Source organism: Chlorocebus sabaeus, chromosome 23 (assembly GCF_047675955.1).
Source record: "Chlorocebus sabaeus isolate Y175 chromosome 23, mChlSab1.0.hap1, whole genome shotgun sequence".
Taxonomy (NCBI): Eukaryota; Metazoa; Chordata; class Mammalia; order Primates; family Cercopithecidae; genus Chlorocebus; species Chlorocebus sabaeus.
The window spans coordinates 29936564-30008652 of record NC_132926.1 but is presented as its reverse complement, the minus strand read 5'-3'; positions in this window follow the sequence as shown (position 1 = coordinate 30008652).

Genomic DNA, 72089 nt, shown 5'->3' with positions numbered 1-72089 from the left:
CATTTTCCTTTCTTCGATATGCATCTTTCCACAGAAAGACAGTCTATCCTGGTGGTGAGGCTGAAAGCTCTGGAGACAGAGGTCCTGGGCTTGACTCTTGGCTTTGCCATGCATTGACTGTGTGATATTGGATAGGGTATCCTTTGAGGCTTTTTGTGCCTGTATTGTCATCTAATAGAGTGGTTGTGAGAGTGAAATAATGTAAGGCAGATAAAGCATTCAGTATAGTATCTGGCACATAGTAGGTGCTCAATAAATAATATTTACCATTAGTTCCATGATTGCCTAGTGGTATTAGTTGGAAGTTATTTTTGGTGGTTCTGTAATGGAACTGCTAGAACAGAATTTCCTAAGTTGTTTTTCTCATGAAACATAAAAATCTACCTCTTTCCAAATGGAAGCACCTTCTAGATAGAGTGAGAAAACTGGGAGGTGGGGGAGTTTAGGGATAATATTTAAGTAACTGATGTATAGTTTACTAGAGACAGTGTGGTTCAAGATGAAACTGGAAAAGCTACTGCGAGGTAGGTGGCCTTGAATTTGACTTTATTCTGCATGCAATAGGGGGTCATGGCTGATGCTTGAATAGGGCAGTTTTTCTTTTCCCATTTCCCTTGTATGGATTGCTTCTCCTACAATGTGAGAGCTCGCATGATTGCTGTTCCCATCACGTGTGCACGTGCACATGAACACGCCCATCTTGGGCTTTCAGCATTCCAGTCACCTTGAGGTTGTCACCAAGGAGCCTAGTGTTGCTTGCAGCCACGTCAGAATGAAGAACAACCTGGGCTGTCACAGTCTGCCAGTGGTGGGGGCTTGTCACTTCTAGACTGAGTGTTGTTCCTGTGCATGGAAGTCGCTGGTGTGGGCGAAAAAAAGCTGAGGATACTGGCAGAGGGGAAAGAAAGGAGGCGAGTGGCTGCTTGAATGCAGGAGGTAAAAGAGAGAGACTTTTCTGCCATTGCTGTAGGGATTGTTCCCAGGAAAGGGGCAGTCAATCATGTGAGCAAAGGATGCCTTGACTTCCTCAGGGTGTACTTCATCTTCTGTTGCTGGCTACCGATGGCTGAAGTCAATGCTTTTTTCCTCTGCTTGCTTGGCACTTTTGCTTTCTGGATTTTGCCAATTGTCATTTGCTGGGGTGAGCAGGAGATATAACTGGGAGAAAGGAAACAGGTAGGATTGTGATAGACGTTTCAAATGGAAGCTTAATGGAATTTGCCCTTTGGGGGATGCAGCCCTTATAACCCCCATCAGGGACTCAATAACTTGGAGCTCCAAGTGTCCCTGATAACCTTTTCTGTTAGAGGCAGATTGGCAGGCCTGTAGGCTATGTGTGGATGCTTTTGTTTTGACGCTATAGCACTCTTTTTTTTTTTTTTTTTCAATGTTAGGATGAGATGGCACAATTTTAAAATTGGATATATATTTTTTTCATTTAGAAATTTGAATTTCTGGCTTCTCTTGAAAACCAGATCATTTGATGACACTGGTCTGTTTTCTTCTTTGGCAGCAATCTATAAGTAATAAAAAGACTCTGCCCTGTTTTAAATAGGTCAAGAATTCTCTAGTTCCCTACAGTTTCCACCCTGATCCATTATCTTGATCAGCTTGGCCTTATAAACACTGTGTAACCCAACAGTGTATGACCCCTGCCTGATCCAGGCTAACCTCTCCATTTCAGAAATAAGAGACATGAGGCTCAGAGAGGGCCTTTGATTTACCCATGGTCACACAGCCTCCCCCATGGACAGAGTAGGCCCCATTTACATATGATTTGAGCGGTGATCGAAAGCACTTACCCTTTTTCCTTTACTTCCAAGTGAAAAATTTACCTCTCACCCTGGCCTTCTGTTCATTAGCAGTCTACAATGAACTCAAGAAAGAGAATTATTTGACTATATTACCTTTCTGGCTTTCTTTAAATCGTATCTTATATCTTTGGCTGTTTCTGCTTATAGAGCTAACCTCAGTCTGACCCATTCTGACTCACTCAGACACACAGGTAGGCCAGAGGGTGTTGCCGTTGGAAACTGAGGAAGTGGAGCCAGAGCCTTGAATCCTTAGGTGGAAATCACAGTTCTGGGTCTGGGGCTCCTCATCTGGAAAAAGAGTTCATAACCTCAGGAGGTGGTTGTGATGATTAAAAGAGCAAAAAGTTAAATGTGTTTATCATAGTAGCAGCAAACTGGAAAAAAATAGTAACTCAATGTTAGAAGTTATTATTCTAGAGAGACTCAGAACTGAAGGTGTCCCAGGAGATCGTACTGTCCAACTGGCTCATTTTTATAGTGAAAGCCGTAACATGCTTATAGTAAAAATCTGAGTGGAGAAGAAAATACAGTAAAATATAAAATGATTTTTCTCCCTATCACTACCTTCATTTCGGTCTAATTCCCCAAGAGGCAATAATTGTTAAGTTTCTTGTGTGTTCTTTCAGATATTTTATTTGCATGTACATTATAAATAACTTGCATCCTGTATTTTGACACAAATGTAATCAGACTACTCATGCTGTTCTGATACTTGCATTTTTTATTTAACAATATGTAGCAGATCTCCTTTCATGTCAGCACATGAGGGTTTTTTTCTGTTTTCAATGGCTGTTTATTTCACAGGAAGTTTATACTATAGCTTATAGACCAACGAATGTATTCTGCAAAAGACCGGATACCTAATATTGTAGGCTTTGTTGGTCATAGGATCTCTGTACCACCTGTTTCTCTTCCCTTTTCTCTTCTTCCTCCTCTTTCTTGTCCTATTTCTCATTTTAACAATGCTTTGAAGATGTAAAGACCATTCTTAGCTCACAAGTCATACCTAAACAGGCTGTGGGCCAGATTTGGCCCTTATGGTAGCTCATTTATACAACTTTTGGGTAGACAGGTTGCTACTATACATAATGCTGCAACAGGCATCTCTGTGCTGCATCTTTCAGTGTTCGTTTGAGTTCACCTGTAGGATATATTCACGGGAGTGGAATTACTGGGACACGTTTCTTAATCGTGAAAGATATTCCATCAAAATCCTCATTTACAGGTGGTATAAGAGGTCCAGTGAAGAGACTGATCCAGAGTTGCTCAGCAAGTCAGTGATAAGAGCAGGACTTAAACTTCCTTTCCCAGCACTTAACTGGGGCTCTTTCCACTGTTATGCAGACCCTACCTGATATGGTTTGGCTGTGTTTCCACCCAAATCTTACATTGAATTGTAGTTCCCATAATCTCCACATGTCATAGGAGGGACCCCATGGGAGGTAATTTAATCACGGGGGAGGTTACCCTCATGCTGTTCTTGTGACAGTAAGTTCTCAAGAGATATGATGGTTTTATAAGGGGCTTTTCCCTTTTGCTTGATACTTCTTTTTGATGCCGCCATGTGAAGAAGGATGTGTTTGCTTCCCTTTCCGCCATGACTGTAAGTTTCCTGAGGCCTCTCCAGTCATGTTGAACTCGAGTCAATTAAACCTCTTTCCTTTATAAATTACCCAGTCTCTGGTATGTCTTTATTAGCAGCGTTAGAACAGACTAATACATCCCTGCTGAGGGCTCACAGGGAATTTGTTTTGGGACATAGAGTTGGAAAGATCCAAGCTTTCTTAAGTCCAGAGGGAGGCACAGAACAGCGTCACAGAACCGAGGGACCTGAACACTGTCAGATCTGTTTTTCCTCCTGTCTCATTTCTGCTTCTTGCAATTGCTTTCCATGATGTGGGGCAGAAGCTCCAGGGTCAGTTTGTGTCATGTGTGTGGCCTGAAAGGAAAAGAAAGCTTTTGCCTGCAATTAACAGAAAACTCTGGCACAAACAAATATAAATACAATTTATTACATCACATAACTCCAAGTTCAGAGGCAGGGCAGTCTCTAGGCAACATGTAGGCAGTGGCTGGATACTGTCCTCATGGACCCTGGGTCTTTCTGCTTCCTGTTTCTGTTCTCAGTGCTAGCTTCATCTTTATACTGATGATAAAAGGGTTGAACCAGTTCCAAGTGTCATGTTGTCACATGTAGAAACAATGGTAGTCTGTGGCTTCTTCTCAGGAAAGAGAAAACTTTCCCAGCATACCTGTAGCATATTTCCCTTGATTGGCCAATACTGGGACACAGGACGGCTGTTGACTCAAGTACTGATAAGAGGGATGAGAATACCATCATTGACAGAAAAATGATCTGGGGTTGAATGGATGTTGGGGCATCTACTGCCCTGACTATTACTTGGTGCTTATCTCTGAACTCAGGTCTGGAAACTTACAGAGAATAATTTGAGTTGGATTATTTTAGGTTACATGCCCATTTCTTAGACCAATCCCTGTGATCGACGAGATAGGCCATTGTAGTTGTCAAGCTTGACCAATGGCTATGGTGTAAGCAAATGGCAAACTTTGAGAACAGAGAAAAGGTGAGGAGAATCTGCTTCCCCAAAAGAAAGATACCTTCCACTGGTGTCCTCTTCACCCTTCAGAAGATCCCAGGTCTTAGGAGGCAGCCTAGGTAGAGGAGAAGCACTAGCATTGAAGTCAGATGTCTTAGTTGAGAGTCCTGCCTCTGCTATTCACTAGGCTGGATTTCCTGTTTCAGTGCCAGAGTCTATCCAATGGGGATAATCATGCCCAAGATAGGCAGCCAATCTCACAGGTACCTTATGAGGACTGATGAGGAAATGGTGGAAATAAAGCAAGGGACCCTCCAGATATTATAACCTGAGGGAGGCTATCTGGTCCTATGGTGTCTCTGGACAGTGGGAGGAAGGAGTCTTTCTCTCTAGGCCCTGTGTGCTTATAACCCAATGTTGTGGGGAGGAGTAACCTTGGAGGAGGGGTACTGGAGGGGACAGGGAGAGCAGACAGCAGTGCACAGGTGGAGCTTCAGACTGAGGCTTGTCCCTGCTTCCCTCTCCAGGGGCTCTGCCATATTTCTCTGCTTTTTCTCCTTGTGATCTCTCTGTACACTATTTTGAGACCCAACTGACTATCCGTTCTCGACAGATTATTCTCATCCTTCCTTTTAAATAATTGCTTTGTTAGCATTGAAAAGACACATTTGACTGGGCGTGGTGGCTCACACCTTTAATCCCAGCACTTTGGGAGGCTGAGGCAGGTGGATTGCTTGAGGTTAGGAGTTTGAGACCAGGCTGGCCGACATGGAGAAACCTCGTCTCTACTAAAAATTCAAAAACGAGCTGGGCATGGTGGTGGGTGCCTGTAATCCTAGCTACTTGGGAGGCTGAGGCAGGAGAATCGCTTGAACCTGGGAGTCAGAGGTTGCAGTGAGCCGAGATCATGTCATTGCACTCCAGCCTTGGCAATGAGAGCAAATCTCCCTCTCAAAGGAAAAAAGAAAAAAAAAATACATTCAACCTAACTGCTTTTCACCTTTTGTCATTTTGTTAATAATTTTTTTTTTAATTTAAAAGTTTTCCTCTCTTCTGAATCTTTAAAATGTATTTGGGACATAACAGGATAGTTCAAACAATTTTGCTGAGTGCAGGCTTTAGGCATACTAAAGTGAGAAAACATATGGTTGCTAACAAGTGGGGCTTACGTTCTAGTGATAGCAGTGAGCAGAAGGCCACTCCTCTTCCCCTTCTTCCCACCACAGCACTGAATGCCCTATCTGGGGACCTGGGCATCCTTCTGGAGCCAGTCTCTGAGAAAGGGCGGGTGAGAAAATATTAAAGACTAAGACAACAACTGAGATAAATGTGGTCCCAATATTCCTTTCCCACAAAGGTTTCCTGAAAAATGGCAGAAATCCTAATTGTTGCTTATTAGCTATGCAACCCCTAGCAAACATTTGGCTTCCCTAGTGCTTAGTGTACTTATCTGCAAAAAGGAGACAAGACCTATCTCATAAGGTTACTGTGAAGATTACATTAGGTCATCCAAGGACAATGGTGCATTGAGTGTGTAAGAACATTGGCTCTGGGGTCAGGCTGCCTCGTTCATATCCTGTCTCTGCCTCTCTCTAGCATTGTGACACTGAATGATTTAGTTTACCTTCCTGTGCCCCAGTTTCTTGACCTACAAAATGGGAATAATAATAATATCTACCTCATAGGATTGTTGTAAGGATAAAATAAGTCATATAAATTCTTTGATCCAGGCCTCACATCTAGAAGTGCTCAACAAAAGTATCATTTTGTCTACCTAAAAGTGTGGGTTTTTTTCCAAATAAAACTATCTTTTAGACTGTAAAACATTATGATGACATCTGTTTATCTTGATGTTTAGAAAATGATCATCAGTAGAAGGTTATCCCTCATAACTGAACCTTTGTAAGCCGTCCCTTCAGGACACAGATGGGCTGTCATGCTGTGCCTATCATTCACTAGACAAATTATAATTGAGCTTGCATTTCTCACATTGAACTATGATCAGTGCAGGCAGAGGCACACACAATACTAGGCAGAGCAAGACACGGGAAATGGCTCCAAAGAGCTTACCTGGGGAGAAAATATATGCACATATGACCATAGATGATAATAAAAGGCACCTTGGAATTGCCAAATGGAGGGTGGCAAAGAGCTTCTGAGCAGGGAGAAAAACCCATGATGTCATTTCATCCTCAGCAATATTAACTGGCTGTGTGACTTTGGGCACATTGCTAGACCTTGGTGTGCCTCTATTTTCTCCTGCATTACAAAAGGAGATAAAATTTTATTATATTAGCAATCCCAAATTGGTATTCACAGATGGATTTTGTTTGGCCATTAGAGAGTTGTTAACTTTTAAATTAGGCATCAATATTTAAACCTTCAGAGATTTCATGGAAAACTCTAGATATTGAATTTTTTTTCGGAAAATCCTAATAACTAGTAACAGGTAGCTGGAATTAAGTAGCAACCTCCCACCATTTAAAAGGTGAGGTATATGGTTTTAAGGGCCCTCTGCTCCTAGTAGATTTTATTCCCACCTATGCGCTTGGCTCATTTCCGTTTGCTGCCTGGACCCTGTAAGCATTTGAGTTTGTGACACCTGGAGCAGGTCATTTCCTTAATATCTTTTTTTTTTTAATTTATTTATTATTATTATTATACTTTAAGTTTTAGGGTACATGTGCATAACCTGCAGGTTTGTTACATATGTATACTTGTGCCATGTTGGTGTGCTGCACCCATCAACTCGTCAACACCCATCAACTCGTCATTTACATCAGGTATAACTCCCAATGCAATCCCTCTCCCCTCCCCCTCCCCATGATAGGCCCCGGTGTGTGATGTTCCCCTTCCCAAGTCCAAGCGATCTCATTGTTCAGTTCCCACCTATGAGTGAGAACATGCGGTGTTTGGTTTTCTGTTCTTGTGATAGTTTGCTAAGAATGATGGTTTCCAGCTGCATCCATGTCCCTACAAAGGACACAAACTCATCCTTTTTTATGGCTGCATAGTATTCCATGGTGTATATGTGCCACATTTTCTTAATCCAGTCTGTCACTGATGGACATTTGGGTTGATTCCAAGTCTTTGCTATTGTGAATAGTGCTGCAATAAACATACGTGTGCATGTGTCTTTATAGCAGCATGATTTATAATCCTTTGGGTATATACCCAGTAATGGGATGGCTGGGTCATATGGTACATCTAGTTCTAGATCCTTGAGGAATCGCCATACTGTTTTCCATAATGGTTGAACTAGTTTACAGTCCCACCAACAGTGTAAAAGTGTTCCTATTTCTCCACATCCTCTCCAGCACCTGTTGTTTCCTGACTTTTGAATGATCGCCATTCTAACTGGTGTGAGATGGTATCTCATTGTGGTTTTGATTTGCATTTCTGTGATGGCCAGTGATGATGAGCATTTTTTCATGTGTCTGTTGGCTGTATAAATGTCTTCTTTTGAGAAATGTCTGTTCATATCCTTTGCCCACTTTTTGATGGGGTTGTTTGTTTTTTTCTTGTAAATTTGTTTGAGTTCTTTGTAGGTTCTGGATATTAGCCCTTTGTCAGATGAGTAGATTGCAAAAATTTTCTCCCATTCTGTAGGTTGCCTGTTCACTCTGATGGTAGTTTCTTTTGCTGTGCAGAAGCTCTTTAGTTTAATTAGATCCCATTTGTCAATTTTGGCTTTTGCTGCCGTTGCTTTTGGTGTTTTAGACATGAAGTCTTTGCCCATGCCTATGTCCTGAATGGTACTACCTAGGTTTTCCTCTAGGGTTTTTATGGTATTAGGTCTAACATTTAAGTCTCTAATCCATCTTGAATTAATTTTCGTATAAAGAGTAAGGAAAGGATCCAGTTTCAGCTTTCTACTTATGGCTAGCCAATTTTCCCAGCACCATTTATTAAATAGGGAATCCTTTCCCCATTTCTTGTTTCTCTCAGGTTTGTCAAAGATCAGATGGCTGTAGATGTGTGGTATTATTTCTGAGGACTCTGTTCTGTTCCATTGGTCTATATCTCTGTTTTGGTACCAGTACCATGCTGTTTTGGTTACTGTAGCCTTGTAGTATAGTTTGAAGTCAGGTAGCGTGATGCCTCCAGCTTTGTTCTTTTGACTTAGGATTGTCTTGGAGATGCGGGCTCTTTTTTGGTTCCATATGAACTTTAAAGCAGTTTTTTCCAATTCTGTGAAGAAACTCATTGGTAGCTTGATGGGGATGGCATTGAATCTATAAATAACCTTGGGCAGTATGGCCATTTTCACGATATTGATTCTTCCTATCCATGAGCATGGTATGTTCTTCCATTTGTTTGTGTCCTCTTTGATTTCACTGAGCAGTGGTTTGTAGTTCTCCTTGAAGAGGTCCTTTACATCCCTTGTAAGTTGGATTCCTAGGTATTTTATTCTCTTTGAAGCAATTGTGAATGCAAGTTCATTCATGATTTGGCTCTCTGTTTGTCTGTTACTGGTGTATAAGAATGCTTGTGATTTTTGCACATTAATTTTGTATCCTGAGACTTTGCTGAAGTTGCTTATCAGCTTAAGGAGATTTTGGGCTGAGACAATGGGGTTTTCTAAATATACAACCATGTCATCTGCGAACAGGGACAATTTGACTTCTTCTTTTCCTAACTGAATACCCTTGTTTTCTTTCTCTTGCCTGATTGCCCTAGCCAGATCTTCCAACACTATGTTGAATAGGAGTGGTGAGAGAGGGCATCCCTGTCTTGTGCCAGTTTTCAAAGGGAATTTTTCCAGTTTTTGCCCATTCAGTATGATATTGGCTGTGGGTTTGTCATAAATAGCTCTTATGATTTTGAGGTACGTTCCATCAATACCGAATTTATTGAGCGTTTTTAGCATGAAGGGCTGCTGAATTTTGTCAAAAGCCTTTTCTGCATCTATTGAGATAATCATGTGGTTTTTGTCTTTGGTTCTGTTTATATGCACTGTCAACATTAGACAGATCAACGAGACAGAAAGTTAACAAGGGTATCCAGGAATTGAACTCATCTCTGCAGCAAGCAGACCTAATAGACATCTATAGAACCCTCCACCCCAAATCAACAGAATATACATTCTTCTCAGCACCACATCGCACTAACTCCAAAATTGACCACATAATTGGAAGTAAAGCACTCCTCAGCAAATGTACAAGAACAGAAATTATAACAAACTGTCTCTCAGACCACAGTGCAATCAAACTAGAACTCAGGACTAAGAAACTCAATCAAAACCGCTCAACTACATGGAAACTGAACAACCTGCTCCTGAATGACTATTAGGTACATAACGAAATGAAGGCAGAAATAAAGATGTTCTTTGAAACCAATGAGAACAAAGATACAACATACCAGAATCTCTGGGACACATTTAAAGCAGTGTGTAGAGGGAAATTTATACCACTAAATGCCCACAACAGAAAGCAGGAAAGATCTAAAATTGACACTTTAACATCACAATTAAAAGAACTAGAGAAGCAAGAGCAAACACATTCAAAAGCTAGCAGTAGGCAAGAAATAACTAAGATCAGAGCAGAACTGAAGGAGATAGAGACACAAAAAACCCTCCAAAAAATCAATGAATCCAGGAGTTGGTTTTTTGAAAAGATCAACAAAATTGACAGACCGCTAGCAAGACTAATAAAGAAGAAAAGAGAGAAGAATCAAATAGATGCAATAAAAAATGATAAAGGGGATATCACCACCGACCCCACAGAAATACAAACTACCATCAGAGAATAGTATAAACACCTCTATGCAAATAAACTAGAAAATCTAGAAGAAATGGATAATTTCCTGGACACTTACACTCTTCCAAGACTAAACCAGGAAGAAGTTGAATCCCTGAATAGACCAATAGCAGGCTCTGAAATTGAGGCAATAATTAATAGCCTACCAACGAAAAAAAGTCCAGGACCAGATGGATTCACAGCTGAATTCTACCAGAGGTACAAGGAGGAGCTGGTACCATTCCTTCTGAAACTATTCCAATCAATAGAAAAAGAGGGAATCCTCCCTAACTCATTTTATGAGGCCAACATCATCCTGATACCAAAGCCTGGCAGAGACACAACAAAAAAAGAGAATTTTAGACCAATATCCCTGATGAACATCGATGCAAAAATCCTCAATAAAATACTGGCAAACCGGATTCAGCAGCACATCAAAAAGCTTATCCACCAAGATCAAGTGGGCTTCATCCCTGGGATGCAAGGCTGGTTCAACATTCGCAAATCAATAAACATAATCCTTAATATCTTTTTATCCTTTCAAGGGATTACTAAGTAGGGCAAGAGTTACTACACCCTCTCCAATGAAGAGGAAATAGTGAAAGGTGGAGAGATGGATATTTGGACATACAAGAGATGGAAAACAGATGTAGGACTTCAAAACAGGCCTCAACTCCTTGTCTGTTGTTTTCCTCTCTGACGGGTGTTTCACCCTTTCTCCGGGACCTAGAGTGTTTTATTGACTCTTTTGGTGATGATTATGATGATAACTGCTATCATTTAGTATTTAGTATGTCTTAGGTGTTTTCTGTCACTTAATTATTTTGAGCTATTGCTATTAACATCCTATTTTGTAAAAGTGGAATTAGAGGTTTAAAAAAGCCAAGGAATTTGCCTGTAACTACACACTTATTAAGTAGTGAAGCCAAAATTTGAACTCAGGTCTATCTGAGACCATATCCCTTGTCCTTAACCTTAAGAGTCACACAATTTTATTTTATTTTTTTTCTTTTTCTTTCTTTATTATTATTATTATACTTTAAGTTCTAGGGTACATGTGCATAACGTGCAGGTTTGTTACATATGTATGCTTGTGCCATGTTGGTGTGCTGCACCCATCAACTCGTCAGCACCCATCAACTTGTAAATTGTTAGGAGGGTAGATGTAATCTTAAATGTTACCACAAAATAAAATTTTTTTAAAAATCCATTAGAGATACACAATTATATTTTTGACCCATTTATACAAATATATTAGGGATGAAGTTGGGAATTTGAAGCAATATGTTAATAGATTATGTATTCTATTTTTTCTTATCTATATTTTCTTCAATGTTACTTTTGTAAAAGGAAGTAAAAAAAGTAGCTTTAAAAAAAAAAAAGTCACACAATTGCGGAGACAGGGCCAACCTCTTGTCTTGTTGAATAACATTGATATGTACATTTTAGAGAGATTAATTTTATACCTCAAACAGATGCTCATTTCATGTGCTCTGAGCATGAGACCCCTCTGAATAATACGCAAATGATGAAATGTGATGCTCTTAGCAATACACTCACTGAGAAGGAACAAGAGCCCTCCAGAGGGGTCAGGGGTTATCATTGTTATGAGAAAGGAGGCTCCAGCTGTCAGGATGCATATAGGGATGTATTAACATCACTCCCAATGTCAGGGAGAGGTGAAGGAACAGCCTGGCTGTGCATCCCACACAGAGTCCTGAGGCTGTGCTTCTGGCGCAGTTTGACTCAGCGATCTCTCTTGAGATCAGACTGGCTGGGCCTGCCATAACATCACACATTTATAGGATCTTAGGTTGGAAAACACTGTAGGGGTCATCTAGACCCACTGTTATATGGGGATATTTTCTATAAAGCCCGCAACAGGCAATTTCTGTTCTGTGCTTGAAGATTTCTGGTGATGGCAAGCTCAGTGCTGTATAAGACAATCATTTCCACGTGTGTTTGACATTTCTTTACATCAGGTTCTAATCTACATGCATGTTTAATCCTCTCTTCGTTGTGTTGTCCACTGGAGCAGTGTGGAATGCCTCCTCTCTTCTGTATATGTCAACCCTTCAAGTTGTAATGTGGTAAATATGTTCCACCAGATTGTCACTCCTTGGCCATAAATACCCACATTTGCCTAAACTGTGCTACGCAGAAGAGTATCCAGATTCCTTCCCATGTGTGCTGGTTATTCTCCATTGACCCCTCCTCTTCACATCCATTTTTATTCTTTTCTGTCCTGTTCCCTACTGTGGCGGATTGACTCATCTGGGTTACTTCACCAGGCTCCTTTGCTGGTTGGCTCTATATTGGGTTAGGCTGATGGGGAATGGAGGAAGGCAACTGGAAGGCAGGAGGAGACAGAGGACGGGGTACTTCTCCCCACTCCTTTCTTGGTTCAGCACGACTCTCTGATAGTCACTGGCATCCCTCCATTTCTCTAGTTCCTGCTGAATGGCTCTTCTGGCATAAATCTGGCTCTCACTGGAAAATGATGACACCATCCCTACTGTTGATGCCCCTTCAGCCTTACAGTGTTAATGGCTTTCCCCTTCTGCTGATCTCCAAGTGACTCAGCATATCTTGTTTGCCCTTTAAGCCTATCTGGGCTTCTAGCAGTGGCTCCTTTATTAAAATGTCTTCATTTGCACCGTTGTAGTGAATTCTGTTTTCTGCTGTGACTCTGAACTGAATGTATTATTCTTGGTGCCCACTGCTAAGTTTGCTTACGTATGTTCTGTGTTTTCTGTTTATCAAATTATCAAGTCTAGCCACATTGCCAAGATCATTGCATTTGCTGGTTAGCCACTGGCACACATGGTTGGCCCTCCCAGAATTTGTGGTTAACTGAAAGTGTTAGGTCCTTCTTTATGGACTCAAGTGTCAAACCCATCTTTGGAGCAAGATCACCTGGGTTTAAATACTGGCTCAATATTAAATAATAAGTTTTGAGCAGGTTACCTTCATCTCTCTGTGTCTCAGTTTTCTCTTCTATAAAATAGGATAACACTAGTATTCATTTCAAAACAGGCTTTGTGCAGATTAAGTGAATTATTGTACCTTAAGCCCTTGTAACAGTGCCTGATGCATAGTAGGCCTCCAATAAATGTGACTTTCATCATCAAGATAATCATTTTTTACATACACAATTGCACATTTTAATCTAAATGCATAACTTTTTGCCTCTTTTTTTTTTTTTTTAAAGCTTTCTTTACAAGGATATAATCCTGAATGCCATTGGTGTTGTAATCTTGACACTGTCCCCTAAAGCCTTGCTGGTTGAATGTGTGCCACAGATCAGCAGCATGAGCATCGCCTAAGAATTTGTTAGAAATTTGGAATCCCAGACTCTGCTCTAGACATACTGAATCAAGTCCTGTTTGTTAACAAGGTCCCAGGTGATTTTTGCATGCATGAAAGTTGGAAAAGCTCTGCTCTCTCACATTTATTGTTCTGAATTATTGCTGTCAGCTGGTTTGGAGAACATGTCTGTTTCTAACAGGGAAGACACCCATTGCTCATGTTTAAGATTACCAGACAGACTGGTGCTGCAGCTCTACCAAGTCTAGCAATGTTTCCAGGAGTCAAACCATCCTGGGAAGGAAATTTAGAGCAGTGTTTTTCACTGTTGGGATTTGGAGTTAGAAAACCAGGTTTTGAATTGTACTCTGCTTTTTGTGTGTGTGTGTGTGTGTGTGTGTGTGTGTGTGTACACACTGGGATACATACATACATGACAAATGAACTTACTGTGAAGATTTGCTATGAGAATTAAATGAAATAACCCATGTAGAACATTCAGTGAATAGTCCATCACATAAAATGTTTCCATTCTTTTTCCTTTCCACAAGTCATACGATACATGCCCAAATGGTAACCCATCCCTGGAAGGAAAAACTGTATTGATATAACGGGAAAATTTGCTTCAAACAGATTGGTAAGATTGGGTTCATTTGAAAGCTGTAGTCAATGCCTCATGGTTTTATGAATACCACTGCTCATTTCTCTGGCCATGTGTTTCTGAATATGGGTTATATTTAACTCATTAACTGCAAATAGAAGTATGGTATAATTAAGCAGTAAAGAAAAGATTGCTGGTGCATAAACTTGAATTAGACACCACTGGCATATATTGTATACATATAAATATTTGTAATGTGACTAAAGTCTAAAATAGGATAATGTTGGGGTTGCTGATTAATCTTGACACTAATTAAAACACACCAATTACAGAGGAAGTGACATGCTTTCTGTGATCAATAGTTGACAGATAATCCTGGGCTCACCCAAGGCAGCTGGCCTTTCTTTTCCAGCTGCATAGATCTGAAGTCAAATAATCTGGGCTCACATGCCAGTTCTGCCACTTGCTTCTGTGATTCTGAATAACTTAACCCACATTTCTCTACTACCTCAGTTTATTTAACTACAAAATGTAGAAGATAATAATTTTACCTGAGGAACACATTCCTGAAGACCATGCATACTTCAGAACTTATGTAATTCAAAGTCAATTTTACCATAGGACCAACAAAGGAAGGAGGGAGGGTATTTCTGTCTTTGAGCTAAAATGATACCACTGACATTTTAAGAATTAAGAATTAGCATAAGCATAAATTATAAATCCCTCAGTTCATAAACTTTAAGATCATATTATATTTGACCAATGTGTGGGTAGGGGAGAGTGGAGAATCAATATTATATTACAGTTTGTGCATAAAGTGAGATTTTACCTGTTTTTAAAAAATTATACTTTAAGTTCTGGGATACATATGCAGAACGTGCAGGTTTGTTATGTAGGCATACATGTGCCATGGTGGTTTGCTGCACACATCAACTTGTCATCTGGGTTTTAAGCCCCACAGACATTAGGTATTTCTTCTAATGCTATCCCACCCCTTGTTCCCCACCCCTCAACAGGCCCTGGTGTGTGATGTTCCCTCCCTGTGTCCATGTGTTCTCATTGTTCAGCTCCCACTTATGAGTGAGAACACTCAGTGTTTGGTTTTCTGTTCCTGGGTTAGTTTGCTGAGAATTATGGTTTCCATCTTCATCCATGTCCCTGCAAATAACATAAACTCATTCCTTTTTTGTGGCTGCATAGTATTCTATGGTGTATATGTGCCACATTTTCCTTATTCAGTCTATCATTGATGGGCATTTGGGTTGGTTCCAAGTCTTTGCTATTGTGAACAGTGCTGCAGTAAACATATGTGTGCATGTGTCTTTATAGTAGAATGATTTATAATCCTTTGGGTATATACCCAGTAAAGGGATTGCTGGGTCAAATGGTATTTCTGGTTCCAGAACCTTGAGGAATCGTCACACTATCTTCCACAATGGTTGAAGTAATTTACACTCCCGCCAACAGTGTAAAAGCGTTCCTATTTCTCCACATCCTCTCCAGCATCTGCTGTTTCCTGACTTTTTGATCATCACCATTCTAACAGGCATGAGATGGTATCTCATTGTGGTTTTGATTTGCATTTATCTAATGACCAGTAATGATGAGCTTTTTTTCATATGTTTGTTGGCCACATAAATGTCTTCTTTTGAGAAGTGTCTGTTTATATCCTTTGCCCAGTTTTTGATGGGGTTGTCTGTTTTTCTCTTGTAAATTTGTTCAAGTTCCTTATAGATTCTGGATATTAGACCTTTGTCAGATGGATAGATTGCAAAATTTTTCTCCCATTCTGTGGTTGCCTGTTCACTCTAATGATAGTTTCTTTCACTGTGCAGAAGCTCTTTAGTTTAATTAGAACCCATTTGTCAATTTTGGCTTTTGTTGCAATTGCTTTTGCTGTTTTAGTCGTGAAGTCTTTGCCCATGCCTATCTCCTAAATGATATTGCTTAGGTTTTCTTGTAGGGCCTTTCTGGTTTTAGGTTTTACATTTAAGTCTTTAATCCATCTGGAGTTAATTTTTGAATAAAGTGTAAGGAAGGGGTCCATATAAGGAATTTTCTGCATGTGGCTAGCCAGTTTTCCCAGCACCGTTTATTAAATAGGGAATCCTTTTCCCATTGCTTGTTTTTGTCAGGTTTGTCAAAGATCAGATGGTTGTAGATGTGTGGTGTTATTTTTGAGGCCTCTGTTCTGTTCCATTGGTCTATATATCTGTTTTGGTACCAGTACCATGCTGTTTTGGTTACTGTAGCCTTGTAGTATAATTTGAAGTCAGGTAGCATGATGCCTCCAGTTTTGTTCTTTTTGCTTAGGATTATTCTTGGCTATACAGGCTCTTTTTTGCTTCCATATGAAATTTAAAGTAGTTTTTCTAATTCTGTGAAGAAAGTAAACGGTAGCATTATGGGAATAGCATTGAATCTATAAATCACTTTGGGCAATATGGCCATTTTCATGATATTGATTCTTCCTATCCATGAGCATGGCTTTTTTTTCCCCATTTGTTTGTGTTCTCTCTTATTTCCTTGAGCAGAGGTTTGTAGTTCTCCTTGAAGAGGTCCTTCACATCCCTTGTAAGTTGTATTCCTAGGTATTTTATTTTCTTTGTAGCAATTGTGAATGGAAGTTCACTCATGATTTGGCTCTCTGTTTGTCTATTATTGGTATATAGGAATGTTTGTGATTTTTGCACATTGATTTTGTACCCCGAGACTTTGCTGAAGTTATCAGCTGAAGAAGTTTTTGGGCTGAGATGATGGGATTTTTCTAAATATATAATCATGTCATCTGCAAACAGAGACAATTTGACTTCCTCTCTTCCTATTTGAATACCCTTTATTGCTGTCTCTTACCTGATTGCTCTGGCCAGAACTTCCAATACTATGTGGAATAGGAATGGTGAGAGAGGGCATCCTTGTCTTGTGCTGGTTTTCAAAGGGAATGCTTTCAGATTTTGCCCATTCAGTATGATATTGGCTGTGAGTTTGTCATAAAAAGCTCTTATTATTTTGAGATACATTCCATTGATACCTAGTTTATTAGGAGTTTTTACCATGAAGGGGTGTTGAATTTTGTTGAAGGCCTTTTCTGCATCTATTGAGATAATCTTGTAGTTTCTGTCATTGGTCCTGTTTATGTAATGGATTACGTTTATGGATTTACGTATGTTGAACCAGCCTTGCATCCCAGGAATGAAGTTGACTTGATTGTGGTGGATAAGCTTTTTGATGTGCTAATGGATTCGGTTTGCCAGTGTTTTATTGAGGATTTTTGCATAGATGTTCATCAGGGATATTGGCCTGAAATTTTCCTTTTTTATTGTGTCTCTGCCAGGTTTTGGTATCAGGATGATGCTGGCCTCATAAAATGAATTAGGGAGGATTCCTTCTTTTTCTATTGTTTGGAATAGTTTCAGAAGACATGGTACCAGCTTCTCTTTGTACCTCTGGTAGAATTTGACTGTGAATGTGTCTGGTCCTGAGCTTTTTTGGGTTGGTAGGCTATTAATTACTGCCTGAATTTCAGAACTTGTTAATGGTCTATTCAGGGATTCGTTCATCTTCCTGGTTTAGACTTTTGAGGGTGTATGTGTCCAGGAATTTATCCATTTCTTCTAGGTTTCCTAGTTCATTTGTGTAGAGGTGTTCATAGTATTCTGTGATGGTAGTTTGTATTTCTGTGGGATCGGTGGTGATAGCCCCTTTATCATTTTTTATTGCTTCTATTTGATTCTTCTCTCCTTTCTTCTTTATTAGTCTGGCTAGCAGTCTATCTATTTTGTTGATCTTTTCAAAAAAACAGCTCCTGGATTCATTGCTTTTTTGAAGGGTTTTTCATGTCTCTATCTCCTTCAGTTCTGCTCTGATCTTAGTTATTGATCTTCTTATCTTCTGCTAGCTTTTGATTTGTTTTCTCTTTCTTCTCTACTTCTTTTAATTGTAATGTTAGGGTGTCAATTTTAGATCTTTCCTGCTTTCTGTTGTGGGTATTTAGTGGTATAAATTTCCCTCTACACACTGCTTTAAATGTGTCCCAGAGATTCTGGTACATTGTGTCTTTGTTCCCATCGGTTTCAAAGAACTTATTTATTTCTGCCTTCATTTTGTTATTTTCCCAGGAGTCATTCAGGAGCAGGTTGTTCAGTTTCCATGTAGTTGTGCGGTTTTGAATGAGTTTCTTAATCTTGAGTTCTAATTTGATTGCACTGTGGTCTGAGAGACAGTTATGATTTCTGTTCTTTCGCATTTGCTGAGGAGTGTTTTACTTCCAATTATATGGTCAATTTTAGAATAGGTGCAATGTGGTGCTGAGAAGAATGTATATTCTGTTGATTTGGTGTGGGGAGTTCTGTAGATATCTATTTGGTCCACCTGGTCCAGAGCTGAGTTGAAGTCCTGAATATCCTTGTTAATTTTCTGTCTTGTTGATCTGTCTAATATTGACTGTGGGTGTTAAAGTCTCCCATTATTATTGTGTGGGAGTCTAAGTCTATTTGTAGGTCTTTAAGAACTTGCTTTATGAATCTGGGTGCTCCTGTATTGGGTGCATATATATTTAGGATAGTTAGCCCTTCTTGTTGCATTGATCCCTTTAACATTATGTCATACCCTTCTTTGTCTTTTTAGATCTTTGTTGGTTTCAAGTCTGTTTTACAAGAGACTAGGATTGCAACCACTGCTTTTTTTGCCTTTCCATTTGTTTAGTAAATATTCCTCCATCCCTTTATTTTCAGCCTCTGTGGGTCTTTGCACATGAGATGGGTCTCCTGAATACAGCACACTGATGGGTCTTGACCCTTTATTCAATTTGCCAGTCTTTGTCTTTTAATTGGGGCATTTAGCCCATTTATATTTAAGGTTAATATTGTTATGTGTGAATTTGAGCCTGTCATCATGATGCTAGCTTGTTATTTTACATATTAGTTGATGCAGTTTCTTTGTAGTGTCAATGGTCTTTATATTTTGGTATGTGTTTGTGGTGGCTGGTACCAGTTTTTCCTTTCCATATTTAGTGTTTTCTTTAGGAGCTTTTGTAAAGCATGCCTGGTGATGACAGCATTTGCTTGTCTGGAAAAGATTTTATTTCTCCTTCACTTATGAAGCTTAGTTTGGCTGATTATGAAATTCTAGGTTGAAAATTCTTTTTTTTTAACCATGTTGAAATTTGGTCCCCGCTCTCTTCTGGCGTGTAGGGTTACTGCAGAGAGATCTGCTGTTAGTCTGATGGGCTTCCTTTTGTAGGTAACCTGACCTTTCTCTCTAGCTGCCTTTCACATTTTTTTCTTCATTTCAACTTTGGTGAACCTGACAATTATGTGTCTCGGGGGTTACTCTTCTCGAGGAGTATCTTAGTGCTGTTCTCTGTATTTCCTGAATTTGAATGTTGGCCTGTCTTCCTAGGTTGGAGAAGTTCTCCAGGATAGTATCTTGAAGTGTGTTTTCCAACTTGGTTCCATTCTCCCCATCACTTTCTGGTACACCAATCAATCGTAGGTTTGGTCTTTTCACATAGTCCCATATTTCTTGGAGGCTTTGTTCCTTCCTTTTCATTCTTTTTGCTCTAATCTTGTCCTCATGCTTTATTTCATTAAGTTGATCTTCAATCTCTGATATCTTTACTTCTGCTTAATCGATTTGGCTATTGATACTTGTGTAGGCTTCATGAAGTTCTCGTGCTGTGTTTTTCAGTTCCATCAGGTCATTATGTTCTTCTCTATACTGGTTATTCTAGTTAGAAGTTCCTGTAACCTTTTAACAAGTTTCTTAGCTTCCTTGCATTGAGTTAGAACATGCTTCTTTGGCTTGAAGGAGTTTGTTATTACCTACCTTCTGAAGCCTACTGTCAATTTGTCAAACTCATTTTCCCTCTATTTTTGTTCCCTTGCTGCTGAGGAGTTGTGATCCTTTGGAGGAGAAGAGGCGTTCTGATTTTTGGACTTTTCAGCCTTTTTGCACTGCTTTTTCCTCAACTTTGTGGATTTATCTACCTTTGGTCTTTGATGTTGGTGACCTTTGGATGGGGTTTCTGTGTGGACATCCTTTTTGTTGATGTTGATGCTATTCCTTTCTGTTTGTTAGTTTTCCTTCTAACAGTCAGACCCTTCTGCTGCAAGTCTGCTGGAGTTTGCTGGAAGTCAACTCCAGACCCTGTTGGCCGGAGGTCCACTCCAGACCCAATTTGCCTGGGTATCACCAGCAGAGGCTGCAGAACAGCAAAGATTGCTGCCTGTTCCTTCCTCTGGAAGTCTTGTCCCAGAGAGGCAACTGCCAGATGCCAGCCAGAGCTCTCCTGTATGAGGTGTCTGTCAACCCCTCCTGAGAGGCATCCTGCAATCAGGAGGCACAGGGGTCAGGGACCCACCTGAGGAGGCAGTCTGTCTCTTAGCAGAGCTCAAGCTCTGTGCTGGGTGATCTCCTGCTCACTTCAGAGTCAGCAGGCAGTAACATTTAAGTCTGCTGAAGCTGCACCCACAACCGCCCCTTCCCTCAGGTGCTCTGTCCCAGGGAGATGGGAATTTTGTCTATAAGCCCCTGACTGGGGCTGCTGCCTTTCTTTCAGAGATGCCCTGCCCAGAGAGGAGGAATCTAGAGAAGCGGTCTGGCTACAGAGGCTTTGTGGAGCTGTGGTAGGCTCCACCCAGTTTGAACTTCCTGGTGGCTTTATTTACACTGTGAGGGGAAAACCACCTACTCAAGTCTCAGTAATGGCAGATGCCTCTCCCTGCACCAAGCTGGAGTGTCCCAGGTTGACTTCAGGGTGCTGGGCTGGCAGCAAGAATTTCAAGCCAGTGGACCTTAACTTGCTGGACACCATGGGGGTGGGACCCGCTGAGCAAGACCACTTGGCTGCCTGGCTTCAGCCCTCTTTCCGGGAGAGTGAACGGTTCTGTCTTACTGGGGTTCCAGGTGCCCCTGGGGTATGAAAAAACTTCTGCAGTTAGCTTGGTGTCTGCCCAAACAGCTGCCCAGTTTTATGCTTGAAACCCAAGTCCCTAGTGGTGTAGGCACCTGAGGGAGTCTCCTGGTCTGCAGGTTGCAAAAACTGTGGGAAAAGCCTAGTATTTGGGACGATAGCACAGTCCCTCATGGCCTCCCTTAGCTATGGGAAGGAGTTCCCCGGCCCTTGCGCTTCCTGATTGAGCCGATGCCCTACACTGCTTCTGCCTGCCCTCCATGAGCTGCACCCACTGTCTAATCAGCCCCAGTGGGATGAACCAGGCACCTCAGTTGGAAATGCAGAAATTGCCCACCTTCTGCATTGGTCTTGCTGGGAGCTGCAGGCCAGAGCTGTTCCTATTTGACTATCTTCGAGATTTTACCTTTTTATCAAAGTATTTCAAAATTGTGCAAGCTGTGGCTATCCTATATGGAACTCACAGGGCTGTGAGAAGTAAATGGATCATGCATGTGCATTACACTGTGCATGGTGTCTTCCCCATAATATTAGCAACTATTTATTCACTATTTATGAAGTGCCAGGCACCAGATTCTTCAGGCATATTATCCCCTTTACTTTTCACAATAAACTAATGAGATGGATATGTTAGTTATTTATTGCTGTGTAACAAATTAGCCCAAAACTTAGAGGCTTAAACCAACAAACTTTTATTATCTCTCACAATTTCTGAGGTTCAGGAAACCAGGAGGGTTTAGCCGGTTGGGTCTGGCTCAGAGTCTCTCACAAGGTTGTGGTCAAGCTGTTGGCCAGGACTGTAGTCATCTCAAGGTTCAAATGGGGCTGGAGAATCTATTTCCAAGCTCACTTGTGGTTTTTGGAAGGCCTGAGTCCTCACTGGATGTTGACAGGAGGCTTCAGTTTCTTTCCACGTGGGTCCCTCCCTATGACTGCTTACAGCACGGCTGCCAGCTTCTTTATGAGCAAGAGATCTGATGCAAGTAGGATGGAAGCCACTTATTTTCTAACCCAGGCTGCAGTGGCATCCCATCTCTTCTGTTGTATGTTACTGGTCACACAGACCAACTCTAGTACATTGTGAGAGGGGACCATACATGGGTGTGAACACCAGGAGACAGGCATTAGGGGATACTGCTATTATCCCCTCCTTCACAATGAGAAGATTGAGACCCAGAGAGCTTATGTAAGTAATCCAAGGTTGCACATTAGTAAGTTAAACAAACAAACAAACTAGGTTTCACATTTAAGCAGTTTGGTGGCAACTTCATTCTTAACCACAGCACTATTCTGTGTGCAGAGTAGTAGCATATCCACATTAGCTGTAATTGCTGTTATTTCACTCCCAATAACCAGTCTGCAGAGACATAATTCTAGGGTTGGACTCATTTAAAGGCAAGAGTCCTATAGTAAACTTCTCTCAGCCTGGCAGTTTGAGTATGTACAAAAAAAATCTGAAAACAGATCTCTTACCTATATGAAGTATCCAGCCTTGTTAGGGCAACAGAACAGCAGAAATTTCTAAACTTTGAACTTCTATAGTACTTGTTGCCCTTACTGGTTCTTTTTTTGGGTGGTGAGGGGGAATGTTTTCTAAGTATTCCTTTTGTATAGTCATTTATTTTTCCTACATGTATTGTTGCCTCTAAACTAGATTGCAAACTTCTCTTGAGTTGAGTTCTGTCCTATCCTTTGTTGAGGCCCACCTAGCATCAAGTAGAGTTACTTTTCACATAATGGGAATCCTCAACCAATATTTATTAGTGGGGATTATGTAAAATTATTAGAGAACCCAAGACAGTGTAATGAAATGGCAAAGCATAGAGCAGAAACTGCCTTTTGATGTCAAAAGAGAGGGAGGTTAAATTTTCTTCTTGAAATGTGTTCCTTTTTTGGATGCCCAATCTTTGAGCTGTCTCTGAAGTATGGCTTTCTTTTATCTATAACATAACACACTCCTCTGAGAAAATATCCCAGTCCCTGACCCACTCATGCCTCTCATTCCCACAATAGCCTTGGTGTTCTTGAGTGGGTCTCTATTATCCACATAATAGCTTTGAAAGAATTCTCTCCTTATATTTTTGCGGAAGAACCTTCAAGTTTTGAGGTCTGAACTGTCATTAAGGAGCCTTCATCCTCTGTCATCCCTTGAGGTGAATGAATGTGCATTCCTGTCAATGAAAGAAGGGTGTTGATTCCATTTGCACATTTTACCACAGAGTTAAACACTATGATTTCTTTCTCCCCACCCCCATTTCAAAGTAAAATCGCCCTTAACTTCTTTCTTTTCTGCTTTGCTTTTGCTTTAGCATAGTGTCCCAAATTCTGGCCATTGCTTGCAAAGTGTTGGAAACCATCACAATTCTTATTTCTTTTGTTTATACTCATTTCTTTTCCCTTGGCCCAGCCAAATTGAACTATATCAATTGCCACTTTCATTTCTTTCTCTTGTAATGCTTCCAAAGGATCAGCACTCCATATGAAGCCACTCCTCAAAGGTGTCTATGTATTTTATATATTGTCTTCCCTCAGAAGCCAGAGACTCCTGCAAAGGAAAATGAACAAGGACTACAGTGATAGCTCCATGGTATGGCTTTCCTTTTTTCTCATCTGTAATTTATTTTTAAAATTCAGATTAGGGGTCACACTCTGTCACCTAGGCTGGAGTGCAGTGGTGCAGTCATGGCTCACTGCAGCCTCAAACGCCTGGGATGAAGCGATCCTCCTACCTCAGCCTCCTGCCTCAGCCTTCCACGTAGCTGGAGCTACAAGCGTGTACTACTATGCCAAGCTAACTTTTATTTTTTGTTTTGTAAACAAAGGGTCTCACTATGTTGCCTAGGCTGGTCTTGAACTCCTGGCCTCGAGTGATCCTCCCATCTTGGCCTCCAGAAGTAAAATTTTAATTTCCGATACTAACATTCCAAGTGGAGGAATGATTTCCTTAAGTATTTTAGTCCCACTGTTTAAGCTCAGAGAATGTGAAACAATAAAGATGGGAGAGAGGCAATTGGATCACCCAACTTCTTGTTGCCCAGCTTGACAAGGGTGATTATTAGCACAATTTAAGGGACCTAAACTTTAGACTTTCCAAAATGTTCACTTTCAAAAGCTGGCATTGCAATGGAATGGGGACTATAATGGGAATCGGCCTTCCTGGGCTCTGTTCTGGCTCTGCTACCTATAAACTGTGACCTTTCCTGCCTTCATTTGTTTCTACCATAAAATGGGCAGATTCATTTGCTACATGAACAAACACTTATTGAGCCATGACCAAATTCAAGGCATGGTATTAGGAGCTGGGATCTGGTCCCTGATGTCCTCTCCAACCCTTTGTTCTTCAACTTCTCACTCTCTCTGTTCCATTCAGAATGTCAGTTGCCCAAGGTGCCAGTCTCTTGCTTCTTGCCTCCAGGTTTCTGTACTGTTTCTTACCCACCATTCTGGTCTTCTAGGATTAGATGTTACCTTCTGGAAGGCTTTTCTTACCCCTAAGTCTGGATTTGGGGTCCCTTCCCATTGCACTCTGTATGCACTTCTCACTTCACACTACTCCCACTTTTTGGAATCAATTCTTTACTTATCTGTCTCCTATTACACTGAGAAGTTCTTGAGGGTGGAGACCAGGTCTTACTTGTACATTCCCAGCTCCAGAAACAACCAATTATAACTAGTTTTTACTGATCATGTATTCTGTGCTGAGCTTTTTGCTAAGCATTTCATATCTATGACCTCAATTAGAACTCAAGTAACCTTTTTAAGTAGAAGCTTTTTACTCCATTTTACAACTATAGAGTGAGGCTTAGAGAAGTTATGTTTTTTGCCCTGGGAAATTCAGCTGGAAAGAGGCAGAATGGGGATTCACACACAGTCAGTTTGGCACCAGAATCTCCACAGTATGTACTGGGTGCAATACAGCTAGATGTTAAATGAATGAATGTTTCAGTCAGCCTCAGGGATGAAACAGCAATGAATTCTGTGCTTAAGAAGTGCATGATCTAAAGCAGGGGCTGCCAACCCCCAGACCACAAACCTGTACCGGGTTGTGGTCTCTTAGCAATCAGGCCACACAGCAGGAGGTGAGTGGCAGGCGAAGTATTACTGTCTGAGCTTTGCCTCCTGTCAGATCAGCAGTGGCATTAGATTCTCATGGGAACACAAACCCTATTGTGAACTGCATGTGCCAGAGATCTAGGCCGTGCATTCTCTGTGAGAATCTAACTAATGCCTGATGATCTGAGGTGGAACAGTTTCATCCTGAAACCATACTCCCACCCTATCCCGTCATCCATGAAAAAAAGGTCTTCCATGAAACTGATCCCTGGTGCCGAAAAGGTTGGGACTGCTGATCTAGAAGGAGGAGACTTGGAGATGATGGATACGTTCATGGCCTTGATTGTGGTAATGGTTTCATGGGTGCATACTTACCTCTAAACTCATTGGGTTGTATACATTAATGATGTACAGCTTTTTATATGTCAATCATCCCACAGCAGAGTGTGTGTTTTTTTTTTTTTTAAAAGAAATGCATGATATAATTGGTATATGAGACATGAATGCATATCACTCAGTGTCATGAAAGAATCTGTTTATCCTAGGAGCTCACAGCCCAGTCTGTCATCTCCTGTCCTGGGGGTTCTTGTCAGGGGTGATACCCTCCTGCCACCATTGGCCCAGCTGTGTTTTCTGTGGCTGTGCTCTGCTCTCCCCTGGTGGCTCAGAGGAGCAGGATAGTCACAGTCTAGCCCATCAGGAAACAGGGCTCTTGGGGTAAGGGCAGAGGGGAACTTTCATGTACTGGGAGAGTCTCCACCTGTAGGCTCCCCTTTATTCCTACTAAGGCCCTTTGGAGTAGTTGGTATTATAGGTTTCAGAGACAAGGAATTGAAGTTCATAAAAGAGAGCTGACATCTCATATCTTACAGGTAGTGGAGGGTAAGGTCTAGCTTCAAATCTAAGTTCCTTGCAGTGCAAAGTAGATTTCTATTATGTGGGGGGGAAGGGGGGATGTGATAGCAAGTATAAAGATGACTAACTGCCACCCCTGCCATCTGAATTGCCTGACGTACTCACCATTAATTACTGGTTTAAATTTTGGAAAGTTTTTTTTTTTTTTGAGTTACTGTTTCTTGAGTATAAAACCAAGAACTCAGCAATTTGTTAGGAGAGTAGGATTCTAATGGGAAGTGACTTAAAGCAGATGTGTAGCTGTGAGAAGGACCTGATTGGGCCTTTAGGGAAACCCCTGCAAAAATGAGAACAGACATTCTATCCAACTGTCTTCCAAACCTGTTTCACTGGTTTGGATAATTCCCAGAACTAAGAAATCACCCACACTATTCTCTCCCCTCTCCCATCTCGGATCTATAACTCTCCTTCTCCACCTCCACCAAAGGGAGATATTTAGCATAGCCTGACTTTGATAAGGAAAGACTAACGATAAAGAGTTAGATATTGCTCAGAGTTCAGCAATATCTAACTGCTCTTTAACAAAATGCAGCCCCAAACAATTACGTAGATACACACACATCTGTACACAAGAAAAGGCCTGATTCCTAAGCATCTGGGCCTGTCTCCCAGCCATATCACAGGAAGGAGAAAGGTAGCGAAGAGAAAAAAGACTGTTTCATCCCTGCCCTTTATACGTTTTAATTACTACTAAAACGTTATGACTGAAAGAAATGATTTCTAGCTAGCCAGCAATTAATTGGTTTTCTGCCTCCCCAGCAAATACATATCTCCTAAGATTTGGATGAGTCTGATGGGCAGGGTGAATGCTGGGCCAGGACCAGCTGTGTGTGTCCATCATAATCCCCTTTGGTCCCCAACCTAATCTGGAAGTAGCACATCAGAATTAGTGGTCTTGGCAGCTAAGGAGGTTGAAAATGGGGTGGGAACAAATGAAAGAAAGAGTATTAGCAGTAGCAGTAGCGGCACTAAACAAAGATGTGTAGAAAAAGCATCCTCAGAATGAATCTTAAAAATCACATAATCGATGGACTCCTAATATGCATCCCATGGATAGACTTCAAGCCCCTTGAAATATAATACAAAACTCTGTGTGGATGGGCATTTTTTCTGGGCAAGGGATCTATGGTTTTTATTAGGGTCTCAAAAAACTTCATGATCCCTCAAGGTTAATGGCCAATAGTCCAATCTACTGACCATTCTTTTCAGACGAAGAAACTAAGGCTGAAATGGGGTTCATTGTCCAGGGTGACACTGTAAATAAGTGATAGGCCAGAATTTGGATCAATGTCTCCAAAAACATAATCCTATATATTCCTATTCTACCACACTTCCCCTCTGTCCTGGTTTCAGGGTTAGCACTTGAGTGGTTGATGGAGGTTTAAGGACATAGATAGCTCCAAAAATGTAGTGCATTGGCATCATCGGTCTTTGCCTCTCCCCACTCGCCTTCATATAGGTCCTATCCTATGTTGGAGCCCATTTATATAGTTTGACTTTCCAATACCTGATATCTGTTAAGACCCCATCATACCATTTTATTTACCTGAGGACATGGTCACTCTAAGACTGTGAGGGTCTGTAGAAGAAAAGAAGTGGCTTTGGACAGTGGGGCAGGTCAGAGCAAACCTTTCTCCTCAAGAAATATTTAACCTCTTCTGTCCTTGAATCAGCCTAATATCTTCATCGGCCTTTGGTGTCCTTGATTGTTTTTCAATTTACTTTTCTGTTGAGGTATAGCCTACACATAATAAGATATATAAACTGTAATTGTAGAGCTTGATGCATTTTTATATATGCATACATCTGTATGACTACCACCTAGTATAGCACATTTGCAGCAGTCCAGAAGGTTCTCTTATGCTCTTTGCACTTAATATAAACTTTTTCCTCACAAGCATCACCATTCTGACCTTTATTATGATAGATTTATTTTGTCAGTTCTTGAATATCCTATAAATAGAATAATACAGCATGTACTCTTTTATATCTAGCCTCTGTGCTCAGTGTAATGTCTATGAGAGTCATCCATGTTAAGTGTGGCAATAGTTCATTCTTTTCCATTGCTGCATAGTATTATAGTCTATCAATCTATCGATCATGTTTTATTTATCCATTTTCCTGTTGCAGATCATTTGGGATCATTTCCAGCTTTTGGCAATTATGAAAAAAGCTACTGTGGACATTCTTATACAGGTGCAGCAGGAGAGTTATAGATGAGAGATGGGAAAGGGGACAGAATAGTGTGGATGATTTCCCATAAGAAATGGAATTATTGGATCATTATAAAAACATATCTTTAGATTTAGTAAACACAGCCAAACTGTTTTCTAAAGTGGCTATACCAAACTCCCCTGATTTTAAAATCAGCCAAACTTATCACTGAGGACTGAACTCTGATCGTTTTGTTTTTCTTGCTACAATTCTTTTCTAAGGTGCCTGGGAAATCATATCTAAGAAACCATAAAGTCTTGTTTAATGGGTTTTTCTTCTGACCTGGCATATTATGGCTTACTCTCCAACCTGACTCTGGTATGGCATGGTATAAGAGATGGCAGACCCTCTTATCTAACTTAAGCATTCCTTCCTACTGACTCTAAGTCTTTAGACAAAGCCTAATTCTTTCAACCAGTTGCCAACTAGAGATTCCCCTAACCTACCTATGACTTGTAAGCCTCTGTTCCAAGATGTCTTGCCTTTTTGTCTGAGCCAATGTATACTTTCCATGTATGTATTTAATATTTTATCTGTGATTCCTGTCTCTCTGAAATGTATAAAACCAAACTGTAACCATTGCCTTGGGCACATTTTCTTAGGACCTCTTGAGATTGTGTTTCTCTGGGCCATGGTCACTCATTTTGGCTAGGAATAAACTTCAAATATATTGGCATGACTTGTTTTTTTCCCTTATCGTCACCTACCTCAGACCTTCCCAGATCCATCTGACTGTGTAATTGTCTGAATTCATCTCAGTCCTAATTCCTGTATTAACCTCTTCCCTAACTTCGAATTCTCCCACCTTGGCTTTACTGAGTCGTCAAAGGTTAAATCTAATACCTGATCTAATGTGGAAGAGCCCATAGTGAACACATGGTTCAACTCAACATTTCAGAAGTAGAGAAAATGAAGCCTGAGTGTGGGTAGGTGAAGAGATTGTCCAGTGATGCTGAAAAAGTTCTCAGCTGACCTGAGATGACATGGGATTGCAAACTCTTTGACAGCAGCAGGGGATATTTCTTATTCATCCTATCTTTTTCATCTTCCAAGCTTTGTATAGCACTTATTATATGAAAATGCTTAAAGAATATTTGTCAAAAGAAAAATGAACTGGAAAGATTCTTAGAGATGATGTAGTTTAGTGTTTGCCAAGTTGTGAAAACATGTAAGTCTGGCTTATAAAAATTTTAAGTGGTACCCTGTTAAATGACAGTGAATCCCCTTTGATAAAGGTATTTCCTCTTCAATTCTCTTTTAATCATTGCAGTTAACTTGAGAAGAATGTCTCAATTTAGTTCTCTATGTCAACTCATTAACACTTGCCAATCTCTCCTCCTAGAAAAGGGAGAGTTGGACATCTAGCTGGATTTTCATGATGCTTTGTTTTTGTTGCAGTTTTTCTTTACCTTTTACAGTATTTATCTTCTTTTAGAGAATGTAATAAAAGTTTTTTATTTATGGCTGTGGTAGAAAGATTTATTTTTTTCAGATATATTTATTTAAGCATAGGCAAAAACAAGTGGTTTCACTTGAAGAAAAAGGTGAAAAATGGGGTATACGTATGTGGCAAATAATCATGAAGGTGGTCAAGAATGACTGACAGTTGATTAACATTCATCTAATTAAAACTTGTTTTTGACTAGGTGGGGAAACAGAGCCCAGGGAGAAGGGACTTGAGTGGCCCTTGGAGTTTTCTGCAAGGACCCTCAGTATAGTGCTCATTATGTACAAATCCAGTCATGGTACATATTACTTTGGGAAGGAAAGAGAGCTATAGCCTTAGGCTCCCCATTTATGATAAAGGAGACTGAGAGATTATCTGGGGCATTTTAGAAGCTCTTCCACTGAATACAGTTGTCTTTTCATAGAAGCTTCTGTAGGCAGTTTGCTGTCTTGCCCAGAAGAGTGATTTGGTGGGGGAGTAGTATTCCAACGACACTGTTGCTGTCGTAGTGTAACTCGTGTGGCCCCTTCTCTCCTCTGTCCTAAGATAGGTGTTGTCAAATGGCTCCTTCTCCAGTGCAGCTCCGCTTACAATAAACACCTTAGATGCTCCTGTGGTCAAATTGGTTCTCCTTCCTTAGCCTTAGAGCCCCGCAGCCAATTTCCCTTTTCTGTTTTATCTTCAATAATTTTCCTACACTGTCTCATATTCTAGCCACACTGAAACACACATCTTCCTTGTTTTCTTGTGCATTCCTTTTCAGTGTTTCCTGTTTCTGGACTGTTCTTTCTTCATCTCTGATCATCCACTTCCTACTGAGCACCTTTGACTGTCCTCATCCAAAAGACTCACTCTTTCAAGAACCCTTTTATGATTCTTGAACTGGAGGTGATCTCTTTTTCTCTTACTGTAAACAGGATCCACATTTTGCTGAATACCCTACTAAAAGTAATTTGCAAAGGCCTATTCAAGTGGATTATTTGATTTAATTATGACAATAAACCTCTGAGCTAGGTATTATTACTAAGACTATCATTTTATAGTTGAGGAAACTGAGGCACAGAGAGGTTAAGTAACTTGCCAGAGGTCACACTGTTGACAAGCAGCAGAGCCAGGATTTAGAAAAAGGTCTTTTCTAGTCCATAGTTCCCACTCTTGATTGACAGGCTATCCTGACCACCCTTGCTGCCTGCAGCTTTCTGTATTACAGTTGGTTAAATGAATTATGGGGAGTTCTTTGTTTAGCTCTTCCTGAGATTCTGCAGTAGCCAGACACATGTCTGAAGTGTGAAGGCAGAGATAGTAAATGGCTTTTTTCTTACTGTCAGTGGTTTGGAAAGCTGAATCTGGCAAAAGTATCTGCCTTGCACCAGCCAGGGTTGTCCACAGAGTCGTAGCACCAGCAGCTGTGGAATCCCGGTAAGAAGGCTGGGCCGGGGGGCACACCAGAGTGTGTTCTTTCTGCTTTGATGCAGGGAGACCTCCCAGTTCACAGGAGGAGGAGTTCCAGCTTCAAGGAGAGCGAGAACTTGGCACTTGTCCCTGCGCTGCTGTAGCAGTAGCCTTGCACAGGCTGCTCCTGCCCAGGGACGCCATAAATCGCTTGGCCATGGACTTGACAGCCAGCTGCGATGTGATCAGAAAGCCAACAGGAGCCACTGCAGAGCCTTTGGTGGCTGCTTCCTTCATGGGCCTGTCATCCATCATACTAGATGGAAAAGTCACTGGGACAGTCACCTTCTTTCCCAGTGGGGACTCAGGGGTGAGACAGTCAAGTCCCAGGTAGGCAGAGTGCATTAACTCTTTCAAAACAGCAATCCTTTATCTCAACAGAGCACTTTCACATTTTCCTCATGATTTCACGGCATTATCTTACTTAATTTCTCCCCATTCATTCATCCATTTATTGAAAAAGTAACTCATACACCACTACCAGGCAAGAGGCATTACTTCCTAACAGCTTCCAAAATATGAGAGAAAAGACATGGTCCCGTTTTACAGATGAGGGAACAGAGAGAGGAAGCCATGGAAAGCACACCAGCGTAGTAAGCAAGAGCTTCACATTTTAGTTCTAGGATTGCTATTACTATTTGACGAAAGCTGGGAAAATAATTTTCTTTCTCTGAGACAGAGTTTATTCACTGCTTTTCATAAATTATCTGTCCTTAGATTTCATTATTTTTTTTTAAATGAAAGTTATCCTTGCATATGATTAAAATTTAAAACTTCTAAAAGGTATAAAATCAAGCAACGCTCTGTTTGACCTTTCCTTTTGAGCCCTAGTTTCTCTCTCCAAAGATGACAATTCTACCTTTCTAAAAAAAAATGTGTGTGTGTATAAAACAAATGGGAATATACTGTGCTGAATCTTGCCTTTTTTTTTTTTTTAAAGCTAAACAGTATATCTTAAAAATGTTTCCATGTCAGCAAGATATATCTAACTCATTCTTTTTAAAGGTTACCCATAATTACATTGTAGAAATGTACAATAATTAATGATTTCACCAGTTTGTCATTGATAGACATGTAGGTTGTTTTATTATTTTCTCTTGTTGCTTTATAAACGATGCTGCAGTGAATTTCCTTGTACATTTATCTTGGCATACTTTTGGGTAAATTCCGAGCAAAGAAACTGCTGAGTCAAAAGGAAAGTGAATTTTAATTTTTGATAGCTATTGCTATATTGTCTTCCAAAGTTTGCCTTGATTAGCATTCCAAAGAATAGTGTAGGAGAGTGCTTGTTTTCTCACAACTTTCCTCTTTTTTTTTTTTTTTTGATAATTCTTTTTTTTGGCCAATCTTATAAAACCTATTTTAAATTAAATAGACAGAGCCCTACTATGTTTGAATCTTACTTTAAATTTGATTTTTTTGCTGTCTTCTGAGCTGTTGTATGTTCTATTTCTGATGTTTGGTTTGTTTTCTTTCCTCTATTAGATGTGAGGCTAGGAAAACATAATTGTTTGAATGTAAAATAATAAAGATATATTTTATTTAAAAAAATCGAACTGTAAGAAGAAAGGCAGGTCCATATCTGTGAAATTCTCAGTTAGCCAAAGCTGTGATAACTAAAAGCTGCAAGGGAGGAAGGGAGAGGGCAGTGTCAGGGAATCAGGGAAAATGGTCAAGAGTAAGTTCCTAGGGTGCTGAACTATTCTGCAAGGGGTTGGCATGTATTGATCCTAGTCTTATGATTATAAACTTCTGGTAGCAACTTGCAGGTCTCCTTCCATGATGCTTGTTCTTACAAAACTCAGTCAAAAATGATAGATGGAAGCCCAGATGCTGCAAGGCCTGCTTGGGCAGACTTGGCATATTGGCAGGGTAAGACAAACAAAAACTTCATAAGTTTGTGAAATGTTAAAAGACCTAATACTTACAGCTGTCAATGCCACTAACTCCCTGGGTGATCCTGGGCAAGACTCTTTACCCCTTTGGGTCTCAGATATTTTATCTGCAAAATGTAATTAGGGATTGGACGAGGTAAGTTCTCATTATTGAAGTGTGACCCACTAATGGGCCACAACATAATTGTTCTTTTTACTTTTAGTATAGTTCTTATATTTTGTCAAAGGTTAGAGAGTCAAATAATTGTCAGTATTAAAACATACCACTATACCTAATAATTTTACATTTTTTAGATTAAAAAGTTATCGATAAGTAATATGCATATAGGGCCTCTGTGATTTTTTCAGTTTAGCTTTTGATATCTCGCTATAAAAGATAAGAAGTCAGTTGTCTTTCACCAAAAAGCTCCTCCCTTAATTCACACAAATACACTTTCCGTTCTTCTATCCTCCTATGTAGTTACTGCATATTCTGTTGCATGAATAGGGTATGTTTATGTTATGTAAATGCTATTCTTTGTTGAGCCATCTAGAGTGCCGTGATTATTTTTCCTTTCCCCTCTTTTTGTTTTCTGTGAAGTTAATAATTATCTTCTTGTTTTATTTGTTTAAGTTTTTCAAATATAATTTTCCAAAATTTGTCCCCAACTGCCATAATCCCTGTTGTGTGTTTCAGTCTCCTCTCATTACATTCAGACATGTTAGGTATTCCATCAAGTACATATTCTTGGAGAGATCACTCTCAGGAGCTTGCTTTAATCTGCCTTTGTTGCTTTCTGAGTTTGCTATACCACTTTCATTCTGGGGTCTCACTTTTTCTTCATCCTGAAGAATTTCTTCTCATTTTTCCTGAATTGAATCTTACGTTTTCCTCTTCCTTGTTTTACTTCCTCATTGTAGTAAAGCACTTCTTTCGGTAGTTTTCTTAGAAAGAATGCACAGGATAAAACTTTTAAAGTAATTTGCATAGCTGAAAATATCTCCAGTTTGTCTCTACATTTAATTGGTTTTTTGATTGGGTATAGAATTCTGGGTTAGAAGTTATTTTTCCTTAGGATTTTGAAGGCATAATTGCATTTTATTCAAGCTTCTAGTATTGCCACTGATAAGCCTGAAGCCTATCTGCTTATTGATCATTAGTATGTAATCTGTTTTTTTTTTCTTTTGTAGAATCTTCAAAACTTTTCTTTATTCCAGCATTCCAAAATTTTAACTGATGTGTGTTGGCTTAGCCCTGTTTTTAATCCTTTATATTGGGCTTTTTAGTGGGTCTTTCCATCTGGAAATCAGGTTTATTGGTTATGGAAAATTATTTTGAATTATTTCTTTGATAATTTTCTTTTCACCATTTTCTCTTTTCTCACTCATTAGAACCCCCATTATACAGATTTTTCTGGGTGAATTCTCTACCTTTTTCATATTTTCTTATCTGTTGCCCACTTTTTGTTTTTCGTCTTTTTGCTCTCCTGTTTGGGAGATGTCTTCAGCTTCCTCCTTCAACCCTTTGTTTAGCTTTATTTTAATCCTATCAAATCTTTAACTTTGAAGAATTCCTTCATGTTTCCAATTACTCCTTTCATATCTTCATATTTTTACTTATAGATACAATATCTCTTCTCCTATCTCTGAGAATATTAATGACAGTTGTCTTTTGAGGTTTTCATCTTCCTGCATAGTATTTGTTTCACCAAATTGCTTTTTTTCTATTTGTTTGTTTTCTATCTTGTTGTGTTCCATTCATTTTAGGGTTCTCTCCTCAGATATCTAGTCCTCTTTGGTGCTCTGTTCATTGTTAAGGATGACAACCAAGAAGCTAATTGGAAGCTTTATGTACATGTGTGTTTCCATTTTAAGGTTATCAGATTGGACTATTATATTTTATTTATTTATTTTCCTATTTTCTTGTTTTCAATGTTGGCTCCAATCCAGTAAGTTGACTTCACAACCTACTAATGGGTTATGACCTGAAGTTAGAAAACTATGGTATAGAAGATCTAGAGAGAGACCTTCAATTGCAAGTACATATAACACAAGCTGGATACTTGGATACTGTCTTAGACTCTTCACTCGTCATCTTCCACATCCAACAGCCTTCTACATGTCTAGGCTCTATGTCTTACATGCCTCTTGACTGACTTTCCTTCTCTGCATGTACTATCTCTACTTCCTCCCTGCCACATGGACCAAGCTGCCTGTCCTGGTTTCCTGCCTGCTGCTTAGCCCTCCAGTCCACCCTCCAAACTGAAGCCAGTCATCATTCTAAAAAATGCATTTGATGAAAAGTCTGTAATAGTCTTCACTTGTCTACATCCTACACACAAAAAACAAAACAAACAAAAGCAAAAACAAAAAACCAATAAATGTAGCTAATTCCTTAGCCTTGTCTGGCCTTGATTTCTCCTCCAGGGTCATTTGTCATTAATTCTGCTTTTGTATCTCATGTTGAATCAGTGTTGACTCATGCACAAGTCCTTGAATCTTTCATGCTCTTTCATGTCTTGGGCATTTGCTTTTGAAGATTTTTCTGCCTAGAATTCCCATTTCACCCAATACTGGGCTCATTCCAGGATCAGCTCAATCCTTTATTTTTCTTTTCTTTTTTAAAATTATACTTTAAGTTCTGGGATACATGTGTAGAACATGCAGGTTTGTTACATACGTATACACGTGCCATGGTGGTTTACTGCACCTATCAACCCGTCATCTGCATTAGGTATTTCTCCTAATGCTCTCCCTCCCCTAGCCCCCCACCCCCCAACAGACCCAGGTGTGTGATGTTCCCCTCCCTTTGTCCATGTGTTCTCATTGTTCAATTCCCACTTATGAGTGAGAACATGCAGTGTTTGGTTTTCTGTTCCTGTGTTAGTTTGCTGAGAATGATGGTTTCCAGCTCTATCGATATTCCTGCAAATGACATGAACTCATCCTTTTTCATGGCTGCATAGTATTTCATGGTGTATATATACCACATTTTCTTTATCCAGTCTATCATTGATGGGCATTTGGGTTGGTTCCAAGTCTTTGCTATTGTGAACAGTGCTACAGTAAACATACATGTATATGTTTCTTTACACATGTAGAGTAGAATGATTTATAATCCTTTGGGTATATACCCAGTAATGGGATTGGTGAGTCAAATGGTATTTCTGGTTCCAGATCCTTGAGGAATCACCACACTGTCTTCCACAATGGTTGAACTAATTTACACTCCTAGCAACAGTGGAAAAGTGTTCCTATTTCTCCACATCCTCTCCAGCATCTGTTGTTTCCTGACTTTTTAATGATTGCTCAGATTGGACTATTTTATGAGAGAGGCCCTAATGTTGGCGTCTTTGAGTGTTTTATCCTTGAGATGGTTAGATTCTTCAGGTAAGATCTTGTCTGAGGGATTTTGCTCTCATTATTTTGGTAGTCCAATCAGAGAAAACAGGAGCCTCAGCAGTCAGGATATTACTGCTTTCTTAGGCCCTTGTTGCTTGTGTAATACCCTCCTCTTAAACTCTTCCCAATACCTTCCTATTCAGAGATCTTTGGTTTATTCATTCTTCAGAATAAACTTTCAGTTTTCTGTCAAAGTTGGCTAGGGGCAATTTTGCAGCTATATAGATTGGGGGAAGACATCTGGATGCCTAACTTTTCTCTTTCAAAACATTTTATTAAGAAAGGTTTTAAACATACATCAAAGTAGAGAGAAGAATATAAAACCCAATTAAATACTTATCAATATTTTGCCACTTTCTGCTACTACCTAAATTTACTCACAACCTATCCTCTTGTGTTCAGCTCTAACTTTGCTTGCTTTCAGAGGTCCTGGTACCACCAATCTCTGAGTGTTTTTTCAGTGTATACTGAATGGCTTACTCATTCATTTATTCATTTCTCCACCACCACCTTAGGATTCTGCTTTCTTGAGTCTACTAATGAATTTATCACTTTTCTTTTTGCTTTACAGCTTCCAGGCTATTATTGTTATTATCTTCTCTTCTGGTTTTGTTGCCATATCGAAGTTTCAGTTTCCCCACAGATTGTACCTTTTTCTGACACTGGAGATTTTTAATCCTGGGCTGATCTACTCTTTGATGGGTGGATCTTTTATGTCTCATTTCACTCTTCACATTCTCCTAGAAACTTTCCTTGACCTCCCCATTATGACTTCAGGGTTTTTCCTGTACCCTCTCATTTTATCCCTTTCTTTATCCCACTACATCTCTTATCTCATTGTCTTGTAATTACTTATCTCCTTCATTAGACAGCAAGTTCTGGGAGGACAGGTATACCTTCCCAGAACAAATTATACATATAGAAGAGTATTATTAATTATATGCCATGTGCCAGAAATAATGTTATACCCAGACCGTTTGTTCCCCAAAGAAGACCACCAGAGTCCAGAGTCAAAGCCAAGAGGCAAGGATCTTTACTACAAGTTCGAACTTGGTCCCTCCATTCCACAGCATACAAGAGGGCCTCGAACAATGCGAGTGCTTGCTTTTTATAGCCCGATGTAAACAGGATATGTAAAGTTACAGGGAAAAGGTAATTCTCTCGGTTACAGCATTACAATTGGTTAACATTATACATTTAGCATTCCTTATCGGAGATCTCCCAGGTGATGTTTTTCTGAAGTTTGAAAGAAATATGGAGGAATGTGTTTGTGCTGGGCTCAGGAAGTTGGGAGATATATGGGGGATGTGCCTCATTCCTTTCAATAATTGTTTTTCATGAACAACTTATGTAATCCTCAGAATAATTCTAGGATGTAGACAATATCATTATCCTCAATTTATATCCGAGAAGACGGAAGCACTGTTATTTAATTAGTTGCCTGAGATCACAGCATCAGTAAGGAGAAGAGCTTGGAATGAAACCCAAGTTTTCCACTTTCAGATTCAGGCAGGTAATGGGTAGGGGTTTCAGATCCAGTTATAAAATAAATGAGTACATGAAGGCATGATTGAACTAACCAGTCAGGCCCAGGGCACTAAGGAGGTTAAGAGGTCTCATCTTACCACTTCACCAAGAACACTTCCATCTTCAGTCCTGTGGCATTGAGTATTTCCAGTCTGTGACAAAAGGGTTGGAAGTTATTACTATTCAGAACCGTAGATGTTCATCTGTTCCCTCCCCTCTGGGCACCCAGAGAAGAGACCTTCAGAATCATAATGTAGTGGTCCCGCACAATCTGCCCAAATGGAGAGTTTGAGTTGAATTCCTGTCCGAATTCAATCCTCTCCAGAGCCTAACAGAGTGCCTGGAATTTAGGGTTCTCAGTATATGTTACAATAAACTGGGCAACAAGTCAGATTAATCAAATGATCAGTTATTTAATCACTGAATACCAAGTTAGAAGGCATTTTAGCTCACTTCATACCTAAGCTTTAAGCATTAAAAAAATTATAAGGTAAGACTTGGTCTTTCCCTTCCTGTCCTTTTTTTGTACCCGCTCTTTCTTATCCTGGTACTAGTCTCAAATGTCTACTGTCCAAATGCTGTCCATTTATGTGTCCTGACCATTTCCTCAGGACCTCCCACCTGGAATACTTTCTTTGCATATCAATCAACTAATATTTGTATATTCAAAAATGTCTATAGAGTGTCGACTCAATGCTAGTTTAGTGGTAAGAAAAAAACAGCTGTGGGCCTAAGAATTGTCAAGTCCTTAATTTCCTCTTGTGTATTTTATCTTGGGCTTGGCTTTGTAAGGGTTACAAAAAGGTATGAGGCTATATCTGTCCTCCAGGAATTTACAGTCTGGATGGGAAAGCAGCACAAATACACAAATAATTAGTGTGCAGTTAAACTAAACTGTGAGAATCTTTGCATAATGCAGTGGGTTCTCTGAAAAGGGAAACAGCCATGTGGGTGAGGGTTGGGCATGTACTGCAGGAGTGTGTGCACAAAGACTAAGAGGAAGGAATCAAACACTGGAGGGTTCCTTTATAACTGTCGAACTTTTCCACTAGGATGTCAAGACGTTGCCTACTTTGGTCACTCTATGTCACTAGTGCCTAGAATAACGCTCAATACATGGTTGTTGAATGAAGGCATGAATATTTTAGTGGGAAGGAAGAGTGGTAGATGGATGAGGCAGATCCAGAGTATGGGCTGACTTTTCTCCCCTGAGAATATACGTTCTAATGCCCCAGGTATTTGTAAATTATCTCATAAACTAATCTAAAAAAATCCCTTCCTGTCCTGACAGTCTCTGGTTTTGTGATTCTAATCCCTGTAGAAGTGCTAATAGTTGATAATGGCTTAATGTTGGATTCTCCCTAGAGCAATTTGCATTTTAACACTGGAATCCTAAAGATGCCTGCATTTCTAACCAGAGAAGTGCTGTGACAGAACCAGGAGGAGCTTGGGGAAATTTGTGGGCTTCAGGGGATGGACCCCTGAGTTTTAGCTCATATGGCTTTCTCTGCTCTGCCTACCCCGAAGGGCAGCCCATGAAGAATAATTTTGTCAGTCATTTCTTCACCCCAGGGAAACTGGGAGTTTTGGAGATTCTTCCAGCTCCTTCTCCTCTCATTCCTTTGTCTCTGAATCAACCAATGGGCATCTCATACACTCAACTCTGTGGCACCTAAGTTATGTTCCTATAAATTGTCTGCCAGCTCTGATTTTTAGTACTGATGGGCTTTCTAAGGCTGTGTCTCATCTCTCAGCTGCCAAGTGAGTCCCCAGGCTTATAACAGAACAGTTGAGCAGGTGGTCCTTTGTGGGTATATGTGTGAAAGAGTTCAGGGACATAGCAGATGCAGGGTGAGGAGAGAAAGAGGGAAGGAGGTTTGGGATATAAATGAATAAATAATAGCTAGAAGAAAAAATTTGAAATGTTTCCAGCACAAAGAAATGATAAATGCTAAAGGCAATGGATATCCTAAATCCCCTGACTTGATCATTACACATTCTATGCCTGTGTAAAATGTCACATGTACCCCATAAATATGTACAAATATGTATCATTAAAAAATAAATGTAGAAATAGATATATTTGTCAATCAGTTGATCATTTGATTGATGGTCAGGGCCTTGGACTCTATTATATTAATACTCATTAACGTTTAAAATGACATTCCAAGCCTGTAATCCCAGCACTTTGGGAGGCCGAGACGGGCGGATCACGAGGTCAGGAGATCGAGACCATCCTGGCGAACACGGTGAAACCCCGTCTCTACTAAAAATACAAAAAAAACTAGCCGGGCGAGGTGGCGGGCGCCTGTAGTCCCAGCTACTCCGGAGGCTGAGGCAGGAGAATGGCGTAAACCCGGGAGGCGGAGCTTGCAGTGAGCTGAGATCCAGCCACTGCACTCCAGCCTGGGCGACAGAGCCAGACTCCGTCTCAAAAAAAAAAAATAAATAAATAAATAAAATGACATTCCAGGCCTCATTTGGGGCAGTATTCCATTCCCATTGTACCTTCCCATCTTTCCTCTTACCTTAGTTGATGAACTGTCCACCATGTTTCAGAATAGGGTCCCTGCTTGTATTAGTTTTCATACTGTTATAAAGAACACCACCTGAGACTGGGTAATTATAAAGGAAAGAAGTTTAATTTACTCCATGTTCTGCCAGCTTACCAGGAAGCATGTCTAGGGAGGGCTCAGGAAACTTACAAGTATGGCAGAAGGGTAAGCAGCCACCTTCTTCATGAGGCAGTAGGAAAGAAAATGAAAAGCTCAGGGGAAACTGCCATTTATAAAACCATCAGATCTTATGAGAACTAACTCACTATTACAAGAACAGCATGGGGTAAACTGCCCCCATGATTCAATCACCTCCCACCAGGACTCTCCCTCAACACCTGGGGATTACATTTCAAGATGAGATTTGTGTAGGGATACAAAGGCTAACTATATCGGTCTGCCCCGACCCCTCCCAAATCTCATGTTTCTTTCACATTTGAAAACCAATCATGCCTTCCCAACAGTCCCCCAAAGTCTTAATTTATTCTAACATTAACCCAAAAGTCCAAGTCCAATGTCTCATTTGAGATAAGGCAATTCCTTTCCATCTATGATCCTGTAAAATCTAAAACAAGTTAATTACTTCCAAGATACAATGGGGGTACGGGCACTGGATAAATGCTTCCATTCCAAGTGGGAAAAATTGACCAAAACAAAGGGGCTAGAGGCCACATGCAAGTCCTAAATCTAGTGGGGCAGTAATTAAATCTTAAAGCTCCAAAATAATCTCCTGTGACTCCATGTCTTATATCCAGGGCATGCTGATACAAGGGGTGGACCCCCATGACCTTAGGCAGCTCCTTAACGGGCTGGTGTTGAGTGCCTATGGCTTTTCCAGGTGCATGATGCAAACTGTTGGTGGGTCCACCATTCTGGTGTCTGGAGTATGGTGGAGGCTCTCTTCTCACAGCTCCACTAGGCAGTGCTCCAGTGGGGACTCTCTAGGGGATCCAACCACACATTTCCCCTTTGCACTGCCCTAGCAGAGGTTCTTCATGAGGGCTCTGCCCCTGCAGCAGACTCCTGCCTGGACATCCAGGCATTTCCATACATCCTCTGAATGTAGAGGAAGAGGTTATCAAACCTCAATTCTTGACTTCTGTGCACTAGCAGGCCCAATACCATGTGGAAGTTGCCAAGACTTGGGGTTTGCACCCTCTGAAGGAACTGCCCCAGCTGTACCTTGGCTGCTTTTAGCCACAACTAGAGCTGAAGTGGCTGGGACACAGGGCACCATGTCTCAAGGCTGCACAGAGCAGTGGGAGTCCCTGAGTGGGGCCCACGAAACTATATTTCCTCCTAGGCCTCCAAGCCTGTGATGGGAGAGGCTACCACCAAGATCTCTGTCATGCTCTGGAGACATTTTTCTCATTGTCTTGGCAGTTAAAATTTGGCTCCCTCCTTGTTGCTTATGCAAATTTCTATAGCCAGCTTGAATTTCTCCCCAGAAAATGTTTTTTTTTTTTTTTTTTTTTTTTTTTTTTTTTTTTTTTTTTATTATACTTTAAGTTCTAGGGTACATGTACATAGCGTGCAGGTTTGTTACATATGTATACTTGTGCCATGTTGGTGTGCTGCACCCATCAACTCGTCAGCACCCATCAATTCGTCATTTACATCAGGTATAACTCCCAATGCAATCCCTCCCCCCTCCCCCCTCCCCATGATAGGCCCCGGTGTGTGATGTTCCCCTTCCCGAGTCCAAGTGATCTCATTGTTCAGTTCCCACCTATGAGTGAGAACATGCGGTGCTTGGTTTTCTGTTCTTGTGATAGTTTGCTAAGAATGATGGTTTCCAGCTGCATCCATGTCCCTACAGAGGACACAAACTCATCCTTTTTTATGGCTGCATAGTATTCCATGGTGTATATGTGCCACATTTTCTTAATCTAGTCTGTCACTGATGGACATTTGGGTTGATTCCAAGTCTTTGCTATTGTGAATAGTGCTGCAATAAACATACGTGTGCATGTGTCTTTATAGCAGCATGATTTATAATCCTTTGGGTATATACCCAGTAATGGGATGGCTGGGTCATATGGTACATCGAGTTCTAGATCCTTGAGGAATCGCCATACTGTTTTCCATAATGGTTGAACTAGTTTACAATCTTTTACACTGTTGGTGGGTTTTTGTTTTCTATTGCATCGTCAGGCTGCAAATTTTCCGAACTTTTATGATCTGGTTCTCTTTTAAACATATGCTCCAATTTCAAACCATCTCTTTGTGAATGCATAAAACTGAATGCTTTCAGAATACTCCAGGTCACATCGTGAATGCTTTGCTGCTTAGAAATGTCTTCCTCCAGATACCCTAAATCATCTCTCTCAAGTTCAAAGTTTCACAGATTTCTAGGGTAGGGGCAAAATGTTGCCAGTATCTTTGCTAAAGCATAGCATGAGTGACCTTTATTTCAGTTCCCAGTAAGTTCCTCATCTCCATTGAGACCACCTCAGCCTGGACTTCATCGTTCCTATCACTATCAATATTTTGGTCAAAGCCATTCAATGAGTCTCTAAGAAACTCTAAACTTTCCACGTCTTTCTGTCTTCTGAGCTCTCCAAAGTGTTTCAACCTCTGCCTGTTACCCAATTCCAAAGTTGCTTCTACATTTTCAAGTTCTCTTTATAGCAGTACCCCACTACCTTGGTACCAATTTACAGTATTAGTCTCTTTTCACACTGCTGTAAAGACATCTGAGACTGGGAAATTTATAAAGGAAAGAGGTTTAATTGACTCACAGTTCTACATGGCTGGGGAGGCCTCAGGAAACACATTCATGGTGGAAGAAGAAGCAGGCACCTTCTTCACAAGGTGGCGGAAGAGAGAAGAGAAAAGCCCAGGGGAAACTACCATTTATAAAACCACCATATCTCATGAGAACTCCCTCACTATCATGAGAACAGCATGGGGGAAACCACCCACCTGATCCAGTCTCCTCCCGCCAGGTCTTTCCCTCAACACCTGGGGAATCACATTCAAGATGAGATTGGGGTGGGGACACAGAGCCTAATCATATTACCATTTTTCCTACCTTTAAGCTTCAATTCTCACTGTTTTTTGACTTGAAGTGCCCCCTGCCTGACGTCCATATTACCAAATCCCACATATTATGAGACCCTATTTCATCAAGACTTTCTTCTCCCTACTCCACCTTATTTGAGTAGAGACCTGAATGAAGTAAAGAGCCATCTGTGCAAGGATCTGAAGGAAGAGGTTATGTGCAGAGGGAACAGACATGGAAAGATTTTGTCTGGAACCTGCTAGGTGGATTTCTAGACCAGCATAGACACCAGCCAATGTGTGACTCACCTTTGTATTGTCCTTGGTGATGATGAAATCTGTTTGGATGAATCAGTGTTACATTAATGTTTTGAGGGTTAGACCCCTGAATGGGAGGGGAGACATTTACTGGGTACTGTTAAAGCTTTCAATGTTTTACATACATTTTCTGTCTTATTCTCACTATAGGTAGGTATTTTCCCCATTTTAGAGATGGGATAGCTGAGGCACAATGGGGTTCAGTGAATTGCTCAAGGCTGCAGAGCCAGTATGTTTTGAGCTAGAGTCTCTCTGGAGGCAAAGTCAATGCACTTGCCCTTTAACACATTACTTCTGGGTTGCTTGCAGGTAGACAAGTTTCCTGACCCCTCAGCTTGCACAGACTCAGGCCTCAGTCTGCTAATAGAATTTGTAAACTCCATAGCTGCTTTTAGGAAATGTCCTCTGAAAATATAGAAGGTGTCAATGAATGAATGCACAGCTCAGCTTTTGAGTCCTCTCTCCTCAGTCCCTACCCCGGCCTCTGTGCCTGCCCCTGATACTCTTTGAGGGGAGGGGAGAGGAAGAAAGAACACTTTACAAGGGGCTAATACGACTTCAATCCATGCCACCTGCTTGCTTTTTAACTATTCTGAGCCACTTAAACTCTCTGGACCTCAGTTTCCTATCTGCAAAATGGATGTCCTATGTAGTAATATAATAAAAATATGATAAAACATATCTTCATCCACAACAACCGCAACTGCCACTTATTGAACCTTACTACATGGATGTTACCTCATTAAACCTTATGACAGATTTATAAGTTAGGTATGATCATTACCTACCCCTATTTAAGAGATTAAAAAAAGTAACATTCAGGTCAAGTGACCTATTCATGGTCACTCAGGTATTAAATACTGACTCTTCGGATACAGAGTCAAATATTTACCACAGCCTATAAGGCCCAGCATGGATGCCCTTCCAGCCAATGCCCTCCCAACCCATCCCTCACACTTCACTTTCTGCACCCACCAAACGGGCCTTCTCTTTATTCTCCAATATGCTGTGCTTTGTCCATTACTGGGTCTTTCCTGGAAGTAGCTCTTCTCTGTAGATGTAATGTTCCCCTCTCTCCTCTGCTTGGTTAATCCCTTATTCTCCAGATATTTTTGCAACTGTCATCACCTAAGGGAAACTTACAGAGGTTTTAAAATAGGTCTATAATTCTCTGCCTCTCTTTCTATTGAGAGGAAGGGTCTGTATTCCTGCTCTTCAATCTAAACAGGTTTATGACTGCTTTGACCAAGGATGTGGTGAAAGCGAGGCTACATAACTTTTGAGGCTGGATTACAAGGTGCTGTTCAGTTTCTACCTTGTTCATCAGAAGAGTTGTGCTCGGAGACCTGAGCTGCCTCACAGGAATGCCAGCTTTCCTAAGACCCCATGCTGGAGGTGCTTTTTGTAGGTTTTCTGGTTCGCAGCCAGCCAAGCTCTTCATTGACAGCCAGCATCCACACTGTTATGGTGGGTAAGCCATTTTAAACACTCAGTTCAGTCACACCTTCAGGTAACTGCAGCCTCACACCATTAGAGAACCCAAGAGAGAATTCCCAGCTGAGACTTTCCAGAATTTCTGACTCACAAAATTGTAATCAAAATAAAATGGTTGTTTTAAGCTATTAAGTTATGGGGCAATTGATTGTGTGGAAATAGATAACTTTAATGAAATTATCCATTTAACCAGTTTAGATCAGGCTCCTTTTTGCATGCTCCTATAGGACTTAATTCCTTTTCTTCAGAGCACTTGTCTCAGTTGGCCACGATATACTCAGTGTAATTATATGATCATCTGTCTCCCTACTAGACTGGAAGCTTCATAAGAAAAGAACCATTGCTGTTTTTCTGGATTGTTCTATCATTTAGGAGTGAATATAGCTGTAAGTAATAGATTTTACTAGCAGTGTCTTAAACCTATGCTGCTTGTTTCCCTCATGAGACATAAAATGTGAAGATGACTGGCTGTTGGTATTAGTTTAAGGACCCAGACACTCTCCCTTCCTTTTTGGCCATACTCAGTGTGTTGTATTTTCATCCTCATGCTTGTCCCCTCATTGTTGCAAGATTGATGCTTTGGCTCCAGGTATTATATTTTTATTCATCATCCCAATAAGCAGGAAATAAAAGGACAGATAAAAAAACCTTTTTTTCCCTCATGGATATGTTATTTTTTCAGAAAGAAAGTCTCCAACAGATTTTTATTTGTATCTCATTGATCAGGACTGAGTCACATTATGGAAAAGAGTTAGCATAGCTGGTGAAAGGCTATTACCTTTAGAAGAACCTGCACGTAAGATTGGTCCTTGGCTGGCGTCTGAAAACTTGTTTTTTGACCCATTCCCAACAAATGAAGGTGGTTTCTGGCTCCTAGACTATACAAATAAGATGATTTATGCTGAACACTGCTTTCCTTTTGAGAATCTAGAATTTTGATATGTGCTAGGTACAGGGCGCTAATATGACAACTTCCCAACAAGAACCTTGGATTCTGAGTTTCAAATGGGCTTCCCTAGGCAGAAACATTGCACATATGGTACTGCATTTTTAGTTTTATTTATTTTTTTGCTGCTGGAATAGGGAACAATGATGTGTCCCCTCACCAGGTGGTGACAGCATAATGAAGCCTGTGCATGGATTTCTCTAGATTCCACCTTGTGTCTTTTCCCCTTGTGGGTTCTACTGTGTATCCTTTGGCTATAATAAACTTGAGCCCCGGATGCTTCTAGTGAATAATCACATGTTTGTATAATCTTTAAGACTCCACCTGGAACACATGCTTTCTAGTAGACCCATAATAATCAAAGAATGGGAGGGACACGATGACTGTCTTAGACCAGCACAATTCATCCCTTTAGCCTAGGGATAGGTTTGCTCCACCAACTGCACACACATTTTAGGTGCTGGGACTGATTGGGAAGGGATTATATATGTGTGCTGGAGAGTGATGTTGAAGCCTGTAATGGTCCCTAGCACATAAAAGGTGTGCAGTACACACATGGGGAAAGAAAGAAAAAGAATGAAGAGGGCAGAGCAAGATTTTGGCTCCAGGTGTCATTCTTTCCAAAGCCTAGATCTTATCCCATGTGCCACATGCCACCTGCTTTGTGTTGTTTCCTCTGAGTGCTATTGGGAGGATCATATAATAGGGCTTTTAAAAGGACCATATGGTATACATATGAGCAGGTTCTCTGTCAGTCTACATGCAATGGCGCAAGGCAAATTTACTTTGTCTGCTTGGAAAGTGGATAAAATAGCATCTACTTCCATCCCATCTGGTGTTATGACTGGAGTCATATTTTGGACTCCAGTGAGTATTTTGGAAACACTTCTGAGTTGGTTTGGATGGGAATTTTAGTCTGTTTTCTTAAACAATCCCTGCATCAAGCCAAAATAATTTCATTTGGAGAATTCTTGCTTTCGGTATCTTTGTATCATAAGTAAATGTTCTTCGTGAGGAAAATTAGGATCTTGCAGGCAGTGTTTCCTTTGTTGGTTGAGATGCTGGAGAAATTGCTCAGGACAGTGGGACACGAGGATAGGGTACTGTTAACCTAATGCTGAGAGGAGAGTCAAGTGGGATCTTGCACACAGTAGGACTATCTGTGCATGAGAGCTAACGATAGTGCACCAGGAGGAAATACAACACACAGCACTCAGGATATTTACAGTGGCTTTTTCCTAAGTTTGCTGTGACCTCTGCCAACAATAATTATTTGGGGGGCTGTTTATGAAAGAAACGATGATATCATTTTGATTCATAGGATATCACTTCGAAGACTGATCTTAGATTTAAGCCGGTCCAGGACCTCAATTTTACAGATAGATAAACTAAGGCCCAGAGAGGGCAAGGGACTTGTCCAATGTTACAAAGGAAATTAATGTCAGGACCAGAATGAGAAACTGATCTGCTGACTCTCAACTACCAGTGCTTTCCCTAGAGACTACCAATTGCAGAGTGGGTAGTAATAATATTTCTCTAAGATTATGTAGGTCTTTATATGACTTTTCAAGGCATTTTCAGAGGTAGATCTGTATTTTAGTTGTCAGGAGACTGAAGTACAGTGTGTTAAAGGGAGTTACTAGGATTTGAGCTCAGTTCTTCTAACTAACTAACTATTTTTGATTTTTACACTATTCTAGACAGTGGAATTCTAGCAATTATAACAACAATTATTATGACTGCTACTCTCAGAAGGCTTTTGGCTACAATTAACAGAAAACCCACTAAACGTAGTTTAAGTACTAGGGATTGATTTTTTTCATCAAGCAACAGCAAGCGATCTGGGCAGCTTCAGGGTTGAAGAATTTGGCAGCTTAATGACATCATCACAGATGTCATTTCCTTCTATCCTTTTGTTCTGCCATGCTATCAGTAGGGTTTTCCTTTACAGTCACAGGATGCTTTAAATTAGCATGATGATCCTAATGACCAAGAGGCTTGTGGTTGCCTTATTTACCAATCACAGAAAACTTTCCAGGCAGTTAACCTAGAAATACTCTTCTCAGGTCTCAATGGCTAGGATTGGGTCACATGTTCATTCTCAAGCAATCACTGGTAAACAGAAAAGATTAACATTGCATTTGGACCAACCAGGATTCATTCCCCGAGACAGGGTGGTAGGGTCAACTGCTGCGGAAAGGTAACATGCCCAAGTTTACACAGCTGGAAAATGACAAGGAAAGGAATGAAACCCAGATCTGCCTGACTTCACAAGCAATGTTCTTAACTACTGCACATAACTACCTCCCATTCTTGTTCCCATGCGCTCTCTCTTCTCCCCATCCTTTCCCCTCTGCAGTATCATTTGCCAGATTCCCAGCCTGCATGCCTAAGTTGCTTTGGCTGGTGATTGCAGGATCGTCTCCTTGCCAGGTCAATGTCAGCAATCAATCCCCATCTCCTGGGCATGAAAACCAGCCGATTAGAGCTGTAAGTAGGTGTTTAACAACACAGAGGCAGCCAGAGCGTCAGTCAGCAATTTTTTCCTCTGGCGGCTGGGCATTAGCAAATATGCTGAGAGAGGTACCCCCGTTCCAGCTGCTGGGAGGAGGGAGTCTCACCACAAAAGATGATTTGAAAAAAATAGAATGACAGGATGTCAGAGATAAAAGGACTCCGAGGCATGGCCTAGACCAGCTCCATCCTTGTATTGATGAAGAAACTAGGGTCTAGAGTAGGGGAGGAGATTGTTTGGGGGTCACACAGAAAATAATAGTTGGATTCAGAACTCAAGACCAGAGCCCGGACTAATCCAATACTATTTCCAAGACATTTCAAAGCCCAACCCTCTATTCTATTGCTCTGTAATTTCCACCCATGAAATTAGTTTCTTAGTGAAATGACATCTGAAAAAACAAAGGCATTTTGTACTCTATTGTCTAATCTCAAGTGCCTCCTGGCAATTTCCAGAGAGAAGTGGCCACTAACAAGGGTTAATTGCTCCAGAGATAGTCCTATCAGGTCCTTAGCTGAAGACAGGGCAGCTACCTGTAGCAAATTCCCATTCCTGTCCAACTTCCTTCTTCTGTTCCAGCCACTTTAGTCTTTCTGGTTTGATCAATCAGAACAAGTCCTGGTGAACTGGAAAAATCTAAAGGTATGTGAACCTTGGAGCCCCACAGTCTAAAAGAGAATGTTCTCAACTTGAGAGGAAAAACGTAATAAGCAGGTCAGAGTGCAAGGATTCCTCCTGACATCTTAAGATGACTTGAGATCCCCGTATTTCTAATAAATCATATGTATATGGGTTTGGGGAAAACATAAGAATTTAAATGGCATTTGCTAAATGCTAACAAGAGTCATAATAGTAGCAGTTGCTATTTTGACCCTTACTCTGTGACAAGCACTGCGCCCAGCCCTTCACGTGCATTTTTTTCCTTAGTCTTCATAATATATGACACTTTTTATGTCTATTTGTTTATTGTTTGTCTTCCAAGATTAGAAAGTCTGCTTCACAATCATGGGAACCTTTTTTTTAAACACAATATCCCCAACTCCGAGAACAGTATCTACCACATAATAGGTGCTCAGTTAATATAAACTGAATTCATGAAGGGACAGTAGGCTGATGATGTATGTATGGTTGTTCTTCATTTTATAGGTGTGACAATTGAGGGTTAGAGGCACTAATTTGTCCAAGGTAACTATATCAGTTTATTTTTGGCTGCAATTAATAGAAAACCAATGAATATTGGTTTAAACAGTTTTTTTTTTTTTTTTTTTTTTTTTTTTTTTTTTTTTTTTTTTTTTTTTCCTGCAGCAAGTATTCTGGTGGTACTGTAGATGAGGATTCCACTTCAATGATGCTGTTAAGGACCCAAGTTTTATCATTCTGCTGTGCTTCCCTCTGCCATCCTCAGTCTGTTGGCTTTTGAATTTGTGCTTGTATACTCATGCTTACAAGATGGTTATGACCTGAAGTGTTTGCTTCAGGCAGCAAGTTTGTGTTCAGTGAAGAAGCAAGAGGATCGAGATAGCGCTAATTACATGTATCTCTTTTATTACAAAAAGTGAAAGTCTTTCCAGAAAATTCAGGCTGATTTCCATTTAGATCTCATAGGCCAGACTTGTGTGATGTGATTACCCCTAGCTGCAAGGGAGGCTGGGAGAAATGAGTACAGCAGACCCTTGAACAACATGGGGGTTAGGAGCCAACCCTTTGCACAGTAAAACTTCCACATATAAATTTTTTACTCCCCCAAAACTTAACTACTAACAGCCTACTGTTGACTGAAAGCCTTGTGGATGACTAACATATACTTGGTGTGTTACATGTATTATATACTGTATTTTTACAATAAAGGTAGAAAATAAAATGTTCTTAAGAAAATCAGAGAAAATATATTTTCTGTTCATTAGGTGAAAGTAAGTAATCATAAAAGTCTTCATCCTCATCATCTTCATGTTGAGTAGGCTGAGGAGGAGGAGAAACAGAAGGGTTGATCTCTCTTGGGGTGGCAAAGGTGGAAGAGGTGGAGGAGGCTGAAGAGGAGGCAGGAGGAACAGGCACATGGGTATAACTTTTATTGAAAAAAATCTATGTCTATGTCTAAGTGGCTCTGTGCAGGGTAATTAAGGCTCAGTTGTATTCGGCTTTCTCTGGTTCCATAGAGAGGCAAGAAAGGGATGTAGGGATTAACAATAGGTTTAAGTTAGTCAACAAATGTGTCTGCTACAGTCATGCAGGTAGCAGTGATAGAGGCAGGATTGGGACACAGGCTCATTTGCTTCCAACGTCTGTGCTCTTATCAACGAAAAATTAGCTGGCCTGACTTTTATTCCTGATCTCAATAGAAAATGATCAACATGGGAATGCTTGTTCTGTTCTGAGTCCTAGTTTCTTTATTTGCAAAATGAAGAACTGGGTTAAATGAGGTCTGTACTCCCTGCTAGCTATAAGATTATATAATTTTGTGTCTCAGTCTGGCAAATGCCCACTTTTAAAAGTCTTATTTTTAACCAAATCAAAATCACCATTGCAGCAGAGTAATATATTTCCCAAGGTCCAAATGCATAACATGGAATTGATTTTTTTGGAGTTTGTTTTCATAGATGGTGGTGTGTATATTTATGTGTGTCCCTTTGAGGTGTCTGATTTAGTTTGAGGTGGTGAATGGAGGTTGATTTTTGTCTGTGGTGATCTGTAAAGCCCAATTGTTGTTGAGGTTCCTGCTTAAATAGTTCTTCCTCCATACTCTCCTTTTTTTGCTCCCTTAACAGACCAGCCTGGTGGAGACCTTATGTTTCAGGGTTTGATTTGATTTTCTATTGCTTCTTGCTAGCAGTAATTCTCTTCGCAGGGCTGAGAATTACTGCTAATAAGAAGCAATAGAAGATTGCTTCTTGGGGGACATGAGTGCTGGTCCCATGTGTTTCACTAATCAACTGTGGAAAACTGAAGAAGTCCTTCTACTTCTCTTGGTATCTGTTTTCTCATTCATACAATGACCAGGTTAGATGAGATAGTCTATATCTTAGGATCCTCCTCCCAGCTCTGATGTTTACATATCTGCAATTGTAAGGGGACAAAGCAGATTCTAATTAATGAGCAGAAGAACACATTAGCCTTGTTTTCTTCATTTACTAAATGGTTATAAAGATTGAAAGACAAAATAGAAAATAGTAAATAAATACATGACATAACTACTATTTTAAATAAGTATTCTTAAAATTCCAGGCCAGACATTTATTTGTTTGTTTTGAAAATATACCATTGCATTTAGAAAATTCAGAGCAATATTTTGGGAGTCTCAGCAAAACATGACACCCAATGATGTGGAAATAGCATTGGGTGTTGAAACAGACCAGTCTGGGCTGCATCTTAACTTGGTCATGTTATGGCTTTGTGACCTGGGTCATGCTATTTATTCTCCAGGGTTCTTTTCTGCAAAATCAGGGTTAAACATATTGACATCAAAAGATTATTGTGAGGGTAAAGTAAGCAAATTTATGAAAAGCATTCAGCACAATGGTTGGCACATGGTAAAGACTCAGTAGAAGCTGTTTTTCAATTCTTCTTCCTTATTGATGCATCTAGAACCAAACAAAAGATTTGGCTATTTTCAGTTTTCCAGGTGAACATTTTCTTCTCTGGTGGTGGAGCTGCTTTTGACGGACTAGACATAAAGCTTGATGCATCTTTACTATATTGGCCATCTGTAGTTCTGTTTTTTGAGATGGGGTAGAATGAGTGAATCTTTAGCCAGCAGGACCCCTACCTTTTATTCTTTCACTTAAGAGATCTGAGACATTAGGAACATCATTTAGTTCCTCTCTTCTTTAGTTTGCACATCTGCAAATTTTGATGGTCATTTCAGGGGGCTTTTATTAGCCCTCTAATAATTTGAACATACTTGATACTTTCTAGAACGTTATGAAAATATCAATGATCAGTTCTGTTATTAGTTCACCGAGCTATCTTTAAATTGGTCCCCTCTTGTTCAAATTGTTTCTGAACTTCAAGGTCAAAGTCATTCCACCTGTTAAGGGAAACCTTCCACCTCAACTCTTTAAGATCTCCCCCAACTCTATTCATAGCCCTTGCTGCTTGGCTCACACTCTGTTGGTGACTGGAATAGCAGCCATATAGGGTTTGGGTTATTTCTCCATTTGTACAACATTTCTCCCTGACTTGATATTGATATTGCCTCTTTCACATTATTGTAAGTCTTTCATATCCCATATCCATGCAAATTTCTTAGGGGGCAGTTAAAAAAATACATGTTGGCTGATTGGTTTTCTGTATGTGTGCATGCATACGTTTCATTGTTCAGCCTGACTGATTTTCATTTAGGAACAACATATTTTTATTTAAAATGTATTTATTTCTTTGGGAGGTAATATCTGCTCATGACCCCAAATTAAAAAGATCCAAAGATTATACTTCTGTGAAATGTGTTCCCCCTCCCCTCTCTCTTCCCTGGTTCCCTCCCCAGAGGCAACTGAGAAATTGTTACCAGTTCTTTGATGGTCCTAGCCAGAGCTGGTCTATATATTTCCTTTTCCTTATAATGGTAAGTTTCTCTTATATATCCTTGTGTTTTTACTTAATGTATTGTGGATAAATATCTATTATCTTCCTTATCAGTCTAAAAAGATTTTGGGGGTATTTTATAGTTTATTTAAGCAATCATCTTTTAATTAAAAATTTGCAATGAGGTAATTGCAGATTCACATGTAGTTGTGAGAAATAATATGGAGAGATCTCATGTACCATTTATCTAGTTTATCCTAATGGTAGCATTTTGCAAAACTATAGTACAAAATCACAACCAGGTTACTGACATACAGTCTACCAATCTTATTCAGATTTCTCCAGCTTTACCTGTATTTGATATGTGCGTGAGTATACGTACATTTTGTTGTGTGTATGCGTGTTCAGTTATATGCAATTTCATTATGTGCAGATTTGTGTCTTTACTACCGCATTCAAGACCCTGAATGAGGATCTCTTGTGTTGCCCTTTTATAGTCACACCCACTTCCTTTCACCTCTTCTCTGTGCCAACCCCTGTCAACCACTAATCGGTTATTCATTCCTAAACTGTTATTAAAAAATGTTATATGAATAGAATCCTATAATATGTTACCTTTTGGAACTGTTTTTTTTTTTTTTCTCACTTTTGGAACTGTTTTTTTTTTTTTCTCACTGAATGTAAATCCCTGGAGACTCATTCAGATTGTTTCATTTTTATTGCTGAATATGCACGGTCATCCACCACATAACATTTTGTTCAGCAATGGACCACATATACAATGGTAGTCCCATAAGATTATATTTGTGCATTTTAACTGTGCTTTTTCTCTCTTTAGTTATGTTTAATTATACAAATATTTACCACTGTGTTGCAGTTGCCTGCAGTATTCAGTACAGTAACATGCTATATAGATTTGTAGCCTAGAAACAATAGGCTAAACCATAGGGACTAGATTGTAGTAGGCTAGCCCATCTAGGTTTGTTTAGGTACACTCTGATGTTTGGACAAAAACAAAATCACCCAACAATGCATTTCTCAGAATGGATACCCATCGTTAAGTGATGCATAACTGTATTTATGACTGTACCACAGTTTGTCTCACCATTTATCTGTTGAAGGACATCTGGACTGTTTCCAGTTTTTTATTATTATGAATAAAGCTGAGATGAGTATTTGTACACAGAGTATTTGTGAACATAAGTATTTAATTTTCTGTGATCAATGCCCAAGTGTGTGACTGCTGGTTTGTATGATAATTGCATTTAGTTTTATAAAAAACTGCCAAGCTCTATTTTTTAGAGTGGCTATACCATGTTATATTCCCACCAGCAATGTATGAGTGATCTAGTCTCTCTGCATTTATGCTGGCAGTTAGTGGCATTACTATTTTTTATTTTAGCCATTCTGATTGGTGTATAATGATATTCCATTATGGTTCTAATTCGCGTTTCTCTGATGGCTAATGAGCAACTTTTTACATGCCTTTGTCATCTGCATATCCTCTTATTTGAAATGTCTGCTCATGTATTTTATCTGTTTTCTAATTGGATTTTTTTTTACTATTGAATTTTGAGAGGTTCTGATATATTTTAGATACTAGTCCTTTATTGGATTTGTGGCTTGCAAATATTTTCTCCCAGTCTGTAGGTTGTCTTTTCATCTTTTTCCCATGGGCTTTCATAGAGTGAGAGTTTTTAATTTTGATGAGATCCAATTTATCAATTTTTCCTTTAATGAATCATGCTTTTGAAGTCAAGTCTAAGAATTTTTTTCCTAGTTCTGGATCCAGAATATTTTTCCCCATGTATTTTCCCAAAAGCTTCATAGTTTTACATGTTGTGTTGAGGTCCATGACCTATTTCAAGTTAATTTTTATATGTAATACGTGATTTAGGTTTATTTATTTATTTTTGCCTGTTGATCTTCAATTATTCTAGCACCACTTGTTGAAGAAGCCATGCTTCCTCCATTGAATTACTTTTGCACCTTTATGAAAAGTCAATTGTATATATTTGTATGGTTCTATTTCTGGGTTTTCTCTTCTGTTTCACTGAGCTATGCGTCTATCCATCCACTAGTACCAAACTCTCTTGACTACTATAATATATAATAAGTCTTAAAATCAGGTAGGCTTACTCCTTTCACTTTATTCTTCTTTGCCAAGATTGCTTTAGCTATTCTAGGGACTGTGCCTTTCCACATGAATTTCAGAATAAGCTTGTCTATGTCTATAAAATCCTTGCTGAAGTTTCAATAGTCATTGCATTAAATTTATGGGTCAGTTTGGGGGGAAGCAACATCTTTACCATGTTGAATATTTATTATGAGCAGCATATGCTCTCTATTTAGGTCTTTAATTAATAAGCATTGTGCAATTTTTAGCATACAAGTGCTCTGTGCAAATTTTGTTGAGTTTATATCTTTTTTTTTTTTTTTTTTTGGAGCAGTTGTAAATGGTACTATTTTAAATTTCATTTTCCACAAATTCATTGTAGTATATAGAAATGAAATTAATTTTTGTTTTTTGGTCTTGTTTCCTGAAGCTTCCTGAACCCACTTAGTGCTGAACAGTTATAGGAGTTATTTTTAATGGATACTCTGGGAGTTTTTATATAGATAATTGTGTCATTTATAAATAGAGAAAATTTTATTTCTTCTTTTCTATTTAATATGCCTTTTGTTTCTTTTTCTTGCCTTATTGCAATAGCTAGAACCTCTAGCACTATACTGAGTGAGAGTGGTTATCCACGCCTTATTCCTGAGCTTTGTGGGGGAAGAATTCCATTTGTCACCTTTAAGTATGATGTTAGCAGAAAGTGGCCTCCATTTTTTAAGGACTACTGAATAACCTTACAATTCCATTGTAAGGTTGTACTATAATTGACTTTTCCAGTTCTTTATCAATGGGTTTTTGTTGCTTTCAATCTTTGGCACAATAACACTTTTATGCATGTGCTCATACACCTGTCACTTTTCATATGTTCATGAATATATGGATAAGATAAATTCCTACAATATTGCCCTCTTTTCTGTTCTGTCTAGACCCACTTCCTAGGTGATCTTTCTCTGCTGTGTGGTTTTAAATACCATACAATGACAACTACCAAATATGCACTCTCACCCTGATTTCTGCCCTGAATCCTGATCTGTGTATTCATTTTCTCACTTAGTATCTCCATTTGGACATCTAACATGCTTTCAAGGTCAACACATCTAAAACTGAACTCCTAATTTGCCTGTATCCATCCCTCAAAACCTGTTTCTTTGAAGCTCTCCCTATTTTAGTAAATAGCATTCTGCCCTTCCAGTAGCTCAGGCCAAAAACCTTGTAGTCATCCCTACTGCCTCTGTTTCTCTCTCACACACCCAAACTTTCAGCAAATCTTGTCCTATGATTACTTATCCCCACTCCATGGCTACCACTCTGGTCCAACCACCCTCCTATCTTCCTTGGATTATTGAGTTGCCTCCTAGTCTCTCTCCTGTATTGCTTCCTTACAATGTGTTCCATACAAGAGTTCACACTGGTTCTCAAAGAACTAATTTCTAGGCTTAGACCTTCCCAAAGGCATCCCATTTTCCACAGAGTGAAAATAAATGTTTGTACTCTGGCCTGGAGGGTTCTATATAATCTGATCTGTGATTCCTGCCTGCTCTGGATCCTGCAGCTCTTTGAGCTCCTGCTTTGCTTACTTTGCTCTGGCTATGTTGACTTCATTTATCTTCCTTAAAATGCAAGTACTCTATGATCTCAAAATACATACCATCCCCATAACTGGCATACTCTTTCCCTAGGTATACATATAGCTCATGTCCTCATTTCCTTCAGGCATTTGCTCAGTTTTTACTTGATCAGAGGGGCCTTCCCTGCATACCCTCATCACACTTTGGAATTCTCCCTTCCCTTTAACCTGATTTGTTTTTCTGCATGTGACTTAGCATCACCTGAAATATTATGTATTCTCTTGTTTATCTGTTTATTGCAGACCTTTTCCCCAATAGAATGTAAGCACTATGGGTGAGGCTTTGTTGGTTTTTTTAGGGGGCTATTTTCAGCACCTCCAACAGTGCTCAATAAATGTTTGTTGGATGAGTTAGTAAGTAAACTTCTGAGTCAAATGGTATGTGCATTTAATCTGTGATAGATGTTGCAAATTACACTACACAAAGGTTGTACTAATACTATGCAAGTGTTACCCTCCCATTGATAACATATGAGAACCCCTTCTTTTTTGTACATATGTCATTAATAGTTCATCTTGAGACTCTTAGCTTTGTACTATAACATTCAGAGACATGATGGATTCAACCTCCACACATTTACCAGGCCTCCAGGACAAATCTTGAAACATTCCATATGGTTCTGGTTGTTTTAACAACAAGACAACTGAAATAACTGAGCTTTCAAGGTTTGCGTGTTCATATAATTTCACAGAGAAGAAGAATCTGGCAGAGCGTTCATAGCTTCTGTGTTTTGTTTACATGGAAATGTGAACAGAGGTAACCTTATCTTTCTATTAGATTTGCCCTCAAATCCCAACTCAGATAGCACAGAAGAGCCCACTTCCTGGTGACTTTTTGGTTTTTTTTTTTTTTAGAAACAAGAACACTTCTCTTTACCTAGCAAAGTGCCTCCTCCAAGGTCCCAGAACCATTGAGGGTGTTTGGGGGGTTGTGGGGCTGGGAGTAGAGATTGCATGAATGAAGACTGGACCACTCCCAGGACTAGACCAGAGAACAGGAGACTTGCTACTGACTGACTATTGTATTCCTACTACTGGACCTCTAGTAGGTGCTAGGTATGTAGTTCTTGAGTATTAATTTAATATCTGACTGTTACTGATAAGAACAGTCCTGAATATTAGTATATTGCTTTACAATCCTTAAAGTGGCTTTCCATGATTCCCAAACAGCACCCGTCTCTTGAGCAGAGACCCAAGAGGTAGGACAGGAAGACTGGAAGTGAGATTTGGCCCTGGTCATGTTTTCCAAAGTGAGTAACTTGGAATATCAATATATTAAACAGGTTTCTTAGCAGCAGAAGGTTTCTTAAAGCCTCTGCACAGATTCTAGGTTGCAAATGTGCTTTGTGAATAGCTAAGAGGAAATAAAGCGTGAGGTGTTTGCCAACCTATTTGAACCAGTCTTTTGTTTTCTAAAGTGTATCATGGGCCTGGGGTTCCAGGGAATAGGCTTTCAGGAAGACTGGGCATTTCTGTCCAGGGTACGCACTTGAAGACAGATGATCTCTTATTCCAGTCCTGACTCTTTTCTATGGTTTCATTTCAGAGTTTTCATCTTAAGAGAGAAAACTGACACTCTCCTTTGATTTTCAGGATAAAGTGTATAGGACCATCCCTAGAAGGCCCCTGATTCATTTAGGCCATTTGGAGCAGAGCAGTGAAACATCTCCACAAGGTCTGAGTTACTCAGTTCTATGGGTTGTTTGATCTTCTAATTAGCTGTCCTTCTTAATTCATTTTTCACTGGTGGCACATGTGGCTAAGATGCATGTTTGGTAGAACCTATTCAGGTGAGATCAGCAGAAACAGGGAGGAGCTGAAAGTCGTTAATGAAACCCTGGGATCTTCACTTTACACTCATTTTCTTCTCATCCAATTTTCTTGTTCCAGGTGCTGACACCAGGACAATAATATAAGTTGACGCAGATATGGGGCTGCCACTGAGGAGAGAGAAGACTGAAAGAAGCACATAGATAAAAGGTAGATAGTTTCTGAGGATGAGGGCTAATTTTCAGCTGGCAGAATCAGGGGCTACTTCAAGGAGGAGGTGGCCACTGATATAAACTATTGTTTTGGGAAGAGTTAATAGTTGTTATTTAGGCAATTTGACTATTAAAAAATTTAAATGTACATATCCTATTGCATGATTCCATAGCAACTACACTTCTAGGAATTATTATGTGAAAGTACTCACATGAGAATAAAAATGTATATTTATCAATAGTGAATTATGATATATCCAAATAATAGAATACTATATCAACTTAAAAATAATATCTTTTTGTGTACCAATGTGAAAATAAGTTCATTATGTGTTCAAGTAAAAAATCAGGTACCATATATTTTGTGTAGATAACATTTTTGTAAAAAAACGTTAAACATTTAATAGCTTATAATATAAAAATAGAATATAGAGTTAAAATATAGATTAAGTTGCTAATAGTTGTTATCTCAGAAGGGTGGGAAACTGAGAAAAATTTTATGCTCATATTTTTCTATAATATTCATTTTAAAAATAAGAGTCATGTATTACCTTTATGGTTAGAAAATAATGGTAAATTTGCTTTTAAGTACTATTTAGTTTGTGTGACAGATTGTCTTTTCTTAGTTCTTAAGAGGCACATGGGAATTCCAGAACACAAAAGGAATACGTACTTTCTTTCTCTTTTCTCTTCCTCTTTTCCTATTTCTTTTAGTCTTCACTTAACCTACTTTTGCTCCTGTCCCTTCTTTGTGCTTTCCAACTCTCTTAAGCCCCCAGCAACCAACCCACCTTCCCTTGTCTAATGCCTGAGTTAGTTTCCCTATAATTCCCTCTTTATCTTTCTTATATAAATGCACTTATGTAGACTATCCTAAAGTTTAAAAAGCTTTCTCCATTGCAGTGGGCAGTAGGCTGCTTGATGGGTGAACAGAAGGGAAAGGGATTTTGGTATACGCTGCTCTACAATTGCATCTCTTTTATGGCATGGTTGTCTATTTTCTTCCCATCTGTAAAATAATAGAGTTGAATTAAATAATCTCTAAGGATCTTTCCCAAGCTAATATTCTATGATGACTTTAAGAGGGTGTATTTATTTATGACTTTAAGGTTTTCTGGCTTTCTAACACTCTCACTGGCCAGAGGAGAAATATCTTTGTATCACATTTCTTAAAAACATGCTGACAGTGAGGTAGCACTGAGAGTTAGGAAATTCAGTCTTGACTTTGCTTTGACCTCATTTTGTGGCCTTGGACCATTCACTCTACTTCCCTGGGTCTCAGTTCCTTAGCTTAGCAGCGAGGGTATCTATCTCGCTCCTTACTATAAGGAGAACTTTGGGGGTAGATGTGGGTATTGACCTGGCTTTCATCCTAAGGATGTGATAAGCATCAAATGGGCAAGCAGAGGTGAAACCACTTTTGTCAGCCTAGAGCAGGGTTTCTTAATCTTGGCAGTATTGTCATTTGGAGCCGGATAATTCTTTGCTGGAGGTTGTCCTTTGTATTGTAGGATGTTTAGCAGCGTCCATAACCTCTACTTATTGAATGCCAGCAAGCTTACCCCATTCTCCCTGACTGTGACAACTAAAATTGTCTCCAAATATTGCCAAGTGTGCCCTGGAGTATACAATCAACCATGGTTGAGAACTGCAGCTGTGGAGTGATATATAGAGACTTCAAGCATTGTTAATTATATAACTACTTTGAGAGGGAACAAATAAAAAGAAAAAAATCATGTAAGTGTAATTCCAGAGGGTGCCAGAGATGATGACTCCTGTGAGGAACAGAAGATAATACATGAGTGGAGACAGTGCCAAATACAGCATCATTTCTGGGCAGTCATATTTCCTGTGGGAACAATCTGTATCCTAAAGAAAGATGGAGAGATCAATCTTCTTGAGGAACCCCTCCCCCATGACCCAGGAGAGTAGGGTTTTATAGTTCTTGCCAACTCCTAGTTACAGATGCTGATGGGAGGGAGATCTCAAAGAAATATGAAGGATACAGCTTATTCAACAAGGTCAGAGATATATAGAATTGCATGGATGATAGCAAGCATTTAGTCAACTCTCCCATTCAGGTGCCACACTGATCTGTCTAGTATTCTTTTTTTTCTTTATTTTTTATTTTTATTTTTTGAGACAGAGTCTCACTCTGTCATCCAGGCTGGATTGCAATGTGTAATCTTGGCTTACTGCAACCTCTGCTTCCCAGGTTCAAGTGATTCTCCTGCCTCAGCCTCCTGAGTAGCTGGGATTACAGGTGTGCACCACCACGCCTGGCAAATTTTTGTATTTTTGGTAGAGACGTGGTTTCACCATGTTGGTCAGGCTGGTCTTGAGCTCCTGGCCTCGTGATCTGCCCGCCTCAGCCTCCCAAAGTGCTGGGATTACAGTCATGAGCCACCGTGCCCGGCCCTGTCTGGAGTTCTTAATTCTATTAGCTACTTGACCTTGAGCAAATTACTGATTTTCTCTGAGCATTTGTTTCTTCCTTTCCTTTTTGATCCCAGAAGATTATCTATTTCATTAATAACATAAAAATAGTTATGAACAAGACTAATTATTATATTACCCAGAGTTCCATGTGCTTTATGTGTAGTACCTCATTTAGGCTTATAGCAGTCTCATACATCTTGATACAATCTTGTTTTAGAGACGAAGAAACTGAGGATGAAAAAGGTCTTAAACCGAGCTCTCTCTATCTCCAGAGCCCATGTTCTGGTCCACCACTCTAAATATCACTGCTTCACAGCAAAACACTTAACATGCAACACAACATTCTTCATTACTGTTGGTTGCTTATCTCTCTTTCTCATCTTCTAGACTGAACAACTAGAACCCAAGGGTTATGTCATATGCACTGTACTATTCTGAAGTTACCATACCTTAGGAATAAAAAAAACTAATGGTGGAATTTTACACACCAGGACCCAGCAGGGCAGCAGGAGGGCATGGAAAGAAATGAGACAGAAACATTGATCTTTTTAAGCAGCAAGTAACTAAAAGCTATTCATAGACTTATAAACTAGGATTAAGTGGAAACTGAGAAGTCATCTGTTTCCAGTGCTTTGAATTTTAGTATAAGGAAAGGAAAGCATAGACAAGTTAGGTACTTGTTTATGCTCATACTGTGTTAGTTGCAGACCAGGGTTGAGACTGGACTCTGGCTTCCAGTTCGGTTTCCTTCCATTGTATCAGTGGGATGCCATGTACTGTAATGGATTAGAGTGTACCATCTGAAGTCCTGTGAGCTGGGCTGTGTACTGAGATCAGAGAAAAGATACTCAACTTCGTGACTTTCCTTTTCCTTACCTGTAAAAGGGAGTAACAATAGTTCCTATCTCAAAAGATTGTTATGAAAATTAAATGAGATACAGTGCAAGAAGTCTTAGCACAGATAAGGCACCTTACTACATATCTATCATGTAGTAAAGTCTCAACAAATGTTAGCTATAATTCTTATTATTTAAAAAATAATTTTAGAGCGATTTCTGGCCAGATGTTTTTGTGTTTTTTTCTTAGAATGCAACATATGTTCTTTTAAAGCATTTTACATACAGTAAAATTTACTCTTTTTTGCATATAGTTCTAATGAGCTTTTGGCAAACACATGCAGTCACATAATCACCACCACAATCAAAATTCAGAACGGTTCCATCACCCCAAGAAATTACTACTTTTTTTGCCCTTCTAGTTAACCCCACATCTACTCTCAGACTTGGAAACCACTGATCTATTTTCTATTCTTGTAATTTCGCCCTTTTGAGAATGTCATTTAAATGGAACCATATACTATGTGGCCTTTTGAGTCTGTCTTCTTTCACTGAGCATACTATGTGAAATTTATCCACATTGTTTTACATGTATATGTGTTTATGTACGTGTGTGTGTGTGTGTGTGTATCAGTATTTCTTTTCGTTTTATTGCTGAGTAGTATTCCATGGTATAGATATATCACAGTTTGTTCATCCATTCAGCAGCTGAAGGATATTTGTGTTGTTTGCAGTGTGGTGTGATGATGAATAAAGCTTCCATAAACATGTACAAGGTTTTAGGTGACTATAAGTCACCATGTCACTCAGTGAATATCTAGGAGTATGATTGCTGTGTTGTATGATAAATGCATGTTTATTTTATAAGGAACTGCCAAACTGTTTTCCAAAGTGACTGAAACATTTTACAATTCTTTCCAAGATGTATGGGAATTATAATTTGTCCACTTTCTTGCTAGCACTTGGTATGGTCAGTCTTTTAAATTTTGGCCATTCATAGAGGTGTTATCTCACTGGAGCTTTAATTTGAATTTTCCTGATGATTAATGTTGTTGAACATCTTTTTGCTTGCTTATTTGCCATTGATATATATTTGATGACGTATGCGTCCAAACCTTTTGCCCATTTTTTATTGGGTTATTCATCTTTTTAGTATCAAATTTTGAGAATTCTTTGTGTGCTCTAGATACAAGTCCTTTGTTAGATATGTATTTTGTAATATTTTATCCCAGGTTGTGGTTTATCTTTTCACTCTCTGAACAGTGTTTTTTTGTGAAGTAGAACTTTTGAATTTTGGATTAGATTTGAATGAAATCCAGTTTTCACCTTTTCTTTGATAGATCACGGTTAAGGTATTGTGTCGAAGAAATCTGCCTAAAGTTGTAGAGATTTTATCCTATGTTTTATCTTAGAAGTTTTATAGTTTTAAGTTTAACATTTATGTGTATAGTACATTTTGACTCAATTTTTATAAGGGATGGGAAGGATGAGTTGAGGGTTTTTTGGCATAGATATTTAGATATTATTTTCGTAATGCTAGTTACAATGTAAACAACGTAATGCTATTACAATGGATGCAGCTGCTGTGGCCGATATATCACTCATCAGTATCTTAGGGGGATTGATGATTTCTATTACTGTAATTGTGATTATAATTATGATTATCCATCTGTTTGTCCATCATCTTTTCTATCAACAAATGATGTCTACTATGAAACAGTAACTGTACTAGGTGAAGAATTATCAATATTATTGACTATGTCCTCAAACATCCCAGGCTAATTAAGAAGGATAATTACAGAGGGGCACAAATTTATAATGATTATAATCCAGGTGCAATGTCTATTTGTCAGTCTGATGAGAAGTTAATTTTTTGGATATGAGATGGGAGGAAACATGAAACCTGACAAAGTCAATTCTTTTAATTTCATAGCTCACTTCAGATCCTGGGGACAAAATAAGCAGGTTTTAATTAAGCCCAAACCATCTCCAGGGACTTTGAAAGTGTTTTGTAAACAGTCTTGCTAGTGGATCACATACCCAGAGACAGATAGAATTCCAGAAGAAATTGTTTACCTATCTTACTTTTTCTCTCTTCTTAGTAATGCGTTGACTTGTCTATTTGAATATCTATAAATAAAACTTCCCCGAAGGTAATTTTAAAAAGGTACTTGACATCTTCAGGCCCATATCACATCAGTTTCTTTCCCATGTATGGAGTGGTAGAAAGCACATGGGAATGAACCTGTGGTCCCTCTCTCTCAGCAGGGAAACTATATGGTATACATTTTTATTTCTCTTTACAATAGTTCCCTTATCTCTAATACATATAGTGCCAGTCTTTTGGGTTTTACTAACTTCCAGAGTTATCTTAATTGGATATTAAAGAAATTAAGACAATGACTGTTTTGCTAGAATATAATCTTGCTTTCCAAATATAGTAGGTGAGATACTTCCCATTGCATTAATTCCTGCACCAACAGCACTTATGCAGTGAATAGTCTCTATATGCCAGGCACTCCACTAGGCTTCAGAGATACAATGGTGAATTCAAAACAGACATAATCCTTGGAGCTTATTGGTTAGTAGGGGAGTGAAACTAAAGCTGATAATCACAAACATAAATGTACAATTACAAACTATATTAAGTTGTAGGAAGTTATATGCTGACTGAGTCTCTAGATCATCTGACATATACCCAATACGTTTTATGAGTTGTGTCTTTTCTAAATAATTCTGCGGTTGGTTATAAAAGAAGTGTATGTTTATTTTATGAGGAACTGTCAAACTCTTTTCCAAAGTGACTGTAACATTTTACAAGCGGGAAGGAAAGGGTTGTTTCTCAACTAAGAATGAAGAATATTATCACCTTGTCTCAAAAGATTTGGGAAATATAATAAAGTAGCTTCAGTGACCTGTCTTGGGTATACCATGAAAAGTCAATATCATTTTGCTAGCAAAAACACTAATAACTTAGAGAGCAAAGGTAATATCTGTTTTGATTTCTGTATTAAGACTTAAAGAGCAGGAGCTGTTTTGTTTTGTTTTGTTTTGTTTTTGATATGCTCTCTTTAGAATTGATTCTCCAGTGCGAGAGTCTCCTGATGACTCAGAATCATCATCATGAACAGTGATCTTTTGGTCTGTAGGATTTGTTTGCTGGAAAGAACTATGTGTCCCCACTCTGAATGTCCCCTAGCTACAATTTCCTGAGTTCTTATATTCGCTTTTGTGTGTGTTTCTGTTTTTTCCATTGCTGCCATCTCTCAACCTTCCTGTTCTCAGTGTGCTTGCCTGTAATAGCTCCTCTACTCCTTTAGATTTTTTATTTCTAATCTTCTATAGTTTGGGAAATAATAAAACCATGTTCATTAGAATTGTTTACAAAATAAGAATAGGCTCTGGGAGAAAACAGAAATTATTTCCCTTTTGTAAAGTGTATCAGCTTTATGCATGAAGGATTTTGTATGCTTGAATGTCTAATTTTAGGTAGTATTAATAGTTTAGGTCATCAGAAAAGTATCTTTAAACAAATGAGGTGATTACTATAAACCAGAGAGTCAGGTAGCCAATTAAAAACCTGTTACATTTGCATGGTGCTTTTCACTTTTTAAAGTGTTTTTTTTGCCTTTTAGCCTACTTTATCCTGTCTAAACCAGGTGGGGAGAGATAAGATGGATATTACGAGGAAACTCAGACCTGGAGATGTGATTTCCTTCAAGCTGCTTGGCAAATTGTTGACGTATTTATGGCCTGAACACAGGACTCTTGACTCTTAGACTGAAGATTTTGGAGGACAGAAAAAAAGAATAGAACTCAAGAAACTGACATTTCACCTTAACCCACATAGGTGAACTAGCAACGGAAATCTCAAGTGTTTGGGGGCAGAAAACATAACTTCATTTTGGCCAGATCTGAGTTTCTAGATATGCTTGAATCACTCATAAAGGCACAGTGATCTTTTGGTTCCTTCAATATTTTAAAGTCTTATTTTGTGTGTCAGAGCAAATTCATCAGTGACTGCCATGTATGGAAGTTGGTGAAATGTCAGAAAGAGGATAGAAAATGTGAATGAAAGTAAGAGCTTCAAAATTGGGTTGCCATATCTGATAAAGAGAAATGCAGCATGTCATGGTTTTGACATTAATTTTTTCCTTTCATTTATTTTTTATTCGTTGATATTTATGAATATTTATTTGGTGACAGGTACTATGCTCTTAGGGTTTAAAGATCAACAAAGCATGGCACTCAAGTTGCTTACACACTAGGAAGGAGGGCTGATAAAATTGTTCTCAAATTAGATTGTTGAGATTGCTCTACAAGTGTAAACACATGTCGATTAAATTGTATGCTTAAAATTGGTGAATTTTATGGTATGTAAATTATACCTCAACAAAATTGTTTAAAAAGCCAATTAAAAAGCACATGATGAGAGCCACAATATGGGTAAGTTCAGTGCTATGGGAATTTGAACACCACACCCAAATTCAGAGAGACAGAGAGAGCCTCTAGAAGGCCTCCAGAAGAAGTGATATATAACTAGAAACCTAAAGAATGCATAAGGAATACTGGGGCACAGAGTAGAGAAAGATTGAACTTGGCAACAAGAAGAACATGAGCAAACATCTGAAACTGAGTGAGAACATGCCTGGTGTACATAGTGTAAAAGGTAAATAGTTACAGAACTCAGCATAGGAGGAAGAGTGATAAGAATTTAGGCTGGAGAGAGGTACAGTAGTTTAGCATTAGTTCCTTACATATCATGAAGAGGAATTTGAAATTTATTTTAAAGGCCATTTGGAGCTATTAAAAATTTCAAGATATGAGAATGTCATGAATAAATTTGACCTTTGAAAGATCAGTCTGGCTATAGTGAGGTCATTTGTTTAGGAAGAGAAAGCCCAGAAGAAGACCAGCAATGCAGCTGATTCTATAAATTCATGGAGTGGATGTGAACTATGTAGATGAATTAAAGAAGATGGTAAAATTAGCATGCCAATTAAATTGTGGGAGGTAAGGAAGTTATAGATATTGAGGATAGGCCAGGCATGGTGGTTCACACCTGTAATCTCAGCTCTTTGGGAGGTTGAGGTGGGTGGATCACCTGAAGTCGTGAGTTCAAGACCAGCCCGGCCAACATGGCAAAACCCCATCTCTACTAAAAATACAAAAATTCGCTGGGCGTAGTGGTGCACACATGTAATCCCAGCTACTCTGGAGGCTGAGGGAGGAGAATAGCTTGAATCTGGCAGGCAGAGGTTGCAGTAGGCTGAGATCACGCCACTGAACTCCAGCCTGGGCAACAGAGCTAGATTCCATCTCAAAAAAAAAAAAAAAGTATATGTATATACACACACACACACACACACACACAATATATATATATTTATATATATACATACATATAATATATTTACATATATGATAGTTTATATATATGATAGTTCTTAGGATTTTTATTTGGGCAGCTATGTAGTTGAATGTGCAATTTGCTGAGAGAATGAATGCTGGGTATAGGTTAAACCTGGAAAAAAAAAGAATAGTGAATTCAGCTTTAGGCATTTTAAAATTTAGGTGCTTTTAGGGCATTTAAAGTATACTAAGCAATTGGGTAGATAAGTCTGATGTTCAAAAGAGAGAGATCAAGGCTGGGGATATATTGGTGGTTAGCAGCACATATGTGATGATCAGAGTTATGTGACTAAATAATATTTCTCTGAAAAAGAAGAGGATTTGAAGCAAGAAGAGAAATGGGCAGCAGTGAACAAGATAGAGACCTTGTCCTCAAGCAACTTATATTCTAGTGGGCAGAGATTAAACATGTAAATAAATAAGAAAATGACATAATCCAGGTACCAAAACGCACTTTAAAGAAGAGAAACTTGGCTGGGTGTGGTGGCTCACACCTGTAATCCCAGCACTTTGGGAGGCTGAGGTGATCATGAGGTCAGGAGTTCGAGACCAACCTGATCAACATGGTGAAACCCCGTCTCTACTAAAAATACAAAAATTAGCTGGGTGTGGTGGCATATGCCTGTAATCCCAGCTACTCAGGAAGCCTCCTGAGTAAGCAGAATCGCTTGAACCCAGGAGGCGGAGGTTGCAGTGAGCCAAGATCATGCCATTGCACTCCAGCCTGGGTGACAGAGCGAGACTTCATCTCAATAAAAACACAAAAAGCAAATAAACAAAAAAGAAGATAAAGTAAATAAAAAGCAGAGAGGCTACTTTATCTAAGATGGTCAGGGAAGGTAATGTCCATTAGGTTAAAACCCTAGTGGACATCAAAATTCACTGGAAGAGTGGAGGAAGAGGAGACTTAGAAGGAGATTTAGAAGAAATTGCTGGACTTGTGTGAGGAAAATGAGGAATTACAATTACATGGAACTAAAACAAAAAAGCACCATTTCAAGGATGATTAAGTGTTCAGTGTTGCGGAGATATTAAGAATGGATCTTAGAAATGGAATGAAACTTGGCCCTTGGATTTAATGACAAAGAGGCCATTGGTGTCCTTGGTAAAAGTAGTTTTAATGGAGTAATAGAACACTGGATGACAATGGAATGAAGAATGCACAAGAGAATGGGAGCTGAGAGAAAGAAAATAGCTAATGTAGACACGTGTTTTAGAAGTTTGGCTCTGAAGAAGAAGGGAAAAGTAAGATGTCAACTGATATGTGAGAATAGGATTTTCTCTTTGTTTTTTTAAAAGAGATCAGATAGATTTTCATATGCCTAAATACTGCAGGAATGGATCTAGGAGAGAAGCAAGGGTTGCTAATACGAGAAAGAGGAGTTAAAATGTGTGCAGGAGACAAAGTAGTCCTAAGCTTCCATCGTCTTTATGGCAGGTTATGTGCTTTGAGTGAACATCAAGGGAGTGATGGAGTAGGTGATTTGGAAGGTCAAAAGAGGTTTGGATCATCTACTGTGTAAAATGTGAAAGAGCATTAAACAGGGAGCCACTGGAGAATTGCCAGGAAGCACTAGAGGTGATAGATTTGTAGTGATGCTAGACTGGATTTTTTTTTTTTCTAGTACACAAAGCTGCCCTGCTATAGAGAAAAGAAGTCTGAATGTTAAATTAACTCAGGATTGAGGCTTTGGACGGGCAAAGATAACTCAAAACCTTGATTGAAAATCAAGGATTAAATGAAGCATCAGTCTCACTTGGATGTATATGCAAGAAAATACAGGAAGAGACTGCCAGAGGGGATTCCAGGGCCAAATATTTCAATAAGGAAGAGGCACAAGATATCCTGGGCAAAACAGTTATGAGGGGGCAGAAGTACATGACTCAAGAAGTAGAGATAGAAGTCATTGAACTTCAGGAGGTAGACACAGGGAGAGGCCAGGGTGTTGAAATAAAGTCCAAGCTCTTACCCTTTCTAGCCCTGTTATCTGAAGCAAGGCAGTCTATCAACAAATATTTCTTGATTGCCTACTTAGTGCCAGGTAATGTGGACAATAGTGAGCAAGATAGACAGAGGCCTTGTCATCAAAAAGCTTACATTCTAGTGGGCAGAGATTAAATATGTAAACAAGTGAATAAACGAGATAATCCAGGTACCAATAAGCACTTTAAAGAAGATAGTGTCAGTAAAAAGGGGAGAGGCTACTTTAGCTAAGGTAGTCAGGGAAGGCCTCTCTGAAGGGAAGATGCTGTTGAACCTGAGTAATGGGAGGTGGTAGTCATACCAAGAACTGTGGGGGGAGAATACACCAAGCAGAAGCAGGTGCAAAAGATCTACCACAGGGGCAAGATTGTCATGTTCAAGTGGCAGAAAGACGAGCACAGTTGGCATGTAGGGAATGAGAGGGAGAGTGTTGGATTTGATGTCAGAGATAGGTGGGTTGCATGATTTAGGACCTTCAATAGTCATTCAAGGGATCTTAGGTTTTGTTCTGAGTGTGATGGGGAGCCACAGGCAGGTTCTAACGGGGATGTGTCTACTGATCTGTGCTGCAGTGTGAAGAGTTAACTACAGGGAGTTGGGAGTGGAGAGAGGAAGACCACTAAGGAATTGGTTGCAATTTCTGAGGCAAGAGGCAATGGTGACAGGGGCTGGGCCATTGGCAGAGGAGATGCTGCAAAACGGTGAGATTCAGGATGTATTTTGGAGGTATAACTGGTAAAACTGCTAATGGGTGGTTGGGATTAGAGGAATAAAAATGGGTGGGATTAGAAGAATAAGAATAAGAGAAGACGAAAAGATCACTCCTGTTTTAGACCTGAGAAATGGGTAGATAGTGATAGGGAGGGGGTGGGGTAAAAATCAATAGTTCTATTTTAACAATGTTAGATTCGAGGTACCTACCACTTCTTTATGTACATGTAGTGCAGGTGGTTAGATATTTGTTTATATTGCATGACAATTGTCAGAACTAGAGTTATAGGTTTCGGTGATTTGGAACCTTAGGTAGCATTTAAAACCATGGTGCTGACTGAGATCATATCAGGACGGAGAATTGGGAGAGATAGGACGACTGAGGATTGACTCCTGGAGTACTTTAACATTTAGAAACTTTGAAGAGAAAGAAGATTCAGCAAAGGAGACTGAAGATTCAGGAAAGCAGCAAATGAGTCTGGAAGAAAATGAGGAGCATGTGGTATTCCAGAGGCCAAGGGAAGAAAGCCAATCGGATGAACTATTCCCACTCCCTTGGGCAGAGGGTCACAGGGATCCAGGCTGAGCAGGAAGTCAGGGAAAGGAGATTTGGGCCTTGCTATCCCTAATAGCTCTCTTCCTTTCATTCTCTGTTCTAACTTCTGTGGACCTCACCTTTGAGGAAGAAGATCAACCTATTTTAAGAAAGTCCTGTACAGACATGAGCAAAAATAATTAGAAGTAGAAAGTAGTATGTCATTAAAGAGCTTCAGATAAAATCTCTTGAGGGTTTTTGTAATGTCTTTCTGACAGAAAAATGCACACATTCATCCGTCAAAAGCTGGGCCTCAAACATATGGAAATAGGAAAAGCATTCTTACCCAGAGGAATTAGCATAAGCGAGACTCAGAGGAAGAAACTGGCAGCCTGGGTGTGAAGGATCCCAATCCATTCACTTTGGTCGGCTCACAAACTGTCTGCTTGATCAATTCTGTGTTCCACCCATGCCCAGAACTCACACAAGAGACATTCAATACAATGGTTCTTTGTCATAGACAAAAATATAGATGAAGCCAGAAACTCAGAAGCTTAGCATTGCGTTGCTGGAATCTTCCACCAGTACTTTTCCCTCTCCAACCTTTAATCCAAGTTTGTTAAAATTCTTTAAACTGCCATGGTCTCCCATGAGGAGAGGCAGCAACAGAAATTGTACTGAAACCCTAAGTCCCCAGTGACCTAGCATAATCAAATGGACATATTTCATTAAACAAATGTCTCTGCCATCTGCTATACTCCAATTAGGAATGCATGAAGAACATATTTCTCAATTATGTTGGAGAACATTTCTGGGCTCAAAGGCCCTGGCAAACAGCCTTTCCTCCAGCCATGCCCAATGGGGAGACCTGCCTCTAGTGTGTGGTGGCCCTCATGTTCTTTCCTGTCTTTCCTCTGAACTCCACCACTAACTTTGTGTTATTACTGCATTCCCTTTGGGATCAGAACCAGTGTGGTCCAGCATCCCAAACAAACATCCTACATGCTGGTTTAAAATTATTGTATTGATTATTTAACAACTAATGTTTACTGAAATCTTTGGTATGGCCAGGAGCTGTGATAAGCATTTTACATGGATTATTTAATCTAAACTTTACATCTTCTCTGCAAAGTAAGAACCCCACTCTATGAGGAAACTGAGGCTCAGTGATCTCAAATGACTTGTCCAAGGTCTCATAGACTGAACTTAAGCAGCCTGACACCAGAGTTCATTTTTTATCCAGTGTGCATTATAAGTACCATACGGTAACAAGGTATGATA